A 72,089-nucleotide genomic window follows, 5' to 3' on the forward strand; every position below is an offset into this window, starting at 1 on the left:
GCAAGATGACATGATGTAGAGGGATAAATTCATGCAATATGATAAAAACCCCATCTTGTTATCCTCGATGGCAACAATATAATACATGCCTTGCTGCCCCTACTGTCACTGGGAAAGGACACCGCAAGATTGAACCCAAAGCTAAGCATTTCTCCATTGCAAGAAAGATCAATCTAGTAGGCCAAACCAAACTGATAATTCGAAGAGACTTGCAAAGATAACCAATCATACATAAAAGAATTCAGAAGATTCAAATATTGTTCATAGATAAACTTGATCATAAACCCACAATTCATCGGTCTCAACAAACACACCGCAAAAGAAGATTACATCGAATAGATCTCCACAAGAGAGGGGGAGAACATTGTATTGAGATCCAAAAAGAGAGAGGAAGCCATCTAGCTAATAACTATGGACCCGAAGGTCCGAGGTAACTACTCACACTTCATCGGAGAGGCTATGGTGTTGATGTAGAAGCCGTCCGTGATTGATGCCCCCTCCGGCGGAGCTCCGGAACAGGCCCCAAGATAGGATCTCGTGGGTACAGAAGGTTGCGGCGGTGGAATTAGGTTTTGGGCTCCGTCTCTGATCGTTTGGGGGTACGTAGGTATATATAGGAGGAAGGAGTACGTCGGTGGAGCAACGTGGGGCCCACGAGGGTGGAGGGCGCGCCTGGGGGGTAGGCGCGCCCCCTACCTCGTGGCTTCCTGGTAGCTTTCTTGACGTAGGGTCCAAGTCCTCTGGATCATGTTCGTTCCGAAAATCACGTTCCCGAAGGTTTCATTCCGTTTGGACTCCCTTTGATATACTTTTTCTGCGAAACTCTGAAATAGGCAAAAAAATAGCAATTCTGGGCTGGGCCTCCGGTTAATAGGTTAGTCCCAAAAATAATATAGAAGTGAATAATAAAGCCCAATAATGTCCAAAACAGAAGATAATATAGCATGGAACAATCAAAAATTATAGATACGTTGGAGACGTATCAGCATCCCCAAGCTTAACTCCTGCTCGTCCTCGAGTAGGTAAGTGATGAAAACAGAATTTTTGATGTGGAGTGTTGTTTATCATGTCATATCATATTCTTTTGTTTATAGCATGGGCATTTGGAGTTTTATGTGAAGCAATAGTCTAGTTTTGACATAATAATTTAGATACTCAAGCATATCAGCAAGCAACCATGTCTTTCAAAATATCAATGCTAAAACAAGTTATCCCTAGCCCATCATGCTCAAACATTGATCCATTCATGAAACACACTTGAATATTAGGTACACCCAATACTTAAGCACGATCATATTGCCTCTTAGTTGGTGCTTTTATAAGAGAAGATGGAGACTCAAATTCAAAATAAAAATTGCATAAAGTAAAATAAAGACCCATCATAGAGGGAAGTAGGGATTTGTAGAGGTGCCAGAGCTCAAAGCAAAAATAGAGATAAAAACATTTTGGGACGTGTGTCCATCCCACGAACGAAAATGACGTAGAGCAACGAACACTTTCCATGCTAGATATGCCATAGGCGGTTCCCAAACTGAAAATAAAGTTTATTCCTTTTTCCACCATACTTTCACTTTCCATGGCTAACCGTATCCACGGGTGCCTTCCATACCAACACCTTCCAAGGAATTTATTATTTGACAACATAAAGTAAATTCATTTTTGCATTTCGGGACTGGGAATCCCTAAAACCTTTGCCTTACTCTCGTGCAATGACAAGTGAATAAACACTCATCGTGAGAATAACACATCCAGCATGGAAAATATTAGCCACCCGTTACCGTTCCGCGAGCGAAACAAACACACAAAAGAGAAGTTTATTTTGAAAATTAGAGATGGCACATGCAAATTTTCTTAGAACGGCAAAAGAATACCGCATATAGGTAGATATAGTGGACTCATGTGGCAAAACTGATTTAAAGGATTTTGGATGCACAAGTAGAGGTCATACTTAGTGCAAAATGAAGGCTAGCAAAAAGATTGAGAAGCGACCAACCAAGAAACGAATAATCTCATAAGCAAGCATTAAGCATAATTAACACCGAATAATGCACCACATGTAGGATATAATTTTCATTGCATGATTATTGACTTTCGTGCATGCATAGGGAATCACAAACTTAACACCAATATTCTTACTAGAGCATAATTACTCATCAACATAACTCACAGATCACATCATCATATCTCAAAACTATTACTAAGAATCAAGTTTATTTTTTCCAATGATCTTCATGACATTTTTTTTTACTTTATCCTTCTTGGATATCTATCACTTTGGGACTAATTTTCATGTGTTGCTTTTCATAAGCTCAAACAAATATAAGTGAAGATCATGAGCATAAATTTTTTCTTTCTCTCAAAATAATTTAAGTGAAGCAAGAGAGAATTTCTTAAATTTTTTACTAACTCTCAAATAAATCTAAGTGAAGCAAGAGAGCATTTCTTCAAAAATACTAAGCACACCGTGCTAAAAAAGATATAAGTGAAGCACTAGAGCAAGTCCTAGCTCATAAAAGATTTAAGTGAAGCACATAGAGCAATTCTAACAAGTCATGATATAATTTTGGCTCTCTCAAATAGGTGTTTCCAGAAAGGATTGATGACTTAAAAAACAAAATAAAACAAGCAAAGACACATATCATACAAGACGCTCCAAGCAAAACACATATCATGTGACGAATAAAAATATAGTCTCGAGTAAAACACCGATGGTCGTTAGAAGAAAGAGGGGATGCCACTCGGGGGCATCCCAAAGCTTAGTTGGTTGCTCATTCTTGGATAATAGCTTGGGATGCCGGGGCATCCCCAAGCTTAGGCTCTTCTATCCTTCTTTCATCCATCGTAAGATAACCCAAAACTTGAAAACTTCAATCACACAAAACTCAACAAAACCTTTGTGAGATCCGTTAGTAAAAGAAAGCAAACCACTACTATAAGTGTTGTATCAAACCAATTCATATTTTATTTTTGTATTATATCTACTGTATTCCAACTTTTCTATGGCAAAAACTCATTAAAGAAAACCATAGAGTCATGAAAATAAGCACACAACACAAAAAAAACAGAACACTACAAAAAAAGACACATCGGTGACATTTTGGGCCGAACGAATTTTTTTTCTGTCATACTTATGACACTTCTATGACGATAATTGTGAGAAAATCCGGTATCATCATAGATGTGGTGGGGTCCTACTTCTATGATAAAAAATCATGACAGAAAATGGGCTTTTCGTCCTGGGCGGGCCGGTGACACGGCTGGATGACATTCTTTGGGCCGTCCATGACGGAAAAAACCATGGTAGAAGCGAGGGCGAGGAAAATATCGGGGTGTTCCCGGTTACAGTGGGTGGTCGGGGCTGAGCGATGCGCGTTTCTCCCATACACGCACGCGCGTGGGTGCGAGGCGTTGGGCTCTAACTGAACCCGAGCGAGGCGTTGGGCTCTAACTGAACCCGAGCGATTGCACTACAGGCTACGCGTTACTGAACCCGAGCGATCGATCGATGGCTGTTAACTGAACCCGATCGAGTGATTCCTTTGCTACTGCTGCTAACTAAATCCAATCGTTGCTGCCTCTGGATGAATAGTGAGTGTTGCTGGGGAGTTTGGATGAACAGTTCCCGGTGGGGGTGGATGAACAGGACCCCGTGGTGTTGCCTCTGGATGAACAGGACCCCGATCGATCGAGCCGGTTGGGGCTAGATGAACAGGACCCCGTGGAGGGCAGGATGAACAGGACCACCCTGTGGAGTGCAAGATGAACAGTAGACGGTGGAGGGCTGGATGAACAGTAGCCCGTGGAGGGGTGGTTGAACAGGAGCCCGTGGAGAGGGCTGGTTGAACAGTAGCCGGTGGAGTAGCGCGCGGTGGAGGCTGGATGAACAGGAGCCCGTGGATGAACAGTCGCAGGTGGAGGCTGGAGGAGGTCGACGGTGGATGAACAGTAGCCCGTGGAGGCTGGAGGGGGTCGACGGTGGAGATGAACAGTATCCCGTGGAGTCCCGTTTTGCGGTACGCCACACCCCTCCCGATGAACAGGACCCTTGTTTCGACCGTAGCGCTCCAACACAAGTCAGTTTCCTCCGTTTTGCGGTACGCCACACCCCTCCCGATCAACAGGACCCCCGTTTCGACCGTAGGAGGTCCGTTTCCTCCGTTTTGCGGTACGCCAGACCCCTCCCGATGAACAGGATCCCGTTTTGAACGTGGCCGGTCAAACACAAGGCCGTTTCCTCCGTTCTACGGTACGCCAAGCCTCGTTTCCATCGGCTGTTTCGTCCAAGCCCTCCCGATGAACACGAGGACGCATTCCGTTCCGACCCAGCCGGTTGGCTCCCCATGAACACGACGACGACGCTGTTTCTTCGTTCCGACCCAGCCATGTACACGAGCGCTGGCCGTACGTACACGCGAGTAGGCGTTCGAGACCCCGCCCGTATGTACGTACGTGGCCGTATTTACTTTCTTGCACCCTGGCCGCTGTATGTACGTGTACATGCTACATGCGCGCCTCTACTACGACACGTGCGTGCCTCTACATCGACCAGTATGTACGTACACGTTCGCGACCAGAATGACAACGCTACGTACGCTTCGACCAGGTGGGTCTCGACTGTCAGGCACTTCCTTGCATGCGAAGATGTAGCTGGTGGGTTCCAGCAGTCAGGGGGGGCGAATCGTTTTTTTGCCCAGACGCACTTCCTTGCGTGCGAAGATGTCGCTGGTAGGTCCCAGCAGTCAAGGGGGAAACGTTTTTTTATGAAATACGGTTGCCCGTCCGGTGGGTCCCTACTGTCAGGTGGAGGAATCATTATTTTCCGCGTAATAAGGAGGCACTTCCTTGCTGCGGCCGTGGACCCAGCTGTCAGCCTCTGCACGTACAGTCCACGTCCGATGGAAGCCATTCCTTGACCACGTTGACCATGCCGCGCCGAGAGCACCAGGGCGGTGGACGAAGGCGAGGCCTAAGAAAGGGATGACGCGGAGCCGGGGAAGACGCGGCAGTGGAAGCCCGCGCGGAGAGGAGTATGATGGTTCACTGGTTCGGCTACGGTGTGAGGCTGCCGTCACCGCAGAATAACAGGGGTGTGGGTGAGTGGAGGGATGGCCTGGCAAGCTGTGGGAGTAGTAGGGGGCGGTGAGGCCTCTGCGGAAGCACAGCCGGCCACGGGAGGCAGGAGCACGAGGCACGACCGGCGCTGGTTTGGGCGGCTGGAGCAAGAAGACCAGAGGTTGAAGAAGCACTACGACCGTTGGATGGACATCATACGGTCACTGGAGCTAGAATCATGCATATTGACTAAGTTGACAAAGCCCTCCGTCCCCGTCAACTTAGTAGGCCCACAAGTCAGCCTGCTACTATACTGGGTCCCAGCTAACAAGGGGAGTATTCATTTTTTTGTGCGTAATATGGAGGCACTTCCTTGCGTGCGAAGATATAGTTGGTGGGTCCGAGCTGTCAGCGGCGGTAACTTTTTTTCGCGAAATACAGAGGCCCTTTTGGTGGGTCCCAGATGTCAGGTGGAGGAATCATTATTTTGCACGTAATAAGGAGACATTTCCTTGCGTGCGGCCGTGGACCCAGCTATCAGCCTCTCCACGTACAGTCCACTTCAGATGCATGTCGGTCATTGACCACGTTGACCAGGCCGCGCCGAGAGCACCAGGGCAGTGGACGATGGCGAGGCCTAGGAAGGGAATGACACGGAGGCAGGGAAGACTCGACACTTGTTTCCCACGCGGAAGGGAGTATGACTGAACGAGGGTTTACTGGTTCGTCTGGCGTCGCCGGAGAATAACAGCAGGTGTGGGTGAGTAGAGGGATGGCTAGGCCAGCGATGGGAGTATGGTGGGGCGGTGAGGCCTGCGAGGCAGCACAGCCGGCCGCGGGAAGGAGGGAGCAGGCAGTCCCGCCGGCGCTTGTTCGAGCGGCTGGAGCAGGAAGAGCAGAGATTGAAGAAGCACGACGGCCGTTGGATGGACATCCAACAGTCACTGCTTGTGCGTCAACCTTTTTTAGGGAAAGCCTCAAATCTGTGGAATACATTATATAGCCCATCTACCATTATTTCTAATAATTTACAGCCCATTTGCTAATTCTTATGTTTTTTTGGAGCCCATATTCTTTTTGTTAGCATTACAGCCCATATTGTGGCCACGGTTAAAAAATTATACGAAATTTTGCATATTTCGGTGCGGTCCGAACTGTTTTTAATCCCGAAATTTCGAGTCACATTCAAACTGATTAAAAAAATGTATATCAATATAAAATCCAACAAATTGTCCACGCATAAAAATCAATGCAATTTAAAATCTTGAAATCAAAAAAAGAAATTTGAAACTAATTGCCGGTTTGATCTGTTTTAAAAATGTACAGCCCATTTCTCATTACTGATAGGCCATTTTCTCGGCCAGCCGAATGAAGCTCTCCTCGTCTTGAAAGATTTGCAGCCCAACAGGCCTGACAAAGCGACTTACTTGGCAAATCACAAAAAAACTGGGCTGTGGCCGTGGACCCAGCTGCGGCCGTGGACCCAACTGTCAGCCTCTCCACGTACAGTACTCTTCCGATGGAAGTCAGTCGTTGACCACATTGACCACGCCGCGCCGAGAGCACCAAGGCGGTGGACGACGGCGAGGCCTAGGAAGGGGACGACGCAGAGTCGGGGAAGACGCGGCAGTGGATGCCCACGCTGAGAGGAGTACGAGGGTTCACTGGTTCGGCTGTGGTGTGAGGCTGCCGTCGCCGCAGAATAACAGGGGGTGTGGGTGAGTGGAGGGATGGCCTGGCCAACGGTGGGAGTAGTATGGGGGCGGTGAGGCCTCCGCGGCACCACAACCGGCCATGGGAGGCAGGAGCAGGCGGCACAACCGCCGCTGGTTTGGGCGGCTGGAGCAAGAAGACCAGAGGTTGAAGAAGCACTATGGCCGTTGGATGGACATCGTACGGTCACTGGAGCTAGAATCGTTCATATTGACTAAGTTGACAAAGCCCTCTGTCCCCGTCAACTTAGTAGGCCCACAAGTCAGCCACCCACTATGGTGGGTCCCAGCTAGCAGGGGGTATTCATTTTTTTGTGCATCATAAGGAGACACTTCCTTGCATGCGAAGATATAGCTGGTGGGTCCGACCTGTCAGCGGGGTGGGGGGGGGACATTTTTTTCACGAAATACAGAAGCCCTTCCCGTGGGTCCTAGCTGTCAGATGGAGGAATCATTATTTTGCGCGTAATAAGGAGGCATTTCCTTGCGTGCGGCCATGGACCCAGCTGTCAGCCTCTCCACGTACAGTCCACTTCCGATGGATGTCGTTCATTGACCATGTTGACCAGGCCGCACCGAGAGCACCAGGGCGGTGGACGACGACAAGGCCTAGGAAGGGAACGACACGGAGCCAGGGAAGACTCGGCAGTTGTTTCCCACGCGGAGGAGTACGAGGGTTTACTGGTTCGTCTGCCATCCCCAGAGAATAACAGCAGGTGTGGGTGAGTAGAGGGATGGCTAGGCTAGCAATGGGAGTACGGTGGGGCGGTGAGGCCTGCGCGACAGCATAGCCGGCCGCGGGAGGAGGGAGCAGGCAGTCCCGCCGGTGCTTGTTTGAGCGGCTGGAGCAGGAAAAGCAGAGATTGAAGAAGCACGACAGCCGTTGGATGGAAATCCAACAGTCACTGCTCTCGTGTGCATTATTTCTAATAATGTACAGCCCATTTGCTAATTCTTAAGAATTTTTTTGGAGTCCATCTTCTTTTTGTTAGCATTACACCCCATATTGTGGCCACGGTTAAAAAGTATACGAATTTTATGCATATTTCGGTGCGGTCAACTGTTTTTAATCCCAAAATATCGATTCACATTCAAACTATTTTGAAAAATAATTTATATAAATATAAAATCCAAGTAATTGTGCACGCATAAAAATCAATGGAATTTCAAATCTTGTAATGAAAAAAAATTGAAACTAATTCCCGGTTTGATGTGTTTTAAAAATGTACAGCCCATATCTGGGCAAACCGAATGAAACTCTCCTCGTCTTGAAAGATTTGCAGCCCAGCAAGGCTGATAAAGCAAGTAGGCCTCGTTTGGGTATTTCTTTAAAAAAATAGAACTGGGCTAGCCATTTTCAGCAAGAAAAAAACACAATTGGGCTCATGATGTGGTAAACATAAATAAAACCCTGGCTAGACGGGGCACAGCCCCCGCACAGCCCCGTTGTTACCCTGATCCGTCGCTAAAACTAGTATAAATAACAACTGCTTGTTCCTCAAAAAAAAACCGCGCGACCTGCTGGGTCCCTGGTGTTAGCCGCTCGTAGTGTAATTCTCTCGTTTATTGACTACGTTGACAATGGCGTGAGCGCCAGATGTCCAACCATTAGGAGGAACCATATTTTTGGGCTTGTAATATAGAGGCACTTGCTTGCGTACTGCTATGACGCTGGTGGGTCCCTACTGTCATCCTCTCCATGTATAGTCATCTCCTTGTTCCTCTCGGTTGTTGACGACGTTGACAACACAAGAGGGCGATGCACCGCGCACGGCGAGCGAACCAAGGCCGCAAGGCGGAGGACGACGGTGAGGCCTCGGACGGAACGAACAGGAGCCGTGGAAGATGCATCGGTCCAGTCGCAGGCGGAGGGGAGTACGAGGGTTGACTGGTTCGGGTGCGGGTGCGTGTTGGGGCTGACATCGCCGGAGAATAACAGGACGTGTGGGGGAATAGAGGGAGGGACTGGCCAACGTTGGAGGGTTTGTACGGTAGGGCGGCAGAGGCGTAGCCAGCCATGGGAGGCGGGAGCAGGCGGAGCCGACAGGGTGGTTTAGTTTGGGTGGCTGGAGGAAGAAGAAGACAAGACATAGAAGATACACGACAGATGTTGGATGTCAATCCAACGACTGGTAGGCAGAATCGTTTGTTGACTGGCTAGTAAGTCGACACCACCTTGGATAGGCTATTTCCTCGTGGGTCCCAAATGTCAGAATCCAAATCTGTCACGGTCATGCAACCCTTCCTATGAAAATTTACAGCCCATTTGATGTGCTAGTTGGAAATAAGTTTGTGGGTGCTGGTGGGGGCTAATCAATTGGCTTCTGTAATGCACAGTGAGCTCAAGCAGTGTAACACCCCAAAATTTTTATTTTGGTTTTATCAAATTCTTTATTTGATTTGAAGGAGGTTATGTAAAAAGTTTTCTAAAGGACTCTCCTTCTCAAAAAAATTCTTTTATGACAAGTATTTTCTTTGGGTTCATCCAAAACTTGATCTTTGGTCTTGAGGGTTTTTCATCTTGTGTTGACTCAACACAAATGTTTTTCTTTGGGAAAGTTTTTGAAATCTTTTCTTTTAAAAATAACCCTATGGCTTATGGAGTGATCCTTCCCCTTTCAAAAATTATCTCTTGCCATGACCTAAGTTGAAATCCCCCTCCCAAAAGCCATCTTCCCACTTTGTGTCAAGTCAAGCTTCAAATCCAGCAAGTCTAACTCCCCCTTGAATTTATTTCCATTTATTTTAATCAAAAATCTTTTCTGTCTCCTATTTTGGGCCCTTAGAGATTTACAAAGGAACCACTAGAATTCCTTTGAGTTTTGATTCCAAACAGGTTTCCCTGGCTAGTCCTTAGAACCCTCAACCAAGATCCATGAAGATCCACTGGTCCACAGTTCAAAATTTTCAAAATTTGCTTGCTGAAAGTTTGGACCAGATTTGTCATTTTGATGAAATTCATTTGTTTTCTTCTCCTAAAAATCTGAGAAAAATCAGGCAGCCTCTAGATGCATCAAGAGGTCACCTCACCAAGTCCCAGCTCCAGAAAAATTTTCCTCGTGCCCAAAACATATTGTCGAACACCTGGCATACACTGTTTCTGTGCAGGTTCAGAGTTCAGTGTTCAGTTTCAGTCATCGGTGTCGTTTTCTTCAGAGCCTCACGTCGATCTCGCCAGTAGCCGCAGTGGCGCCTTGCTCCCTATTCCCCCTTCTTATCCACCGCGCCGCACGGTTGCCTGGACAGTTGCGGGCGTCGGCGGCGAGCTGGCAGAATCGCCCCGTGAGCGGCGGCAGCAGCACTTGCTGCGGCTGCCAGAGAGGCGCAGCGAGGGACGGCGCCGTCCAGCACCGCCCAAACCACCAGAAGCCTCCGCGTGGCCGTCCCCTTCCCTGTGCATGCTGCAGAGCCATCATCGTGAACTGGAAGGCACAGAGCGCGCTCCCTGCCGCCGACGTGCCCGTGAGGCCGTTCCGTCGAGGGCCGGAGTATCGCCCAAGTCCGACCGAGATTTAACTGAGAAACGGTACCAGTGGACCATCACGACGATGCCCAATCACCTAAACCGCCTGCCCGACCCCTGCCTCGCCGTAATCGCCCGCCGGCGTTATCCCGTTCACGGCAACCGCCTCGGATCGACTATAAAAGGAGGCCCCGAGCTCGATCTCGACCAAGCACCACCACTCCACCTCACCAGAACCACGCCCAGCCACTGGAGAGACCTCGGGGAGGCCTTCTTCCCCGACTCCGGCCGCCCCGACCCGCTTGGGGATCCGACAAGATTTGCTCAAGTTGCAGCTCCCGTCGGAGAGTATCATCCTCGTCCGAACCACTGTCCGCCGGAGTTAAGGCCGCCGTCGACGTGGTGCTCGCCGACGACCAAGACCACCACCCACCGACGCGGAAGGACACCGTGAACCCATAGATACCAGAGGAGGTGACGGAACCGCGAACTTCGCCGAGCTAGACTCCGACTACTCCGAACCAGGCAAGCATGTTTGAACCTTTGATATGATGAGTGTTTTGCATGTTTGCTTGAATAGTTTGTGCATGGCATGTTTATATGGGCATCAGTGAGTGTTATATTGCATGCAAGGAAACTACCAGTATGCTTCAAAACTTGATGTGATCCTTTGATGGGAGATAACCTGATCATGTGGTGACATGAAAGGTGGTAAGATGGTATTGTTGAAGCATGCCAGTCTTATGTCAACCGTTAAACTCCGGCGTTAACGTGGACCGAGCCACGTTACCGTCCGTCCCCTTTCGTGCTGCCACAAGTTTTCTGCAAAGAATACGGTTTAGTAAGTTGCAAACCTCTTTCCTTGTACACACCAAATAGAGGGGCCATGATGAGGGTTCCATGGCCCTGGATTAAAGCCAGTCATCCGGTTAGGGGGAATGGGTGTTTCCGGTTGGGACCGAGAGGGGGGCACCCCTTAGAGCGCGCGATATAAATTTGATCCCATGCTACGCGAGGTTGTAGCCTCCCCGTCTCAAGGTTTTTCTTGAACGTTGACTAGGGAGATGCCTGGCAGCGGAATATGGAATGGGTGTGTACTGGTTAGATGTGTTTCGCCTAAAACACCATAAACGGAACTAGTCCCTTGTGACTACTGAAATCCGTTGGCTGTGGTTAAAAGTACAAACTCTGCAGAGTCAAAACCTTCCGAGTAATCGTGTCCATGGTCAAGGACCTTGGTCAACATATCCATATCAGTATCCATATCAGTCTCAGCGTCAGTCTCTGTGTCAGTCTCAGTGAAAATCCCCGGTGAACAAACATGAGTGGTAAACCAGGTTGAATGTTGTTCCTGTGGATGGACTAACCAGTTTATTATACGTACATGAGCATTTCCTCGAGATGAATAAAATTCATGAGCTACTTGAATTCGAATAATGAAATATAAGCCCTTTATGTGATGTCTCTCAGACGTCCGACTGTGGCACTCTTGTTATTTACTTTTGATATAAGCCCTTTATGTGACGTCGCTCAGACGTCCGACGGTGGCACTCTTGTTATTTACTTTTGATATAAGCCCTTTATGTGACGTCGCTCAGACGTCCGACGGTGGCACTCTTGTCATTTACTTCTGATATAAGCCCTTTATGTGATGTCGCTCAGACGTCCGACGGTGGCACTCTTTTTATTTACTTTTGATATAAGCCCTTTATGTGACGTCGCTCAGACATCCGACTGTGGCACTCTTGTCATTTACTTTTGATATAAGCCCTTTATGTGATGTCGCTCAGACGTCCGACTGTGGCACTCTTGTTATTTACTTTTGATATAAGCCCTTTATGTGATGTCGCTCAGACGTCCGACTGTGGCACTCTTGTTATTTACTTTTGATATAAGCCCTTTATGTGACGTCGCTCAGACGTCCGACTGTGGCACTGTTGTCATTTACTTTTGATATAAGCCCTTTATGTGATGTCGCTCAGACGTCCGACTGTGGCACTCTTGTTATTTACTTTTGATATAAGCCCTTTATGTGATGTCGCTCAGACGTCCGATTGTGGCACGCACTGTCGTTTATATTCCAATATGAGCCCTTTATGTGGTGTCGCCCTGACGCCCGACTGCGGCATTGTTAATTTATTTTTACCTTTCAAGGCGTCGTTTCAGACACTCGATTGGTCTTCAGTTATTTCATTGGGATTTCGGGAGGACTACCACCTGACTTCCTTTTTATTTGTCATGCAGTGCAATTTTATTATCTGAGTGCGCATTACTAATCTGCTCATGTGCATCATATTTGCATTTGTTATATCTTATGTCCAAACTGTCTTGCGAGTACTTTCAAAGTACTCACCTGGCTTGTTGATTTGGCCAGATGTTGAGGAAGGCGATCTTATGGATGAAGAGTTCGATAGCGAGTCCGACGCCTAGAGGAGTCCCAGTCAGTCCCATGCGATCCTGGAATTGGTCACTTGTATTATATACGCTTCCGCTACCCAGAATAAAAGTCCTCGAGCCTCACTCCGACGCTCGATGAGTTGTAAGATTTAGGAGTCATGTCACCTACTTCACTGTGACATATCCACCACCACTTTTATTACGAGTCAGTAGTTATGCCACCCAACCCCTTGTGTCATATCCACCTTTATGTATGATATCGGCGTGCTTGTAATAAATTGTTGAGCAGCCTCAGCTCAACCCTGTATAATATTTAGTATTTTCTGGATTTCTGTATCAAGGTTTTGTCTACCAGTAAGAAGGATTCTTCTATACTGGTCCGATAAAAGGGACGGTTTCTCAATAAACGTTTTATTGGAAAACCGGTCCTGACAAGCAGCCGGCGAGAGTGATGTCATTTCCCTTGGTTGGGATTTGTTAGTTGTTACAATATTTCACTCTAAATTAAACGACTGGCAAGCCATTTGCCTTGCTTCAAAGAAAATATGACAGTCACAGCCGAGTTGAAAAGGGCAAGATCTAACTCCATCTTACAAACTGTACAAAAGCATGAGGGTTAATTGTTCACCAGGTTTACAAAACAACCCAGGTTGAAAAGGGCAACAACATCTAACTCCAGCACTGTTTTTGGCAGTCACAGTCAAATCGATCGGTCAGGTCCATAGAGTGAACATCCCGGGTCGTAAAATTTACTGGATTATGACCACAATATGTTGTAAATAGAAGCCCGACATGTTCAAAAGCTCTTTTGCCCACCTGAAACTCCTTTTTTTGCTCTTCCACATACCCATCCGTCAAAACCATGTTGCTGATAAACTTAAGCCTGATGGACAATTGTAACCTCGCATTCAGCAGGAAGAATGTGACAAATCTAGTGTTTGCACGGTTGGCTACATATCGTTCTAGCGTTATTGTCTTCAACCGAATCTCAAGAGAGTGAGAAAATCCCGATGCTTACGAATCCACCGATTGGTTATAACTTTCTTACCCCGTCCAGTTGCCTAAATAGACATGAAGATTGAAAATAGTTAAGGTCTAAAAAAGAGTGTCGAAAGAGCAACAGCTGAACGGTTAATTCTAGTACACTATATGCGGGCTTCCAATGTGCGTGAAATTATCACCTTTATATACAACTTCTCCAGACATGGAAAGCATTGCAGCAAGCCAATAATCTTGTTCAGATCAAAACTATTCATTTGGATATATATGATCTTGACAGAATCCAGCACCATTGATAAGCCATCCATGGAGAAACTCTTCATTGAGCATAGAACATAATATTAGTACAAAATGTGTACTCCAAGATGACACATAACTTATGCGCAGAAATTGAAAATGCAGCTTATGGTTACAAGTGTAGATGATAATGTAAAGTACCTGAAGAACCGTGGAGCCAAACACCATATTGAAATGAGCACAAAGATCATGTATTACACCCAAGGTATCCAGTTTAGGCGCAGAGAGGACGGTTATTTGCAACTGTGAATAACTAGAATCAAGGATCAACCTTTGAAGTGAAGGGGCATCTTGGATGATGAGTTGCCTTCCGTCAAAACAAATTCCAATTCTTACAAGGTTAGGCGACTTTATTTGGAGACAACCGATTCTAACTGTGAAAACAAGCACCAAGCACTCCAGGGCAGGGAAACTGGAGTGGATGATGCTGTGCAACGAGGCCTCCGATATACGAACCCGCACAAGTGAAAGTTTCTTGAGAAACAGGAGTCGAAGGTTTAGTACCAGATTGTCTGGTAGGTCGCACAGCGCAAAGGTGGCGGTGTGGAGAGAGGAGGAAAACCGCGAGATGGACATCGGTGCTGAGGGCACAGGTAGATGGCGTTCAGTATCTGGTAGGTGATTTCCAGGGGAATAGTAGAACTCAAGCAGCTGTAGTTCTGTGAATTCAGGGGATTTCAGCGAGGCGCCCACCGTGCAGGGCATGGTATGTTTTTTGAGGTAGCATGACGGGATGCAGAGGCTTTGAACGGAGCCCTGGTGGGAGGAGATGATGGCTTTGGGGATTTCAAAATCATTGAAGAGAGATAGCTGACGACAGTCGAGATTAAGGGGCACGGCGCGCCATAGAGGGCGCCACCGAATTGAGAGGACTTGGGTGCGGCAGCAATCCTTGGTGGGGAGAAGCGAGATGATCTCCCCAAGGACGGCGTCCGGGAGATCGCTGATGCGGTCCACCCGAGATTCTACGGGTTCCTGGGATCCGGTGGGGGCAGGGTCGCCGCTTCTGCCCGTGCTGCCGGGTGCGGGATCTACAATAGGCATCGCCGCTGGCGGGAGCCTCATCTTCTTGGCGCTGGGGGTCAGCCGACTCCATTTTCCTCGAGGGCGTCGCGTCGCGCTCACGGATTTGAGCAGAGTAACGAATGACGAGCCTAGTTGTAGTGCGAGTGAAGAAGAAGGGGAGCTGGGGTTTTTCTGTAGTAGTGAGGAAGAAGGGGAGCTGGGGTTTTCTATAGGAGCGAGGTGAGGAATTTGGGGGTACGAGTGGAGCGAGCTGACGTGAGATGGGTGGGAGTGAGGAGGAAGAAGAACACCCAGGTTTTTTGGGGGGCGGTGTGCTGGGTGTGGGTAGCGCCTCTCATTCAGTAAATATATGGACTTTTGAATTGATTTTACTATTTACTAGGGTGGATGGGCTGTTTTGTCTTGGGCCCAGAGAAACAATTACTACTAGTACAGTGGAGACACTCTACAGCTACCCAGAAAAACAATTACTACTAGTACAGTGGATACAATACCGCTTCTGGCTCCTCCTAGGTCATCGAAACGTCTCCCTCTACTGAATGCCGTTATACTTTTGTTCACCGACATGCGGGCCATGCAGCACGCGGGCCCAAATGCCATCCACCAAATTAGAAGGCAGTATGCAGGCGGAGAGTCACCCCGGTCGTAGCGCGGCAATAACGAGCCGTCGTATCACAAAACCCCACCTCCCCGCAGTCTAAGTTTGACGGACGAAGCAACCATCATTTCACTCTTCGCTGAATCCCCTTCTCCCTCACCGTCTTCAAGAAAGGCAACACTCGCATCTGCCACTGTTCTTCTCTCCCAACGAAGGGAAGGTAAGCGGATCCGTGATGTTGGTATATTTTCGTTCAGAGAAAAAAAAGAACTTTTGCAAAGCAGTAACCGATCCTCACTCTCTTTTTTGTTTCATTGTCATTGCGATTGTGTTTTCCTTTCAGTGGTCTCCTAGTATTCATCAGTTTCATGATGGACCAAGGAGAACCAGGCAAAGATCTGCCGATATTGGAGCAGACGCGGGAGGCTGATCCCCACGAGACAGAGAGCTCCAAGAAGATGGAGGCAGCCACCGAGCCGACCCCAGATACGCTCAAGGCCACTACTGAGATGGTCAACCCCCGTTTGAGGTTACAGCCCCCGTGGCACTGCAGGAGCAGTTTTCCCCCTTCGAGGATGTGTCCCCCCCCCTGCTGAGCTGCCCAAGGTGATTTTCTTCTTTGCCGATCTCGATTGTGGTTTTTCATCTAAGTATGTGGTGATGAATAATGCAAAATTTTATTAGCTTCGATGCCATGCTATACATAGTGGTTTAAATAACTTGTGTTTCTTATACTGGAAAGTAATTCAGAATTTGTTTCTGTTTCAATTAGAGCCCTGATGCAGACAAGGATTGTGTGGTTGTACATGTCACTCGCTATGAGGCGGATGACCTGAATATACGCACTGGGAAAACAGAGTTTTTAGGCTGTTGGATCCTGGAAGCCATTTGCGCTTATACCAATGAAGAGTTGTATTCCAGCCTCACTGTTGTCAGGCGTGTTGTCCAGGGTGTACTGAAGCACAAGAAGTTCAAAGCTACTCCTTCGTTTGTGAGGCATACTGTTCTTGTCAAGCTTACGCAGGAAGATGATGTGGCATGCCTCCACAAACAAGTTTATGAGTGGCAAGGCCACAAGGTTGTCTTCATGAAGGTTCACAGGATTGAGCTGCTGCCGGACGTCCTCGATGATGTTCATGGCAAGGTCCGTCTTGTGTCCAGCCCAAATTAGATCGAGGCATGAAATACTTGCCCCAGCTAGTGTTTAATAGTAGTTTGGATTCTGTCTAATTATCCGAACCTTGCCTGTTATCGAGCCCTCTGGGGCTAGTACTCTGTTTGAATCCGTCTATGGGAACTGCTGCTACTTTTGTGTGCCCGTGAATCATCGTAATTGTTGCCGAAACAGATGCGTCCTCACTAGTTTTATCATACGAGCAGTGTGTGTTTTGATGAAATAGAGTACTCATTCGAGAACTGTGCGCCGACGTATACATAAGTACTTGTAAACACTGTTGGTGCTACCCCACTTGTAAGCAGTTGTGCAAAACACGGCACATTGGCTCAGCTCGCTTCAACACTAGGCTATCGACCAACTAACAATCAACAATCTGCTGTCTGACATATAAGCAACTATGTATCTTGTTACAGTGGTTCATGCAGTTAACCGAGGCCACAATGTAAATTCCAAACGTTCACACGCTAGTCCAGCGTTCATGTGGAACACTCACATTAAACTCGGCTTCATAAAAAACTTGAAAAGCATAAGTTAAGCAATTTTATACATCTCAATGATTCATAGAACATAACAAACATATACTAGTTAATAGGAAAAGACAAAGTTGTGAGAAGGTTTACAAATCAGGAAAAAACAAGCAAGGCTTCTCTGAGCAAAGGGCCTCCCGGCAGTCTTAAATTTCCTGGAGTTCACTCTGGTTTTTCTTGTTGCCACCATCCAGGGTTAGGTTCTCTCATTCCAGAATAACCAATTATAATTGTGTTCTCAGCTGGAATGTTGAACTGAACCATGCAGTGTACTGACCAGCTGAAAGTCTTGTGCATTCCACTAAATTTAAGCGCCGCTATTTGCAGAAATAAGCAGACCACAATGCCTCTTGTCCGCGCACCTGTAACAAAAACCTCCGTGCAGCCGTGCCAGCTTGTCCTCGGTCCATGGATGAACTGGAAGAAAGTGCATTCCGGACTAGGATGCAAATGTTTTCGCTCGTCCCTGCACTGCAATCAGGGAGTAAAACGTATGAATCATCTTCTTTTAGATTGCGTTTGTCATTCTATCTAGTAACTACCGATGTAGGAATACCTGGAAGACGGGTGGTTAGACAACGACAATGAGGGATAGCCATCTCATTTTGCGCAGTTCTACTAAAACTAAGGTGTGTGCTTTTGATTGCGCGGATAGAAACGATACGGAGACAGACATCCCGAAACGATATGGAGACAGACATCCCTGTTTGCGCAAATACGAAATACGGTTATTTAAACAGTGACATATATTTGCAGTGGCGTATGATTAACAACAACATCTATTGTGTTATAATTGGCACTAGATTGACAATATGAAAGTGTCCTTAAGTAAGTAGCATCACATCACATCAACACTGCCACTAGATTAACATGCAGAACAATAGCATTAGTATTACTGTCATGAGAGTAGCACATGGTCAGTAAATGTGCAATCAAATTTGTGCAGTTCCACTGGGATGAAGCAATGTTAGCGGTGTGAGATTTAAGTGTAACTGCAAAAACACAATTCATGGGAAATAAAGCAAGACGGAAGCACTTCATAAAATGGTGGTGGCATTGCTTCAATTTATCGACGGCACTAGACCATTACTTATAGTGACATTAGGTGGCATTGCTTAATGCTTCATGTGATTTTACATTAACGGTAGCGATATGGGCGTAGGGACAGCAGAGGCATAAAGTGGTGAGGCAGATGTGGTTGCCGAGAGCGGCAAACACTCAGGCAGCATGTCTGCATTTGTCCCATTTTTTATCTCCTCGGCGACATTTTCCTATGTGAGCACAGGAAATCTAGACCTGCTCATTCTCATTTGCGTTGTCCCCCAACACCCGTCACTTTCTTTCCTTTTTCAACCAAGAGATAGGTCCACTTCCCCCACCCTTCGCCATCCACCATGCTTTCTTCGTCTTTTCAACCAAGAGACCGGTTGGGTAGCCAGTATCTACTACTTTCCCCCGTTTCCTCTTAGAACCAAGTCCTAGATTCATGCTACAGCTTTCCCACTTTCTTCCCTGTTTGAACCAACTCTTAGAGTCGACTGTATGAACTAGCTTTACCTCTAATAATAGTAAAAGTCTAGGTGGCTTTGGAACAACGGACGGAAGTAGAAAAAGATCCACACGAAGCCAAGTGGGGAGCTGGGGCAGTAGAGCAAGGCAGGTTTCGAAGGAATATATACCTGAGGGTCGTCGGCATGTGGCAAAGACGGCATCGGGAGGCCGCATCTTGGCCACAATACCGCAGGGAGGAAGAAGGGGTCGGAGGCCCTCCGGAGCCGGCGCTCTCTCGGAGAGAACGGCACGGCCGCCGATCGGGACGCGCGGGCAGCCGTTGGTCTCCTCCCTCGCCGCCGACGACAGCGTGAACGATGCACCTACACCCCTGCCCCGGTCGAGGTTGTCCGGCCGGATTTGTGACCAGCCGTGAGCTGAGAGAGAGTGTGGCCACCTATGTCTTGCTTAGATCTGGAGAGCATGAGAGAGTGAACGAGAGGAACCCTAGTAAAGCAAGCGCTAAGGCTCCTGCTTATATATGTAGTGGAGTGATTTTGTTGTACAAGCTTCAAAAAAATGCGTTCCTACGTGTACCTGCGAGTGGGTGTAAGAGAACTAGTGCGTGCGTGCACTGCTTCTCTTTGTGAGAGTACAATATACTATGCCCAAAGAACGTTCGCCACAAGAGTAATAGTATAAGTGTGTGACGTGTGAGCTAAAATAAAATGTGCGCGACGTCTTTTGTTTTTTAGAAGTTCTGAGGGTAGGGTGTGAAGAGCACATATGTGTGTGACGTCTACCTGCAGATAGACGGTGGGTGCGAGAGGACTCGGGAGGGTGCGTGTGCGTGAGAGAGAGTTCGCCACAAGCCTTTTCCTGACGAACGCCGTAAGAACCGTTAGATCGGCATCCGACAGTGTCAGTTTTGCCATGTCATTTAACAGAACAACCACTCCTCCTACACACAAATCTTCCACGTGAGTGTTAGCAACTGCCGTATGCTCCCTCCGTTCCAAAATGCAGTGCATATAGCTTTATTGAAAATTCGAACCTCGCAAACTTTTACCGAGTTTTCGTGTACCAAATTGCACATGTAGAATACCCTGTATATATCATTTCATTCATCTTCGAGAGGTAACTATAAAGATGGGGGAGGAGTCTACAAAGAAAGACCATCGTATCACCTGCAGCAATTTCAACCATCCTTTGGTGTGGAGGAATATCATAGGAACTCTATATGATATGATTTTTATAGGATTTTTTCCTTTAGAGCCAATTGGTTCATAGGAATAGATTCATATACTCCACATTTCAAAGGAAATAAACATGATATCATTTCTATAGCTTTAGAGCCACTTGGTTCATATGAATGGATTCCTATACTCCCATAATTTCAAAGGAAAATAAACATTAGCGTATATTCAATAGAAAAGTTCCTATGATATGAACCAAATTACATCTCTTTTCTAATCCCTCCTCATAGGAATTGAGATACATGTCATCTCTAGATTCAATAGAAAAGTTCCTATGATGTCAACCAAATGACATCTCTTTTCCAATCCCTACTCATAGGAATTGAGATACTCCATGTCATCTCTTTCCCTACAACTTCCATGTATACATCTTCTATTCCTAAATAGCTAGTACAACCCACTAGTAGCTTTTTTCCAAGACATGCAACTATGGCACAAGAACTATATAGTGTGCGAATAACTTGAAAGATGGTCGCTGGATGAAGCTAATCCGACAGTGCAGAGATGGCAAATCCGAGCACTACTGGCCGTTGGATATCATCAACATTCCACCAGATCTGCCACATGTACAATTTAGAAGACTCCATGGTTGAACTTAAGCATAATGCACAAACCTCAAAACACAAGCACTTCTCCTTTGTTCTAGAATCTTCCGTATCATAATTGATTTTTTTCTAAATGAATTGCCATTATTTGTTTTTTACTTTATGCTTTACAATGCACAACCCCATGAATCTTAACATTTTTATAAAACTAATTGATTTTGAATGAGATGAACTATAAGAACTAAACGAACATCTACATCATGCATATATGACTCAAAGCTTTACATGCTATAGTGTGTATTTATTCATAATTTGGTTTCGAAATCTCATGCGTTCAATGCATGTGTACCTTACTAGTTTTGAGTAGAGTAGCAAATTTCACGCGGCCCCGGGTATATCAAAATGCAGGGCCCATGCATCATTGCCTTTCGGTCGAACCTACGTCCACAATTTTTTGTACGTACTATATCTCCACTGGTCCCCGAACCCAAAATGCTGCCTCGTTCCCCTAAAACCAAGCGGCCCACACATATTTAAGGCGTCGACTTGAACTCAATCCCTCTCCCGTTTACTACGACGTGGCCCCGCACGCCCTAGTAGTACTCCTACAAACCCTACCGCCGCACGCATCATCGGTTTTCTTCAAGAGGACGAGGGAGAAGCCGATTTGTAGTGGAGGCGCTTTCAAAAAAAATGATCTGTAGTGGAGACCCCTACCCTAGGGTGCCCTAGGTAGCTGCCGCACGCATCATTGGTTTTCTCTTTTCTTTATGCTCTTGCGCCCTAGAGTGAAATGATGGTTGCTTCGTCCGTCCAGCTTAATGCGGGAAAGGTGGGGCTTTGTGATTTGACCCCTCATCGCTCATTTTCTACTACTGCGGCGCTACGACCGGGGTGCCTCCAATTCCAACCGCTGCTCCGAACTGTAATTTGGTGCATCACACGTGGAACAAGACGGTGGATGAGCCACATGTCGGCCAAAGGGGTCCTGTTAAGTGTGTCGCCATTTCGTGTGCGGACTGACCCTGCTTGAGTCGCTACGCCAACACGACAGGTGCAGCCTACCACTTGGTTTTGCTCCTTGGTGAATCCCGACTATATTGATCTAAAAAGATACGTACTGAACTACCCTCTCCGTCTCGTTTTTTTAGACGTCTCAGTTTATAGGGCGTGCACGTAGTTCTAGGTCATCCATTTGACTAACTAAATCTGAGTTACTATGTCACAAAAAGTATATCATTGGATTATTAAGCGGATGTAGTTTCTAAACATATACTGTTCATCACATATATAGCCAGTTAAATTCTCAACCTAGAACGACGTGCATGCCATGTAAACCGATACGGAGGAAGTATAGTAGTAAAAATGAGGTGATTTTACCGAGCGATCGGCGGGGGAGCATGGCCTGTCATGCGGTCCCACGTGTCATGATGTACCAAGGCGATGCGCGTGTCCCTCTTGAGGCAGAAGCAATACTACGTGGTTTGAGATGATGGCGAACCGAAGTGTGAAATAATGGTTGCTTCTTCCGCCTGGGAAGGTGCGGCATTGTGATTTGACGTCTCATTGCTCATTACTACTACTACTGGGGCGGTACGACTGGGGTGCGTCCCCCCTACTGTTCTGCACTGTTATTTGGTGCTTGACATGTCGACCCGGTTGCTATATGTCCCACATGTCGGCGACAGGAAGTACAGAATTCATGAAAGCGAGCGTCAAGGGAGGAGTACAAGACACGGCTTGGGTTTTTGCTGCTTCGCGCGATCCATCGATACAAACCCGGACTAAAAAAAAGGCGAGGGCGGGGCTTTTCCCGTGTGGCAGGCAGGAGAGTTTGCATAGTCTGTTCGAGGCAAGGATGCTGGAAGGGAAACAAGCAAATAAAGGTTGAGCGACTTAGTTTTGGGAAAATCTGATTTTACGGAGTACGTACCCACTAGGGTTTATAGGGCTCATCTAAAAAACATTCGTTTTTCCATTTTATAAGTCTCAATTCTACTACTAGTAGTAGTACCATCACATGTTGGATTTCGAGGTGCGTTAGATCACCCGATGCAAGCAGTGTCAAGAGAAAACTCACCAATGCATGTAGAAGTTCATGGAAATTTAGTGGTCATTCATGCATTCATTTTAATTAATGACTCGGTAAACATAACTTCTTGAGAAAAACGAGTGTACTAATTACTTGTGCAAACTAGGAGTACGAAATTAATTCGACCACTCACCGTCTACCTTGGTTGGACAGATTTTGAAATTGAGCCATAAACTCGAAAGGAGGGAGTAGTAACTTTTGTCTCGATTACTATTTGTGGCCTTGTATAGACGCAAAATGTATTTTTTTATAGTGGCCTTGTATAAGTAAATGGAGGGAGTACTAAAGGACATATATATTCCAAACAATATGATAATCTCTCTAACCAAGGTAGTAGGGACGAGGAGTAAACGGAGGGAGTAGTAAAAATTTCTCCTCGTCCTGCGAGCCACCGCGCGCGTGGGCGAGGGAGCGGGCGTAAGGCGTAGTAAGCAAGCTTCACCTCATCCTGTGAGCCACCACGCCCGTGGGCGGGGGAGACGGCGTACTAAGCAAGGTTCTCCTCATTCCACGAGTTGACGGGACACATCAAAAGTACTCCAGTGTATAGAGCCTTGCCTCTAAGGTAGGCCCCACATGGTTTGCCTCTTTTTTAACATAACGCGTCAAGTCGCAATTTGTTTGTTCACCCGTGGTAGACGATCCTCCCTCCATCTAGTGGACAACCAGTACACGTGTCAAGTTACCACGTGGGCTGCCTTTTCGTACAGAAATGAGCTCCACCATGTTCCCGCGCGGGTGTGGTTGGGAAAGAGACGGGAGTACGTGCGCCGTGCATGCAATTCTTCTCTTCGTGCACGTCCCCCACCTATGTGGGTGTGTATGAGAGGGACTATAGAGATACAAACCTAGACATAATGCGCCGTCCATCCCCATGCCTCCGCCCAGTCCGACCACCAGTCACCACCACACCCCACTCCTCCTCACCTATCTCTCATCTTTCTCCCTCCATTTTTATATACAAGGCCACTATCAAAATTACAATTTGCAGATATACAAGGCCACTAACACTAATCGTTGCAATATTAATGGTGTTTGCCTCGTAGTACTACTAGCAAAGGAGGACATTAATTATCCCTTGCATGCATGCGGGAGTGTGAGCATTGGCTTGGTGTGCATGGAAGAGAAGAATACACATTAATTTACACGGCAAGCAAGGAAACAAGGTGGCTTGCAACATTGAGTTAGAAGACATTAATTTTTTCCTTGGTACCTGCATGTCAGTGACCCAATGCAGGCAGCGCACAGCAGAGGAACCTTTTGTGGGCCAGGGCTGTCAGAAGTGGGCATTTCATAAACCGATGATTGTTCATTGAGTGTGACGTCATCCTTTTAATGTATATAAGCCTACTATGTTGATAGCCCATTCGATACGTTGTGATTCATAAAGACCGCTACAAACATCAATGTTCTGCTTATCACAGATAAGATTGATTAATACCCGTAACAATCACAAAGGGTGCATGCACGTATAGGTTGAGCGTGTGTCTTGCGTCGTGTGCTGTGTGCATGCAGGTGTGTGAGTGTTGCTTGTGTGCAAGGGTACGTTTCAGTGTTGCATGCATGTGTGCCTACGTGCGGTGTTCGTGAGTGCATGTGTACGCGTCAGTGTTGCACGCCTGCATGCGTGCGTGTGTTTGTTATGTGTACGTGTCAGTGTTGCACGCCTGCATGCGTGCGTGTCTTGCGTGCGTGCATGTGTACATGCGGGGTGAGGCTATACGTCAGTCGACTGACTTTTTCATCTCTGGTCATTAGATTTTCCAGCCGTTGGATACGAAATCAAGGGCCTGTAGTTTATCATCAAACTCCACCCCCCTGAGCCGGCAGCCACCACCGGCCGAACCGCCGGCCCCCGCCGCCCGCGGCCGGCCCGCGCTGCCACGCCGCCCCGCCCGCCCCGAAACCACTCCTCACCGCCGGTCCGCCGCCGTACCGGCCATCCCTCTAGGCCCCCCCGCGCCGAGCTTTTTCTCCGGCGATCCCCACCCCACCGCCCAATCAACGCACCCCCCCCACTGCCGGCAACTACCAACCAGAGGTCTCACGACTTCGAGTACCCACCGACCACTAATTTATTACCATTTCTGTCCTTCATATACGCGCTGACGGGTGGGCCCTATGGTAATGTGCGCTGCTGAATGTGGACCGTTTGACTAGTCAATTGATCGTTTCATCAACAAATTACAGAGCTGTATGGTGAGCCATTTACCGTATGATCACCCTAAAATGTATTTTATTAACACAGTACAGACTCAAACTACCATTTCTTTCTTTCATATACGGGCTAACAGGTGGGCCCCACGGTTACGCGCCCAATGGTTACGCGCCCAATGGTGCAACACTAGTTGCGCCACGTGGAGCGTTTGACTGGTCAATTGATTGTGTCATCAACAAAATACGGAGTTGTACGGGTGAGCCAGTGACCGTATAATCATGACATGTATTTTTTTAGCACGGTACAGACGCAAGGGCTCATACATACGCGCAAGCACTCACTGCTTTAAGCGCACACACGCAGACCCTACCCCTATGAGCACCTTCGAGAGAGTGGGCCAGCATATGATCTTGAGATTTTACGAAGTCACCATAGGTGCCTCGTAGTCGAGTGGAACATTTCCTCCCACTGAACGCACATCGCCTAAAAATACTGAAATTAACCAAGGATAAATGCGAGCACCGGGACTTTAACCCTGGTGGGCTCGAGAAACCACTGTCCTCCTAACCATCCAACCACATGTTGGTTAGCATGACAAAATGTATGTGGTGACCGTGATGAGCTTATTCTGAAGTCCAGTGACCATATCGTGATTTCGCTTCAAATATGATGACCGTAAGTGTCATCAACAAAATACGGAGCACGCATCAAATGAAAAGTCCGTCAGTGTCATCACGAAAATACGGAGACGTACCGTGAGCTAGATACTGTATGATCACCACGAGAATGTATACGATGACCGTAATGAGCATATTCTGAACTCCAGTGACCGTATAGTGCTTTAGCTTGAAATACAGTGACCGTCATGTGTGAATGTGTCGTGGGCATGCATACTTTTAGAGGGCCGAGAGATAGTTTGTGTGCTTACGTGAAAGTGGTGTAGAAAGAGGGGATGTCCGGTGGAGACAAGGAGAGATATGCCCTTCGTTTCTCTTTCCCGTGACTAATATTTTAGGAGAATATATAAACATTCACAATGCAGAACAAATATGTTTGGATGCACCATGCAATTAACTTTCATGTATAACATTGTACTATTGTATATGCTTATTTTCTTAGTGGCCGATTGCGTGTGTGGTGTGGTGGGCACATCATTTCTAGTTGTGGTGGGTCAACATGAGGACTCATGGGTCGGTTCCATCCTGCACCACATAGGTTGGATCGAGATGCGTTATACGAAGACCCATGTGGAGGACTCGGCGTACAACACGAAGTTAGCTACCAGAGTCGCGGAGGACTCTATCCCCACTGGTGATAAGCTGACTATATATATGATTTGTGACCCTAGGCCCCCAGTATGTTATAGAAGGTTGGGGGCTAGTTCATCGATAGTATACACACACGCACATTGCCTGGTATTCACGTGTACTTTGTACACACCCCTATCACTAATATACATTATCAGGAGTAGGCTTTTTCCTCAACTGCAAGGGTCCGAAGTAGGGTAAAACTTTGCCTCGTATTACCATCTAGCCTAACAGTCAGGGATATCCTACCGAATGATACGATGGAATCATGTCTGCCAACTACTAAGAGAGAGGTGTGTCTGGGGGGGGGGGGCAATGTGTGCGAGAGAGGCCTAAAGATACTGTGCGTGCGGGAGACACGTAGGCACATATCTGTGCGTATAGAGGGCTAGTAGAGACCGTGCATGTGTATATATGCATGTGAGAGAAATAGTGTTTTCCAACTGAGATTAGTGAAAAGAGTGGTACGTAGTAGTCAGAAAGAGAGAGAAAGTGATACAGAGAGAGCATGTGCGTGAGACTCCCCGACACCCCGAGAGAGATTGTGAGCATGTGTGAAAGAGAAATGCCAATGCATGTAAAGTGTCTGCACTTATGCGGTAGATAGAGAGATATATAGCGCGTTTGTGAGAACGGGTCGAGGATAGTGCATCTACGTGTAAAAGGCGGTTCTACGCATTAAATTAAAATATAAATGGCATTATTATTTTTGGATGAGATCATGAATTTTTCAAATTGCGTATGGACGAAAATCGGTCTATCAGACACCCATACTCTATTGAATTCTAGCATGTGCATGTGTTTATTTCATATTATCGATCCATAGAGTGAGAGCGGTTTGAAATACAGGCAATGGATGCTTTTGCAATTCATATATAAACATTAATTAGTGCACTCCATGTTGTTACTGTGAAGCACTTTATACATTTGTCACTTGCATGGATACATTCCAAATTGCTAGCTACGAAATAGAATACATGTCGAATTCAACATAAAGGGGGTTTCGAAGATTCGAATTCATAGGAAGTGCATTCATCTATTTGAACCCGAGATAATGGCATTTGTAAATCAGATGTAAAAGGGGCATCAATCTTTGTTGTGCGTTTGAACATGCTATATATATTCATACGGATGTCTAACTTTTTTTGCAACCAAGGAGATTATATATGGAACCATGCATGAACTGAGGTAAGTTGCATATTTTTTAATATATACTTGTGTACAATGTATATTCAAATGTACCACCTCCATTCCAAAATAATCGTAGCTTTAGGATTTTCAAGAGTAAAGATTTGGGAAGTTTGACAAATCCTGAATGTTCAATTCAAGAGAACCGAAAACGGTAATGCTTCTGCTCCCAAATATTGAACGAAGCGCCAAATAGGCCTCTGGTCACTCGAAACCGCGCGAGACTAATGTTTGGTGGTAGGAAATTACTTTCCTGACTCTGGCCCGTCTAGCCTATCGGCCCGATGTCCAAAGGTCTAAACCGGGGTAGGTTTGTAACTTCACCAAGACGCCAGTCTCAACCGCCTCCGAGAAGCATTCATACGCCGTGGGCGCCTAAACACCCATGCGCTCGGCCGAAATCAATCCCGCTCACATTTGGGACACCTGAGATTATTGTCCTACCCCCAACCCGCAATATGTCCGAAATTTTAGATGGGGACAACGTTTGTAACTTTCCCCAAATTTCAAACAAGCGCGTCCCAAACCGAAACATTGTTCCCCTTAGTTCCCCGCCTCCCTCCGTTTCCCCATTCATACTCCGTGGGCGCCAAAACGCCCTCTCCACCAGCCACGAAACCCCAGCCTCCTCCGTCCTCCACCCCATAGCACCCAATCCACCACCACCCTCCTCCATCAGGCCGGAGCCGGTACCCCGACGTCGTCGTCCAACGCAACCGCAACGCCCTCAAGGACTTAGCAGCTGAAGCCGATGTAGAGCTGCCTCCACGACACCGAGGCCGACGTGCACCGTACCAGAACTACTCCGACCACGCCGTCCTGCGCCTCACTGCTGCTGCTCCACTGTCGCAACCGTCCACCGCACCGGAGTTGTTCCCGCTGTCGGCGTTCTTGGAACGGGGGTCCCCAAACTTGCCTGCCTGCGGCCCACGGCGTGGCTATGCTAGCAGGCCTGTATGGCCCATCTTCATCAATGAGACATTCGAGACCCTCGCGAGGGGCCAATCCTCGCGGGGCGGACGACGCAAGACCTCCTCAGGAGCGGCCTCACCAGGCTGCCTCGCGAGGAGCGAAGAAATCAAGGCAGGGCAAACCTCGCGAGGCTCTCGTGACGTGAGCCATGACGAACAAGATCAGGCGGGCGCCAGGCAGGCGCCAGCGCGCGCAGTGTCCTGTTTTCCTGTTTCGTGCTAAGGAGGCAAGCGCATGCACAGAGTACCGAGGCATCAAGCAAAGGTTTCCATATCAGTGCAACGAGACCAAGACCAGCAGGACAGCAGGACGGAGGTTACCATGGAGCCCAAGACGGCGTCACCACCAGAGCCTTTTGCAGGCGAAGACCACTTTTGTCAGGATAAGCTGTACTAGTTGTCCCCTTCCAAATTGGCCGTTGTTGGCTCCCTTCCCGCTCAATATTTGGCGAGAGGACCCGGGCCTATATAAGTAGAGCTAGCCACCACCGTAGAGAACAGCTCATTGAGAGGCATCTCACCCACACAAGTTCGTCAAGCACAAGAACACCTCAACCTCAGGAGGCTGTTCTTCCCCTTGTACTGTTCACCATCAGCCCAAGAGGCAATCCACCACAACCACACTTGAGTAGGGTATTACACCACATCGGTGGCCCGAACCAGTATAAATCTTGTGTCCTTTGTGCTGTGGGTTCGTCGAGTTCGTCCGCGAGATCTTAGCGAGCTAGGGTGTGGATCGGTAGGGAGGAAATCTTTGCGCGCACCCCAGTGTTCGAACCTTGAGGGTTTTGCCGGAACCCGTGATCCGACATTTGGCGCGCCAGGTAGGGGTGCGCCGGAGCTTCCTTTCTGTTGTTTCGCGTCGAGTTGCTCTGTCGTCTCCATGGCGGACGCTCGCCGTGCGTGTGCTGAGCGCCGGGCTACCCTAGCCACCCGCGTCGCACAGACGGCTCCCATCGGTGGGCCACCTTATCGTTCTCCGTCTCCTGCCGCCAACGCCGCCACCGGCCCGGCAGGGAACGAGCAGCAAGGATCCTTGCTGCACCCCTCGGTGCGGCGGGACGGCCGCACGGCCACTCCATCGCTGACCCCGGCCGGCTCCTCGTCCCACGCTCGTCGCGCTCCCATGGACGCACGGGCCGTGCTCCTCATGGCGACGAGCTCCTGCGCTACCGCCCGGTCGACGACCTCTACGAGGACTGGCTCGACCGCATCGCCGAGCTCGTCCGCACCGCAGGGGGCTCCCCTGCGCCGTCCCTCCACTACAAAAAAATACACTTCTGTGATGATACGTGTTTGTCACAGTAGGTCACGTTTTTTGTCATGCATGTACATCCATGACAAATTTATGACAGAATGAAGATAGTCATACCTGTGCTGTCGTAGAAGTGTTCCATGACATTACCAAAATTATCATCACGGAAGTGTCCACTTCCATGACGATAAATTGCGCGTCACAGAAGTGCTTTCGTCAAGGGTGACCGACACGTGGCATCCACCGTAACGGAACGCCGTTAAGCTATCGGGTCAGGTTTGGATCCGATAACCTGTTAACAGCCCCAACCAATGGGGATTTTCCACATGTAAACTCATCATTGGCTGGAGGAAACACGTGTCGGCTCACCGTTGGGACAGATGTCATCCACTCATTGGACCCAAAGCGCCTATGATACGTCGACACATGGCACGGCCCAACAGAGGCCCATTCCTGTGAAATGGCCGGCCCGTTTGACTTGGTCAAAAGGTGGCGGGCCGGCCCACGGCAAGCCTGTTAACGGCATGTTCGCATATAGCCCATTTACAGCCCGCTAACCCAGGGCCCGTTTACGGCCTATCCGAATTAGGCCCAGTAGCGTCATCTAGGCCGTCAAGTATAATTCCAGCCCGTTTTAACTTCTGGCCCATGTATGGCCCATGACGTCTTTTGGCCCATCTGAGGCCCTTAGTAACCCTGGGCCCGTTAACGGCCCGTGATGAACAGTGTATCACTTTATACCCATTGACGACCCATTATACCATTGGGCCGTTTCCAGCCCATGTTATCTTTCCGCCTTCTCAGGGCCCATTTATTCTTGGGCTCATTTCCAGCATTCCTTTACTTACGACCTATTACAGGCCTTTTCTGCTTGTGGGCCAAATTCAGCCCGTGGATACAGTCGGCCCGTTTCTGGCCTATTAATCTGTTGGGCCATTTTCATAGCATCATCAAATACGGCCGTTTAACGGCCCGTTATGGTCAGCCCATAAAACATACGATTTCCACTCTAGCCCGTTTACGGCCCCTTATACGGCCCGTACAAGGCCCATAGATGAGACGACCCGTAGAAGGCCCATTGACCCGACGGCCCACAGAAGGCCCATTGACCCGACGACCCATAGAAGGCCCATGGATCCGCTGGCCATGGAAGGCCCATGGATCCGACAGCCGATAGAAGGCCCACGGATTCGACAGCCCATAGAAGGCCCACGAATCCGACGGCCACAGAAGGCCAGGGATCGTCCGTCCCGTAGATGGCCCATGGAACGTACGGCCTGTGGAGGGCAATGGTCACTACAATGTTTGGGCGAGTTGGGCCCAGTTTGAACGATATAACATATTCAAAGAATTATCCTACTCTATACTATCACCTCTAAAAAAACATACACTATACAATTACAGCCGATTATACCCACTGGGCATTATGGTTCGGCACAAGTGATAATAAAGCATACACAAACAGCAAATTACATACACTTGGCAAATACAGCTCATACATCATGGACGCGCATCAACATAACTTACCATTTGAACTATAATCTCTTCAGAAAATAGGATTGGCCAGATTTAGATAGCAGAAATTTCAGTCTACAAAATCTCCAATTCCTTCGTTGTTACCTTAGTGTCTTGTTTCATTTTTTTGACTCCTGCATCTAATACCTGCATTTCCAGTCTCAACTTGTTGATTCTACGTTCAGAATCATGCACACATTGTCTTGCCACCTCTAGTTGATGCTCGAGAACATCAGCACATTCCAATTCCAATCCATAGTCATTCGGTAACGGCCATGCCGCACTGCTCGCAGATCTTTGTGTTGATGTCACTCCAACCTGAAATGTTTCTATAAGTACACATGACTAGGGAAAAAATATAGTTACAATAGTGAAGCGAGCAAGACAGACTATTTTGTACATGGCAAAACAGACTAACAATAATGTTACACGTCATGAAGTATAAGCAGGTGATATTTTAAAAATTATAAAAAAGGTAGTTTGTGCAGCCTGCATACAGAAATCTCTCTTAGCTCACCAGAGGAGCATGATGTTGGCGCCCAATCCAAAACAAAGACAAGTTACAAATTTAGACAGCACGTTGCGTAGAAGTAAGCAAGCAGTTCGCCATTCTGTAGCTCAATTAATGTCTTAGGGAGCATAATGAATAGCAGAGGATTTCATACAAACATACTACAGCAAGCAAAACTATGCAATCATTAGCCTAGTATAAACTAGATTGTGAGCCTCATTCAATAATAGTTGGTTAATAGACTTCAAAGCTTCAGGCACACTTCGGCAGAGTAATTAAATGGTAAGGCCTTTAATTATGTCAACTAATAGTTATACAAGTACCCAACATCAGGCATCATTCTTTGGGCATCTCATTAACTGAGGACAAATAAAGCAATTGAAAAGAAAAAATTAACTATGCCTGAAACAAACAAGGAATTGAACTGTTGAGTTGGATACAGTGACTTACCTTAACAGGTTGAAGAGGCTCAGCGCAACTCCTACTTCTCTTGCAAGGCTCCTTCCTAACATCTTGTACTTGGAAATCCTCAATCTTATCTTCACTGCACCCCCTCTACAAGGTGACACAAACTAGTTACTCGTCTCCTTGGAAGATAAATATGCATACTTTCCAGTCTGTGAACACAAAAGGATGAGATTATAACAAAACAGCACCACATAATGAAACATGCCGCATCTCTTGCACTTGCACACAATGAAATGAGCATTTACTATGTGTGCACTATGTAAAAACTAGGCATACCTTCGAACTTGACCTCCAGGTACTCTTGGAGAGCCTACTTTAGTGTACAGCCAAACCTTTATGTCACCTATGAGTTAGAAAAGGCCCCACTACAGCAGCCCTTAGTGTTTAAATCGTTGACAAGCTCTGTTAGAGTGTTAGGTCAAGAACAGCAAGTAATCAAAGCAAACAGTCCTAGTATGGCTGGCTGATGCAAACAAGCAATTGAACAGATGTGTGAGCAAATCTTACATATCAAGAAAAGAAGCAAAGAAGGAGGCTTAAAGACCATCACTTGACTGACCAGATTTAAGGGGCATTTAAACATCATGTGCAACATATGAACTAACATAAACATTGCATATTCCAGATTCTACAATGGAATGCACATGTATTAGGTTATGCCATGTATGATGATGCCTAAATGTACACTATAGCAGGCAAGAGTGATTCATCATTGCACGCATAATTGAATTGCAGGTTAAGGGCCAGTTCTATTCCGCCTTTTCAGGGCTTATTGTCAAAATAAGCCATAAAAGATGTAAAGAAGTCATTTTTGAGTTATGGCCTTGGGCTTAACTAATTTCGCTTTGGAGGGGGGTGTTTCGGGTAGAACCTCACTAAAAATTGAAGGGAAGGGGAATAGTGAAATGACTCTGTTGTCTGCCTATATTACACTCAAAATGCAACTGGTGACGCCCGCGTCACACCTCACCCTCAAGTAAAAATAAACACACAAGTGTTCATTGCCCTGCCCGCTTGCATCTCCTCTCCCCTTTCCCTCTACCTCGATCCCCTGCCTGCAGCACTAGGGTTCCTCCAGCAAGCCGTTGCCACTGGTCCCATCTGGCCTGGTCCTCGACGATGCTCTGTCCAGCTAGGCTACATGGCCGGCGGGTAGGGGCAAATCTCCCTGGCTGCTCCTCCCTCTGGTGCCGCCCCTCATTCTCATGGTCTCCAGCAGCTGCTCCACTGTGGTTCGTCCAACGCACTACTCCGGCAGGCGCTGCACAACTACGGCTGATGCCACACTGCGGCAGAATGCACCTTATTCCCCCTCCCCTCCTCCCAGGCCGTGGCCTTGAGGTGCTATTGAAGGATGAGCTCATCCAACAAGGTGAGGATCTCCTCTGTTTTTTGCCAAATTTTCATTCTGATCCACTATACGATGAATTGCTATGAGCTGCTTCTGGTGCTGCTATATGATGCATTGCTATGAGCTGCTCCTGCTGCTGCTATATGATGAATTGCTATGAGATGCTGCTGCTATATGATGAATTGCTATGAGCTGCTGCTGCTCCTATATGATGAATTGCTATGAGCTGCTGCTGCTGCTATATGATGAGTTGTTATAAGCTGCTCCTGCTGCTGCTGTATGATGAATTGCTATGAGCTGCTCCTGCTGATGCTATATGATGAGTTGCTATAAGCTGCTCCTGCTGCTGCTGTAGGATGAATTGCTATGAGCTGCTCCTGCTGATGCTATATGATGAATTGCTATGAGCTGCTCCTGCTGCTGCTATATGATGAATTGCTATGAGCTGCTCCTGCTGCTGCTATATGATGAATTGCTATGAGCTGCTCCTACTACTGCTATATGATGAATTGCTATGAGCTGCTCCTGCTGCTAGTATATGATGAATTGCTATGAGCTGCTGCTGGTATATGATGAATTGCACACTACTGCTGCTGCCGCTGTATGATGAGTTGCTGCTGCTGCTATATGATGCTTTCAGGTGGTGCTGCTATATGATAATAACCAGCCACTTGGACCATCGAATTTCAATAAATAATTATTCTTCATTTAAATGCGGGTCATGCGTTTTTTGTTTAAATTAGGCAATGGGATCTCTATGGAAAACATTGACCAAAGTAGATTGTGCCAAGTAGATGGTATCTTTGTATTTGCATTTTGAGCAAATAGTGATGGTCTGTTTTCCTATCATATTAATTACTGCACTGGGTTCAATTTGTGATGTTTGCAAGTCAAATTAATTTTCATATGGGCAGCAAAATGAAAAAATATAATGCAATCTAGACTTTTCACCTATCATACCAAAGATAAGCCGAAAACGCAATGAAAAGAACTGGTTGGCTTATTACATGGAGCTTATATTCGCAGGTGCTTATTTTCTTAGGATAACTCGTAATAACTGTCCCTAAGAAACTTGGCCAATAGAACTGACATACAAATAACATGTCACGATGATTGCAATGGAGGAGTGACGTACCATAGCACACTGTATAGGCTCACCGCTGGCTCTCCTTTTTTTGCGATGTTCCATGAAATTGCCACATACATCTTGTACTTTTTCATTGTGTAACCCAATCTGCAAGTTGGCACGGCTAATTTCAGACATCTCTACATGATAATACATTGCATATCCCTTGCGCATATTTAAACCACCAATTAATGATTGTGTGCATAGCATAAACTAGCCATGACTCTGTGTGCTGGACTAGCAGGCACTCTAAGGGAGCCTAATGTAGTGTACTGGAATTCCTACATGCCACCTACGATTTTGTGTAATGTACTGCCTCTGTTCCTAAATATATGTCTATTTAGAGATTCCAGTATGGACCACATACAGATGTATATAGATGCATTTTCGAGTGTAGATTCACTCATTTTGCTCCATATGTAGCCTATATTGGAATCTCTAGAAAGACTAATATTTAGGAACGGAGGTACGAGGTAGTATCATGTATGACATCTACATATCTAATTTAGCAGCCAGTAGTAGAAATCATTGTCTGCACAAAGGGATTACTGGTCGAAAATCCTAGCAAAGCACGCTGCCACGCACAGAACAATACAAGAGAGAGAGACACGCTTACAAGATCATAGCAATGCCTCGGTCAAGGATCTTGGTTGGCCAAGCTGTTAGATCCAGAAGAAACATCGTCCTTGTAGTTTTTGCCAGCTACATAACAGGTAAAAGTGACATGTTAGTATATTTGAAGTACATCGGGCAGGTGATGCTGGACGGGTTCAAAAGTGACAAGTACCTAGGCCGTGGCGGGTGCTTGGCATCTTACCAGACGGTGGGAATCAGGTTAGAAACGTCAAGGGTGATGACGCTGCACTGGCTGTCGGGGTCCGGTAAGGAGATCAAGAACCGTCGAGTAGGGTGTTTGTGGAGCGGCTCCGGTAGGGTGGACTACGGTGTGGGCGAAGCGGATCTGTGGCCGTGGACGAGGGCGTAGGTGAAGCTGCTCTGGTGGTTGGGTTAAGGATGGTGTCGACGATGCGGATCTGCGGCCATGGACGGGGCGTCAGAAGCTGCTCTGCTAGGTTGGATGAGGGTGCGAGGAAGCGGATCTGAGGCCGTGGACTTGTGAGTTGGCAAAGCGGCCCTGGTAGAGTTGAAAATGGAATAGGCGAAGCTACTCCGGTGGGGTTGACGATGTTGTCGGCGAACTGGCTCCGGTAGGGTTGAGGAAGGTGTCGGCGAAGAGGATCAGAGGCCGTCGACGGGGGCGTCGGTGGGGCGGCTCCAGGGGGTGTGGACGAAGCGTCTCTGGTGGGGAGTACAAATGAGTCGCTGCAGATGCGCTGCGGTTGACGAGAGTACCGGCGAAGCAGATCCGGCGCCGTGGACAAGGCCGGCACTGAATGGGCTGTGGTACAGTGGTGGATGAGTAGTCTACTTGTTTCTAGGGGAGGTGGGAGGGGTAGATGCGGCCGCAGAAGCAGATCCGGCGAGGTGGACGCCGCTGGCAGTGAATGGGCTCTGGTCTGCCGGTGGATGAGCAGTCTAGGGTTTCGAGAGGGGAGGGGAGAAAGGCCGATGACGTACGGACGGCGTGGTGTGAGATGCTCTGGTGCTGTGGAGTTAGTCGTTTTTGCGGGAGGGGGAGAGGAAATGGGGGTGCCATGTAGTGGGGGGAACCGGAAGTTACCAAAGCAGCCCCGACCTATTATGTAGATGAGGGCGGTATTGTAACTATTGGTCTCCGTGCACCAAGGACAAAAGGGGAATTTCGCATGCTAAATACTAAGGTGGCGGAAATTTTAGAAGGAGGCAGGAGATTTTGCCGCCCGCGGGATCATTCGTATCCAGTTTCAACTAATTTTGTACCGTGCAAGCGGGAAGGTCATGCGAGACCGTGTACACGGGGCACGCGTCAGCAGTTAATAACTGGTGTGTCCACCCCAGAAAAAAAGACAATAACACGGGATGATGCGCCGATAACTTGGACGTTCACACGGGCGCGGCCAATCGTACGGGTGTAGTGGCGCGTTCACAAAAAAGGGACCAAACGCTCAGCCTATGTATTTCTCGTGTAAATAGATAATTTAGTGCAATTGGTTATTTACTTTAAACATAATGCATTGACGTGTTAGTGTAGAGGCGTACAAAAAGAAGTCCGCTACTTAAAAGTGTTACCTCATATGATTACATAGCCTCCATTTCATAAATTGCGTACCCGTTGAATTCATATATGAATATTACATATATTACTTCATAATAGAACCTTAAATCATCCAAGACTAATGATTTTGAATGCAAGAGTAACAATGGTGCATGTACATGATAGCTACATTGGTTGTTTGAATAAACATCACTGTAACTTTGGCATGCACAACTGAAAAGGTTTATTTAAATAGAAAAATGTGATATGTGAGTGTCCAATCTTTATAGCGTTGAATCGATATTGTACCTTTGGACACGATACGAAGTAGATATTGATTTATGTTCAAGCGATGCACGTCCACGATCGCTAGATAGTGTTACGTGAATGAATTGTGCAATCTCTCTCACACGCATACATATCTCATTTCCCTGTGGTCATCGGAATCAGACACGCGCACTTCGTGTATTTCTCTCCCTCCGTCAAGGTTAGAATTCGTCTTTCTACCCCGTCCTACAAGTCTCTCACACAGAAACACACACGCTCTCTCTGTCGAACATGCCCATCCCTTTAATTCCGCTCACCAATAGCCACTAATGTCTCAAAGTATAATAATGTCTCTCACACATATGCCTAAGGTTAACTCGAGTTCTGGGACCATATGAATACATACAATGGGATTCCAACAGAGCACCTTTTGTTTTGAGATTTCGCTCTCTCTCTCTCTCCAACACATTGTTTCTCGCTTCATTTTTTCCGGCACTTGCATGCACACAATTTTGTTTATCTTCGTGATGCTTTAAGTATGTGTCACACAAATGCTATCTACCTATCCCTTAATATAGCTAGATATGTGTCACACAAACTCCTTCTCCCTACTAGCAAGATGCCCATGCGTTGCACCGAACATCAAGATGCATTTGTATGAGTAGTTTATCTTGTGGGAGAAAAGGATGAATGAGGGAATGCCTTATTTGCAAATGCGGAGAGGGGTGTGGGTATCTTTTTGCAAAATTTCCACAGTTTCCTTCCTATCCGTCGGGTATAAATCGCATGGCCTATATTGCAGGATGGCAGGAACACCATCATCACCAACTCTGTTTTTTATAAGAGTAGGGATATGTAAGTGTCACTGCCCCCCCCCCCCCCCGCCCCCCCGACACACACACCCACTGTTGGGTAACGTAGTAATTTCAAAAAAATTCCTACGCACACGCAAGATCATGGTGATGCATAGCAACGAGAGGGGAGAGTGTTGTCCACGTACCCTCGTAGACCGACAGCGGAAGCGTTATCACAACGCGGTTGATGTAGTCGTACGTCTTCACGATCCGACCGATCAAGTACCGAACGCACGGCACCTCCGAAGTTCTACACACGTTCAGCTCGATGACGTCCCTCGAACTCCGATCCAGCCGAGTGTTGAGGGAGAGTTTCGTCAGCACGACGGCGTGGTGACGATGATGATGTTCCACCGACGCAGGGCTTCGCCTAAGCTCCGCGACGGTATTATCAAGGTGTAATCTGGTGGAGGGGGGCACCGCACACGGCTAAAATATCGTATATCAAGTTTGTCCATGGGGTGCCCCCTGCCCCCGTATATAAAGGAGCAAGGGAGGAGGAGGCCGGCCCTAGGAGGGGGCGCGCCAAGTGTGGAGTCCTACTAGGACTCCCTAGTCCTAGTAGGATTCCACCTCCCATATGGAATAGGAAAAGAGGAAGGGAAAAAGAGAAGGAAGGAAGGGGGCGCCCCCTTTCCCTAGTCCAATTCGGACCAGACCAAGGGGACGGGTGCGGCCACCCTTGAGGCCCTTTTCCTTCTTTCCCGTATGGCCCAATAAGGCCCAATACGTATTCCCGTAACTCTCCGGTACTCCGAAAAATACCCGAATCACTCGGAACCTTTCCGAAGTCCGAATATAGTCGTCCAATATATCGATCTTTACGTCTCGACCATTTCGAGACTCCTCGTCATGTCCCCGATCTCATCCGGGACTCCGAACTCCTTCGGTACATCAACATACATAAACTCATAATAAAACTGTCATCGTAACTTTAAGCGTGCGGACCCTTTGGGTTCGAGAACTATATAGACATGACCGAGACACCTCTCCGGTCAATAACCAATAGCGGGACCTGGATGCCCATATTGGCTCCCACATATTCTACGAAGATCTTTATCGGTCAGACCGCATAACAACATACGTTGTTCCCTTTGTCATCGGTATGTTACTTGCCCGAGATTCGATCGTCAGTATCTCGATACCTAGTTCAATCTCGTTACCGGCAAGTCTCTTTAGTCATTCCGTAATACATCATCCCGCAACTAACTCATTAGTCACAATGCTTGCAAGGCTTATAGTGATGTGCATTACCGAGTGGGCCCAGAGATACCTCTCCGACAATCGGAGTGACAAATCCTAATCTCGAAATACGCCAACCCAACAAGTACCTTTGCAGACACCTGTAGAGCACCTTTATAATCACCCAGTTACGTTGTGACGTTTGGTAGCACACAAAGTGTTCCTCCGGTAAACGGGAGTAGCATAATCTCATAGTCATAGGAACATGTATAAGTCATGAAGAAAGCAATAGCAACATACTAAACGATCGGGTGCTAAGCTAACGGAATGGGTCAAGTCGATCACGTCATTCTCCTAATGAGGTGATCCCGTTAATCAAATGACAACTCATGTCTATGGCTAGGAAACATAACCATCTTTGATTAACGAGCTAGTCAAGTAGAGGCATACTAGTGACACTCTGTTTGTCTATGTATTCACACATGTATTATGTTTCCGGTTAATACAATTCTAGCATGAATAATAAACATTTATCATGATATAAGGAAATATATAATACTTTATTATTGCCTCTAGGGCATATTTCCTTCACCCACACCCACACAACCACACACACACACACTTCCCAACACCGAAGGAGTAGGGTGACACCTTGATCTTGATACTAATCTATCGCCTGGCTTCTCTCTCAAACACACACACACACACACACGCACACACACTACCCGACACCGAAGGAGTAGGGCGGCACCTCGATCTTGATAGTAATCTATCTACTCCTCTTTCAAACACACACACACAACTCGCTAGTTGTGCCTCTGTGCCTACCACGCACACTCTCGATACGTCTTTCTCTCCCCCCCTCCCCCCACCCCAACAATGACAGCAGAAGGGTGACAACTCAATCTAATCGTAATCTGTCAATTGGTTTCTCTCTCGAACATTGTGTCTCTGTGCCTCGCTCAGTAGCCCCCTCGATATGTAGACTTCTCACGCGCGCACAGCTGTAGTGACGATGACGCCGAACCCAGTGTGCCTCGTTTTACCGGCCTCATGTGATAGTTTTCACCCCTGTTTTCTGTTAATTAACAAGGGAACCTTTCTTTGTTACTACTAGTGAATCCAAATCATTCGCGGCAGACATAAAATATATCACTTCAACCCAATTATCGCAGTAACTATTTAAAAGAAAACTAGCTAGATGCCCGTGTGTTGCACGGAAAATCAAGATGCATTTGTATGAGTAGTTTATCTTGTGAGAGAAAAGGATGAACGAGGGAAGGCCGTATTTGCGAACCTGGAGAGGGGTGTGGGTAAATTTTTGCAAAATTGCCATAGTTTTCTTCCTATCCGTTAGATATAAATCCGATGGCCTATATTGCAGGATGGCACGCACACCATCATCACCAACTCTGTTTTCTACTCCCTCCGTTCCTAAATATTTGTCCTTTTAGAGATTTCTACAAGTGACTACATATGGAGCAAAATGAGTGAATCTACACTCTAAAATATGTCTACATACACATCCGTATGTGGTAGTCCATTTGAAATCTGAAAAAGACACATATTTAGGAACGGATGGAGTATAAGAGTAGACATGGAGATATATCAGCAGCATGGTCTACAACAAAAATGTGCTGGACTGGTTAGCGCCGGATGCTCGCAACGTGATGACATGAGTTTGAATTCTGTCTTTAACTTTAGATTTTTATATTATATATTACTTATTTAATATATACTTCTTTCGCTACTATACTGACAGTGGAACCCACAGAGTACTTAGAATACAAGATTAAGGATGGACTTGTTTCTTTTTAACTTTCTGCACGAAGCTGTAGCCACCTTGCAAGTCACGTGTACACTATACATGCAATTAACTTTTTATAGAGGGACAATCATACACGCAATTAACTCAAATGGATTGGATGTCACTCTATTATTTCCAGCATAAGAGCATCTCCAACGACAGTCGGCAAATTTCCTCCCGTTTCCTTCCGCGGAGGATGACATCAAACGCCAGCGGCATACATTTTCACAACTCTAACCAACCAGATGAAATACGTGCAAACACGAACTGATTTCATATAAGCATGAAGGATTTCGTATAAAAAAGCCGGATCTTCATATAAACATGATGGATTTCATTACATTTACATGAACTAAGCGGTGCCAATCCGGCTATCTGCTTGGTATAATTAATACTCCCTCCGTCCGGAAATACTTGTCCTAGAAATGGATGTATCTAGACTAATTTTAGTTATAGATACATACAATTTATCCATTCTTAGAAAAAAAAATTCCCGCCAGCTGGAGAGGGAGTACATAATCTAAATGGCCGCTCGCGGATCCCTTTGTCTTCCTCATGTCCGGCAGACACTTTGCGGGGTCGACGAAGGTCCTTGGAAGAGACGAAGAAGCTAAGAAACCACCTGAATGCGCAGTCGTCGCCTTGGCGGTGGCCTTCATGGGACCCGAGTGGCGGCGGCCTCCCGTGTTCTAGTTCTCCTCGATGATGGCGGCGGACACGGAGAAGCTGACCACCGACTCGTCGCTGTCCACGCACCCGGCTTCTGTCTCTGCCTGCATGGCGCTGCCGCAGGCACGGGAGGTGCGCCCACAGACACGGGAGGCGCGGTACGACACGGCAGCGACGACGCCCATACCGGTGTGCTCGCCGCCATGCCGGCATGGAGCAACTCGCCACTCCTCATCGAGCTGAACTGGAGTGGCGAGTGAAGGAAATATGCCCTAGAGGCAATAATAAAGTATTATTTATTTCCTTATATCATGATAAATGTTTATTATTCATGCTAGAATTGTATTAACCGGAAACATAATACATGCGTGAATACATAGACAAACAGTGTGTCACTAGTATGCCTCTACTTGACTAGCTCGTTAATCAAAGATGGTTATGTTTCCTAGCCATAGACATGAGTTGTCATTTGATTAACGAGATCACCTCATTAGGAGAATGACGTGATTGACCTGGCCCATTCTGTTAGCTTAGCACCCGATCGTTTAGTATGTTGCTATTGCTTTCTTCATGACTTATACATGTTCCTATGACTATGAGATTATGCAACTCTCGTTTACCGGAGGAACACTTTGTGTGCTACCAAACGTCACAACGTAAATGGGTGATTATAAAGGTGCTCTACAGGTGTCTCCAAAGGTACTTGTTGGGTTGGCGTATTTCGAGATTAGGATTTGTCACTCCGATTGTCGGAGAGGTATCTCTGGGCCCACTCGGTAATGCACATCACTATAAGCCTTGCAAGCATTGTGACTAATGAGTTAGTTGCGGGATGATGTATTACGGAATGAGTAAAGAGACTTGCCGGTAACGAGATTGAACTAGGTATCGAGATACCGACGATCGAATCTCGGGCAAGTAACATACCGATGACAAAGGGAACAACGTATGTTGTTATGCGGTTTGACCGATAAAGATCTTCGTAGAATATGTGGGAACCAATATGAGCATCCAGGTTCCGCTATTGGTTATTGACCGGAGAGGTGTCTCGGTCATGTCTACATAGTTCTCGAACCCGTAGGGTCCACACGCTTAACGTTACGATGACAGTTATATTATGAGTTTGTATGTTTTGATGTACCGAAGGTTGTTCGGAGTCCCGGATGTGATCACGGACATGACGAGGAGTCTCGAAATGGTCGAGACATAAAGATTGATATATTGGACGACTATATTCGGACACCGGAGTGCCGGAGAAGTTTCGGATTAAACCGGAGTGCCGGAGGTTTACCGGAACCCCCCGGGGAAATATTGGGCCTTAGTGGGCCTTGAGGGGAGAGAGAGGGCAGCAGCCAGGAGGAGGCGCGCCCCCTTCCATGAGGAATCCGAGTTGGACTAGGAGAGGGGGGCGCAGCCCCTCTTTCCCTCTCCCTCTCCCTCTCTTTCCTTCCCCCCTCTTTTCCTAGTTGGACTAGGAAAGGGGAGTCCTACTCCTACTAGGAGGAGGACTCCCCCCCTCTCCTTGGTGCGCCTAGGGCAGCCGGCCTCCCCCTTGCTCCTTTATATACGGGGGCAGGGGGCACCTCTATACACACTTGATATACGATATTTTAGCCGTGTGCGGTGCCCCCCTCCACCATATTACAGCTCGATAATACCGTCGCGGAGCTTAGGCGAAGCCCTGCGTCGGTGGAACATCATCATCGTCACCACGCCGTCGTGCTGACGAAACTCTCCCTCAACACTCGGCTGGATCGGAGTTCGAGGGACGTCATCGAGCTGAACGTGTGCTGAACTCGGAGGTGCCGTGCGTTCGGTACTTGTTCGGTCGGATCGTGAAGACGTACGACTACATCAACCGCGTTGTGATAACGCTTCCGCTGTCGGTCTACGAGGGTACGTGGACAACACTCTCCCCTCTCGTTGCTATGCATCACCATGTTCTTGCGTGTGCGTAGGAATTTTTTGAAATTACTACGTTCCCCAACAGTGGCATCCGAGCCTGGTTTTATGCGTTGATGCTATGCACGAGTAGAACACAAGTGAGTTGTGGGCGATATAAGTCATACTGCTTACCAGCATGTCATACTTTGGTTCAGCGGTATTGTGAGATGAAGCGGCCCGGACCGACATTACGCGTACGCTTACGCGAGACTGGTTTCACCGTTGCGAGCACTCGTTGCTTAAAGGTGACCGGCGGGTGTCTGTCTCTCTCACTTTAGTTGAACCGAGTGTGGCTACGCCCGGTCCTTGCGAAGGTTAAAACAGCACCAACTTGACAAACTATCGTTGTGGTTTTGATGCGTAGGTAAGAACGGTTCTTGCTAAGCCCGTAGCAGCCACGTAAAACTTGCAACAACAAAATAGAGGACGTCTAACTTGTTTTTGCAGGGCATGTTGTGATGTGATATGGTCAAGACATGATGTGATATAATTTGTTGTATGAGATGATCATGTTTTGTAACCGAGTTATCGGCAACTGGCAGGAGCCATATGGTTGTCGCTTTATTGTATGAAATGCAATCGCCATGTAATAGTTTTACTTTATCACTAAGCGGTAGCGATAGTCGTAAAAGCAATAAGTTGGCGAGACGACAACGATACTACGATGGAGATCAAGGTGTCGCGCCGGTGACGATGGTGATCATGACGGTGCTTCGGAGATGGAGATCACAAGCACGGTGCTTCGGAGATGGAGATCACAAGCACAAGATGATGATGGCCATATCATATCACTTATATTGATTGCATGTGATGTTAATCCTTTATGCATCTTATCTTGCTTTGATTGACGGTAGCATTATAAGATGATCTCTCACTAAAATTTCAAGATAAAAGTGTTCTCCCTGAGTATGCACCGTTGCGAAAGTTCTTCGTGCTGAGACACCACGTGATGATCGGGTGTGATAGGCTCTACGTTCAAATACAACGGGTGCAAAACAGTTGCACACGCGGAATACTCAGGTTAAACTTGACGAGCCTAGCATATGCAGATATGGCTTCGGAACACGGAGACCGAACGGTCGAGCGTGAATCATATAGTAGATATGATCAACATATTGATGTTCACCATTGAAACTACTCCATCTCACGTGATGATCGGACATGGTTTAGTTGATTTGGATCACGTAATCACTTAGATGATTAGAGGGATATCTATCTAAGTGGGAGTTCTTAAGTAATATGATTAATTGAACTTAAATTTATCATGAACTTAGTACGTGATAGTATCTTGCTTGTCTATGTTAATTGTAGATAAATGGCCCGTGCTGTTGTTCCGTTGAATTTTAATGCGTTCCTTGAGTAAGCTAAGTTGAAAGATGATGGTAGCAATTACATGGACTGGGTCCGTAACTTGAGGATTATCCTCATTGTTGCATTGAAGAATTACGTCCTGGAAGCACCGCTAGGTGCCAGGCCTCCTGCAAGAGCAACACCAGAAGTTATGAACGTCTGGCAGAGCAAAGCTGATGACTACTCGATAGTTCAGTGTGCCATGCTTTACGGCTTAGAACCGGGTCTTAAACGATGTTTTGAGCGTCATGGGCATATGAGATGTTCCAGGAGTTGAAGTTAATATTTCAAGCAAATGCCCGGATTGAGAGATATGAAGTCTCCAATAAGTTCTACAGCTGCAAGATGGAAGAGAATAGTTCTGTCAGTGAGCATATACTCAAAATGTCTGGGTATAATAATCACTTGATTCAACTGGGAGTTAATCTTCCGGATGATAGCGTCATTGACAGAATTCTTCAATCACTTCCACCAAGCTACAAGAGCTTCGTGATGAACTATAACATGCAAGGGATGAATAAGACAATTCCCAAGCTCTTCGCAATGCTAAAGGCAGCGGAGGTAGAAATCAAAAAGGAGCATCAAGTGTTGATGGTCAGTAAAACCACTAGTTTCAAGAAAAAGGGCAAAGGGAAGAAGAAGGGGAACTTCAAGAAGAACAGCAAGCAAGTTGCTGTTCAGGAGAAGAAACCCAAGTCTGGACCTAAGCCTGAAACTGAGTGCTTCTACTGCAAGCAGACTGGTCACTGGAAGCGGAACTGCCCCAAGTATTTGGCGGATAAGAAGGATGGCAAGGTTAACAAAGGTATATGTGATATACATGTTATTGATGTGTACCTTACTAATGCTCGCAGTAGCACCTGGGTATTTGATACTGGTTCTGTTGCTAATATTTGCAACTCGAAACAGGGGCTACGGATTAAGCGAAGATTGGCTAAGGACGAGGTGACGATGCGCGTGGGAAATGGTTCCAAAGTCGATGTGATCGCCGTCGGCACGCTACCTCTACATCTACCTTCGGGATTAGTTTTAGACCTAAATAATTGTTATTTGGTGCCAGCGTTGAGCATGAACATTATATCTGGATCTTGTTTAATGCGAGACGGTTATTCATTTAAATCAGAGAATAATGGTTGTTCTATTTATATGAATAATATCTTTTATGGTCATGCACCCTTGAAGAGTGGTCTATTTTTAATGAATCTCGATAGTAGTGACACACATATTCATAATGTCGAAGCCAAAAGATGCAGAGTTGATAATGATAGTGCAACTTATTTGTGGCACTGCCGTTTAGGTCATATCGGTGTAAAGCGCATGAAGAAACTCCATGCTGATGGACTTTTGGAATCACTTGATTATGAATCACTTGGTACTTGCGAACCGTGCCTTCATGGGCAAGATGACAAAAACACCGTTCTCCGGAACTATGGAGAGAGCAACAGATTTGTTGGAAATCATACATACAGATGTATGTGGTCCGATGAATATTGAGGCTCGTGGCGGATATCGTTATTTTCTCACCTTCACAGATGATTTGAGCAGATATGGGTATATCTACTTAATGAAACATAAGTCTGAAACATTTGAAAAGTTCAAAGAATTTCAGAGTGAAGTTGAAAATCATCGTAACAAGAAAATAAAATTCCTACGATCTGATCGTGGAGGAGAATATTTGAGTTACGAGTTTGGCCTACATTTGAAACAATGCGGAATAGTTTCGCAACTCACGCCACCCGGAACACCACAGCGTAATGGTGTGTCCGAACGTCGTAATCGTACTTTATTAGATATGGTGCGATCTATGATGTCTCTTACTGATTTACCGCTATCGTTTTGGGGTTATGCTTTAGAGACGGCTGCATTCACTCTAAATAGGGCACCATCGAAATCCGTTGAAACGACACCTTATGAACTATGGTTTGGCAAGAAACCAAAGTTGTCGTATCTTAAAGTTTGGGGTTGCGATGCTTATGTGAAGAAACTTCAACCTGATAAGCTCGAACCTAAATCGGAGAAATGTGTCTTCATAGGATACCCAAAGGAGACTGTTGGGTACACCTTCTATCACAGATCCGAAGGCAAGATATTCGTTGCTAAGAATGGATCCTTTCTAGAGAAGGAGTTTCTCTCGAAAGAAGTGAGTGGGAGGAAAGTAGAACTTGATGAGGTAACTGTACCTGCTCCCTTACTGGAAAGTAGATCATCACAGAAATCAGTTTCTGCGACACCTACACCAATTAGTGAGGAAGTTGATGATAATGATCATGAAACTTCAGATCAAGTTATTACTGAACCTCGTAGGTCAACTAGATCAAGATCCGCACCAGAGTGGTACGGTAATCCTGTTCTGGAGGTTATGTTACTAGACCATGACGAACCTACGAACTATGAAGAAGCGATGGTGAGCCCAGATTCCGCAAAATGGCTTGAAGCCATGAAATCCGAGATGGGATCCATGTATGAGAACAAAGTATGGACTTTGGTTGACTTGCCCGATGGTCGGCAAGCCATTGAAAATAAATGGATCTTCAAGAAGAAGACTGACGCTGATGGTAATGTTACTGTCTATAAAGCTCGACTTGTTGCAAAAGGTTTTTGACAAGTTCAAGGAATTGACTACGATGAGACCTTCTCAACCGTAGCGATGCTTAAGTCTGTCCGAATCATGTTAGCAATTGCCGCATTTTATGATTATGAAATTTGGCAAATGGATGTCAAAACTGCATTCCTGAATGGATTTTTGGAAGAAGAGTTGTATATGATGCAACCGGAAGGTTTTGTCGATCCAAAGGGAACTAACAAAGTGTGCAAGCTCCAGCGATCCATTTATGGACTGGTGCAAGCCTCTCGGAGTTGGAATAAACGCTTTGATAGTGTGATCAAAGCATTTGGTTTTATACAGACTTTTGGAGAAGCCTGTATTTACAAGAAAGTGAGTGGGAGCTCAGTAGCATTTCTGATATTATATGTGGATGACATATTACTGATTGGAAATGATATAGAATTTCTGGATAGCATAAAGGGATACTTGAATAAGAGTTTTTCAATGAAAGACCTCGGTGAAGCTGCATATATATTAGGCATTAAGATCTATAGAGATAGATCAAGACGCTTAATAGGACTTTCACAAAGCACATACCTTGACAAAGTTTTGAAGAAGTTCAAAATGGATCAAGCAAAGAAAGGGTTCTTGCCTGTACTACAAGGTGTGAGATTGAGTAAGACTCAATGCCCGACCACTGCAGAAGATAGAGAGAAGATGAAAGATGTTCCCTATGCTTCAGCCATAGGCTCTATCATGTATGCAATGCTGTGTACCAGACCTGATGTGTGCCTTGCTATAAGTTTAGCAGGGAGGTACCAAAGTAATCCAGGAGTGGATCACTGGACAGCGGTCAAGAACATCCTGAAATACCTGAAAAGGACTAAGGATATGTTTCTCGTTTATGGAGGTGACAAAGAGCTCATCGTAAGTGGTTACGTTGATGCAAGCTTTGACACTGATCCGGATGATTCTAAATCGCAAACCGGATACGTATTTACATTGAACGGTGGAGCTGTCAGTTGGTGCAGTTCTAAGCAAAGTGTCGTGGCGGGATCTACGTGTGAAGCGGAATACATAGCTACTTCGGAAGCAGCAAATGAAGGAGTCTGGATGAAGGAGTTCATATCCGATCTAGGTGTCATACCTAGTGCATCGGGACCAATGAAAATCTTTTGTGACAATACTGGTGCAATTGCCTTAGCAAAGGAATCCATATTTCACAAGAGAACCAAGCACATCAAAAGACGCTTCAATTCCATCCGGGATTTAGTCCAGGTGGGAGACATAGAAATTTGCAAGATACATACGGATCTGAATGTTGCAGACCCGTTGACTAAGCCTCTTCCACGAGCAAAACATGATCAACACCAAGACTCCATGGGTGTAAGAATCATTACTATGTAATCTAGATTATTGACTCTAGTGCAAGTGGGAGACTGAAGGAAATATGCCCTAGAGGCAATAATAAAGTATTATTTATTTCCTTATATCATGATAAATGTTTATTATTCATGCTAGAATTGTATTAACCGGAAACATAATACATGTGTGAATACATAGACAAACAGTGTGTCACTAGTATGCCTCTACTTGACTAGCTCGTTAATCAAAGATGGTTATGTTTCCTAGCCATAGACATGAGTTGTCATTTGATTAACGAGATCACCTCATTAGGAGAATGACGTGATTGACCTGACCCATTCCGTTAGCTTAGCACCTGATCGTTTAGTATGTTGCTATTGCTTTCTTCATGACTTATACATGTTCCTATGACTATGAGATTATGCAACTCCCGTTTACCGGAGGAACACTTTGTGTGCTACCAAACGTCACAACGTAAATGGGTGATTATAAAGGTGCTCTACAGGTGTCTCCAAAGGTACTTGTTGGGTTGGCGTATTTCGAGATTAGGATTTGTCACTCCGATAGTCGGAGAGGTATCTCTGGGCCCACTCGGTAATGCACATCACTATAAGCCTTGCAAGCATTGTGACTAATGAGTTAGTTGCGGGATGATGTATTACGGAACGAGTAAAGAGACTTGCTGGTAACGAGATTGAACTAGGTATCGAGATACCGACGATCGAATCTCGGGCAAGTAACATACCGATGACAAAGGGAACAACGTATGTTGTTATGCGGTTTGACCGATAAAGATCTTCGTAGAATATGTGGGAACCAATATGAGCATCCAGGTTCCGCTATTGGTTATTGACCGGAGAGGTGTCTCGGTCATGTCTACATAGTTCTCGAACCCGTACGGTCCGCACGCTTAACATTACGATGACAGTTATATTATGAGTTTGTATGTTTTGATGTACCGAAGGATTGTTCGGAGTCCCGGATGTGATCACGGACATGACGAGGAGTCTCGAAATGGTCGAGACATAAAGATTGATATATTGGACGACTATATTCGGACACCGGAAGTGTTCCGGAGAAGTTTTGGATTAAACCGGAGTGCCGGATGGTTACCGGAACCCCCCGGGGAAGTATTGGGCCTTAGTGGGCCTTGAGGGGAGAGAGAGGACAGCAGCCAGGAGGTGGCGCGCCCCCTCCCATGAGGAATCCTAGTTGGACTAGGAGAGGGGGGCGCAGCCCCTCTTTCCCTCTCCGTCTCCCTCTCTTTCCTTCCCCTCCTCTTTTCCTAGTTGGACTAGGAAAGGGGAGTCCTACTCCTACTAGGAGGAGGACTCCCCCCTCTCCTTAGCGCGCCTAGGGCAGCCGGCCTCCCCCTTGATCCTTTATATACGGGGGCAGGGGGGCACCTCTATACACACTTGATATACGATATTTTAGCCTTGTGCGGTGCCCCCCTCCACCATATTACACCTCGATAATACCGTCGCGGAGCTTAGGCGAAGCCCTGCGTCGGTGGAACATCATCATCGTCACCACGCCGTCGTGCTGACGAAACTCTCCCTCAACACTCGGTTGGATCGGAGTTCGAGGGACATCATCGAGCTGAACGTGTGCTGAACTCGGAGGTGCCGTGCGTTCGGTAATTGATCGGTCGGATCGTGAAGACGTACGACTACATCAACCGCGTTGTGATAACGCTTCCGCTGTCGGTCTACGAGGGTACGTGGACAACACTCTCCCCTCTCGTTGCTATGCATCACCATGTTCTTGTGTGTGTGTAGGAATTTTTTTGAAATTACTATGTTCCCCAACAGCGAGTTGCTGAACCACGCGCCTGCTTGGGGCGGCAACTGGTTCCGTCGGGCCAAGCGAGGTTGGTGAAGCACCGAGCGGCCTCGCCCGTATCCGGAGGGCTCGGCGGGCCACCCAACAGGGTAATATGCCAGAGAACGGCTCCTCGGAAGCCATCGGAAGAGTGGAGAAATTGGTGAAGGCGGAGATGGGGGAGCGGCGGAGGGGTGCGATTCTTGCCCGCTGTCTGTCTGGCCTCGTGTAAATAGAGGGCGGACGGTAGGAGCTTGGCCGGCGTCTGGCCTCGTTTAAACTGAGGGCGGACGGGAGGAGCTCGGCCGGTGTTGCGTTTAATTCCGTCCCGCTCATGAACGGACGTGTGGCCGGAGTAGGTTCTCGGTTTTCATGCAGGTTGAACGGAGGGGTTTGATGGAGGCTAGGAGGCGTGTTCAGCCGGGCGTGTAGTGGACGGGGCAGTACTATTTGATTTGACAACTACAACTAGTATATTATAAAAAACAAAGAAGAGTAGTAGAGATAGAGATAAGCATAGAGACTAGGGAGGAGCACCATCTACTGCTTCGTGGGCTACACCTGCGCTCCATTCGGTGGCCACAACGTCCCCTACAGCCACTCCCTCCTGCGCTCCATTCGGCGGGCGCTGTTGAAATTTGGGGAGCGCACTCTCGCGACTGCTAGCAGCGGACGACTTCACCGACGACGACTTCTTCCCCGACCTCGGCAACGTCTTCCTCAACGACATGGGCGACAACCTCAACGCCATTGGTGCTGCTCCCGTTGCACCGTATGTGTTTCTGTCCTTCCTGTTTGAAATCGTGGTAGAATTCATGTTTCTAGTCTGTGTCCTAGATTCGATCTGTTCATCTACTATGCTAGTCCGCATGATTAGTTTAATATCTGTTATAGCCGTCAAGATTTATTTTGTGCTTATTCGGACTAAATCTCGTAGTAACTTGCTCATATATTCAACTGGCGGAACGTCCCCTACAGCCACTCCCGTTTCATAGACGGCCTGGTCGATGCCTCCAAGGAGCCCTTCGTCTACTGCTATGAGTGCCCGGTACCGTTTTGGGGCTCGCCGGCGGACATCGGCATCACCTGATGCAGGCGTGCGGCCATCACTACTGGCCCTTGGCGAAGAACATCAAGTACGAGACGTGCTACCCATTCACCGTGCCGGAGTCGCTGGAGGATCAGCGCCGCCTGCTAGTCTCGGAGGAGGACGGTAGCGTCTTCCTCTTGATCGTGGCCACCGGCGAGGCCCGCGTAGGCCGCCGCCACTTCTCTGTAGTGTGCGTCAGGGGAAACGCCGCTGACGCTGACACTGACACAAGGTCGATGTACGCGTGCGTGCTCACTATTACTACCCCTCGGAGGTACGTGGGCAGCGACACTGGGTACGCCAAGCATACTTGGACTCTGCCGAGCTGGGACCTTCCCGCCGATGTGGACATGGAAAACCCATGGTGTTATTTGAACTCCAACAATGTGCACGGGGACTCCAAGGAGGTTCACCTGGACATCTGCATTTTCAAGTTAAATGTTGATCATTAGTCTTCGGTCAATGTAATCCGCTGTCTAAGCATGTGGAGACTTCCGTGCATGATCTTGCTCTGTTGGATGATCACGCATGAATAAAAGTGTATCCATTTATGGTTTAGTCTAGAATCTTCCATGTATGAATTTTTACTACAGCACTGGTGAAAGCCTTATGATGAACCATTTCTTACATATCCTCTGCCCCCTTCCAAGTCATCCTGATTTAATCCCTCCGTCTAGGTGTATAAGGGCATGGTTAATACTTAAATAGTATAGCCAACTCTTGACTATAAGAAAGTGCCATGTCATCTGTAGCCAACATGTATAAGAATGGATACTCAAAAACTAATTCTTGAAGATCATTTCCTACAAAGCACAATAAGAGTTATTTCTTCACAAGTTTTGGATGCAGGTTGAACAGTTGAACGCTTTTGTTTGCAAAAGATACTTTTTTTATCTATTTCACCCAGATGTTTGTGAGCTCTAGAGATGAAATAATATCCGAACAAACCTATCAATACCCGTTACACATGAGATGACCCCCACATCCTTTGTCAAAATAAACAACTCCCCGATCAATGCATATCACTCTTCCGTGCAACGCACGGGCACCTTACTATAGATTAGTATGACCAAAAATTGAACTAACATTATATATAGTATGATAAATGATGATGCATGTCACCTAAAATTATATCATTGAAAACTATGTTCAAATACGAATCTAACGATATTGTTTTTGTTGACATGCACTAACATTTTGTCAGTTAAATCTTCAGTCAAATTCAATGGGGGATAAACAACGACCGATGTAGTAGTACTAGTATAGAGGGCAGCGCTGCATGGGAGTCTCCCCTCTCACCCTGCTTGTGGCGTGGCAGTAAAGCCGTCATATCACAAAACCCAACCACTCCGAGTAATAAGTGGCCTGGTAAAATAAACGGACAAGCAACCATCACATCCCTCCGTCTTTTTTGCATTTCATCTCTCTACATTTACTTTCTCCGGTTCATCTCGCACACTCGATCCCTAGCTACTACTCCTAGTATCCCTAGCTACTAGTCCTAGGGCCAGTTCTTTTGGCGGCTTCCCCAGCTTTTCCCATAAGACTAGTCATAGTGGAGAGTAACATTAAGGCGCCTCACTCATTTATTTGGGCTTCTAAACTACTACTAGTAGTACCTCCGTCCTGATTTATTCCTCACCATTGTAATTTGTGCTAAATTTTGACCAAAAATTTAACTGATAAAATGTTACTGCATGTGACATGCACTAACATTTCATTAGTTAAATTTATGATCAAAATTTGACACAGACTACAATGGGGACCAATAAACCAAGACGGAGGTAGTAGTTATGGGATTACTAATCTAGAAGCCTAAAAGAACTGGCCCCTGGTACTCCTACTAGTAGTAGTACTCAAGTTGGAATTCCAATTGCACGGCACAACTTCTTAGGCAAAAAATTCGATACAGGGTGTAGGAAGCGGTTTGGGAATTTGCATGCCTTTCCAACCAGTGAGATACTCCGTACAAAGTACGACAAAGAAATGACCACAGAGAAGGAAGCTAAAAGTAAACAATCAAACGAGCATTTCTGCATTTGTTTTGCATTGAATCTTTTCACAAGCTTGACTAGTGATGTTTTTTTACTTTTACAAAGACCGCATCTTAATGTTAAAACGTGCATTTGCACGTACATAAGTAATAGTAGTACTCCCTCCGTCTAGGTGTATAAGTCTTCCCTCCTTCTTGGTCACGGTGCACAACCAAAGATGACTTATTGACCTGGATGGAGGGAGTAGCACTTACAGTCCAGTTCTAAATATTTGTCTTTCTAGAGATTTTTCAATAAGTGACTACATACGGAGCAAAATGAGTGAATCTACACTTCAAAATATGTCTATATAATCCGTATGTGATAGTCCATTTGAAATCTCTAAAAGGTCAAATATTTAGGAACGGAGGGAGTAATATATTAGGAGTATATCAAAACAAGAGTGATTTCTTTCAAGTTTGTGAACAAGTACTACTATTCTACTACTTTCGATCCGTCGCAACGCACGGGCACATTGCTAGTAAAAGGAAAAGGCCTGCCGCGTTCGCGTCGCACTCCCCCCTCACACGCCCGGGAATCGGGAGTACTCCACGGCCTGTCCGGCACGACACATAGCTTAGGGAAGGCGTGTTGCCTAGCATTTTCACTTTCATGTGGGACCGCCGTTGAGCAAACCGACTATTGGCAAACCGCACCCCGCCCGCCGCCGGGTTGGAAAACAGAAACGAGGGGAAGATCTAGCTGTAGCATGGAAGCCAAGAAATTTGGTGTCAGATGGGGCTCGTTGATAGAGTAGGAGCATTCCGTACTACTCTGTTCCTACTAGTACCAAGTTTGTACTATACAACTAGTACTACCACTATACAACTAGTAGGTACGTGCACGGCACAACATCGTAGGAATAAAAAACGGGAAGATCTTGTTTTGGGTGATTTTTTTTTCTGTCAACGTAGTATGAATAATATGATGTGGGGGGCACCCATGAAGCTTATGTGGCTTGGTTGCATGGCCACGAAAGGTTAGAGAAAAATAAATAGATAATGTGTTTAGAGTGCACTCGACTAACCAAATATACTTTGGATCCATTGCAATGGGCCAGCACATCTATATCTTTGAAAGTTGGTCGTTGGATGAAGCCAATCCGATGGTACAAAGATGGCAAATCCGAGCACTACTGGCCGTTGGATATCATCTACATTCCACGAGGTTCTGCCACATGTAGAATCTAGAAGAATCCATGGTTGAACTTCATTCATGACTAACTTTGCCACAACTAAGCTTAGGCAAAGTGTGTCTGAAACAAAAAATGTGGCTAACAAAATGGCCGCCGCAAGTGTGGCAAGATTTGGCAAGAAGTTGAGTCTATGACATGTGGACCATGTAGCTAGAAAAGTGTGGCAAGCCACGAGTGTATCAATGAACCAAACACATGCCTGGTGTGTTTGGTAGGGTGTATGAAGGGTGCATGATCCCAAGAGTTCCCTTCTCCACCCATTTTTGGGTGTTTGGTAGAGTGTATGGAGGGTGCATGAGTCCACACTAGATTAGCACAAATACACTAGAAGCATGCATGAAGAGAGCATACCTGAAGAGGGGTGTTGAGTTGAGCATGCATGAAGAGGGAACAACTATGCTGAGACGAGACGCAACCAAACACACTTGTGGCATGCCTAAGCTTACGTGTGGCAACCTTAGGCTGCAAACCAAACCATAACTTTGAAAGTTGGTCGTTGGATGAAGGCAATCCGACGGTACAAAGATGGCAAATCCGAGCACTACTGGCCGTTGGATATCATCTACATTCCACCAGATTCTGCCACATGTAGAACCTAGAAGACTCCATGGTTGAACTTCATTCATGACTAACTTTGCCACAACTAAGCTTAGGCAAAGTGTGTCTGCCACAAAAAATGTGGCTAACAAAATGGCCACCACAAGTGTGGCAAGATTTGGCAAGAAGTTGAGTCTATGATATGTGGACCATGTAGCTAGAAAAGTGTGGCAAGCCACAAGTGTAGCAATGAACCAAACACATGTCGGCACGCCTAAGCTTAGGCGTGGCAACCTTAGGCTGCAAACCAAACAACAACTTTGAAAGTTGGTCCTTGGATGACGCCAATCCGACGGTACAAAGATGGAAAATCCGAGCACCACTGGCCGTTGGATATCATCTACATTCCACCAGATTTTGCCACATGTAGAATCTAGAAGACTCCACATGTAGAAGCATAATGCACAAACCACCAGAATCTCATGCGTGCAATGCACGTGTACCTTACTACTAGTTGGTAGTAGTAAGAAACAAATTCCGGGTTTGGCACGAGCTCGTACTGTGGGAGCACCACAAGGCCTGCCGCAGGAGTTACATTTCCCTCTCGGGGCCCACGGGACCGAACTTCAGTGGCTTAGTGCCCGGCATATGAGAGTCAATGGCATGTGGACATTAAATGCGGCTGGCCCACATGTCATTCTCATGGTGGTGGTGTGGTTCGCGACTCACTCATTCGAGATGAACCGGCCGGTGGTGGCGTGGCCGTGACGAGGGTGCCACAGTTGGGCGTCGGGGCGTTACGAGGCGTAGATGGCCACACCGACGGGTACAACCTGTAGTACAGAAGTACTCCAGCTGAGGATTGATGCCCGGGACGAAATGTGTCACAGCCGCTGGTTGAAAATATTATGGTGCCGGACGTGTGGTGTCATTGGTTCGCGCGGCATCGTGGGAATCGCGTGTGGCTGTGGTAGAAACTTGATGCTCTCCGCATTTAAGGTGGCCCACATGTCATGCACACAAAGGCAGAGGGGCGGTGCGGCCGAGAGGGGTGAGGCGCACGTCGGGGGACGTGGTGCCGTGGGTTGGAGCGGCGTCGTGGGAATCACGAGTGGAAGTGGATGAAATGTGATGGTCGCCGTAGTTTAACTTCCATGGACAAGCTGTCATGTCTACGGGCACATGCATTGCATACCGATCACTAGAAGGAGTAGTAGAGAAAGCTAGGCAGATAAATAGTTCCTTATAGTCAAGCGGACCCACGCTACTACTTGTTCCAAAGACATGCACACCATCGAAATAGTCCATCTATATCAATATACATAGAGAGGGAATATATTTTTTACATGAGAGGAAATAGTTCATCCATCCACAATGCCCTGCTGCTGGTGCAGCATCTTCTTCTTCTTCTTCTTCTTGTTGTTGTTGTTCTCATTTTCTGTGGGAGACGGCTTCGCAACAAGCTCCCTGGACCTTGCAGCTATCTCGAAACTCACACGGGCATCGAGGGCAGCATATTTTATCCGCTCGTACGTCAAGGGATAATTCTCCCATCCAGACGACCTTAATGCCAGCGTCTCGTCACCGTTCTGAATATTTGTTCCTAGCACAAAATTTGCTACGTCGAATAGGGATGGTGTCGGTTTATCACAATCTTCTACAGGAATTTTTATTCTAGTTTGTAGGTCAGCGATGCTTTTCAAATCAAGGTTGTACGGCTCCAACTTCTGTTTGTCCCCTGCGATGGCTGCCCCACAGAAGTATATGTCCTCCCGAGACAAGAAATCGTGAAGCTCACCTGGTATGGAGGGCGCGTGTATGATGTGGTACACCAAAACATCATCTTCGAGGCACAGCTGAAGGACAGCGGTGCGTTCGATCTTCCCAGTGGCACGCTCCATGTACTCTGCGTCGAGACCGATGACATTCATCTCCACCTTTTGGAGGGAGTTGGATACATTGTTGATCCACTTCCGAACAACCCTTGGGTGGTCGGTGACTGTGGCAACTATGCTCAACGAGCCTTCGACGAGGACATGTTGGACGCTAAAAACCTGCATCTCAATCTCTTTCGCCATTTGGAACCGCTGGACCGGAGGGTGATGGTTTGGAGAATTAGGATTAGATGGTTAATCTAACTGAAGAAGATGATTATTTATAGGGGCTTCGGAATTACTCCAGGAGGATGTGAAGAGGTTAAAACAATGTGAATGCAGTGTGGTTTGGATGCAAATGAAGATCAAGGAGTAGTGAAAAAGCCGAGGAAAATCGGTTCCCGATGGAGAAGTAAATGGGAGAAGTTATGCGCATGCATGAGGAGAGGTGCGGTGGTTTGACTGCTGCATGCAATGGATTGGACGGGCTCTTTGGTTGCCTTTTCTCTCTCCCACGTGCACAGAGTGGCCCACTTGCATGCTGCAGTTTATTGGCTGGAGTCGGGCTGCAGCTGCTCATGCGTACGCTAATTAATGCTGTGAATGCGGGGCATGGAGGGAAATGGGCGCATGCAAAAGGGTATATACGCAGACTAATTAGAGAAATACTAGAAAAAGTTATGCGCAGATGAAAGAGGACCGGAGGGAGTACTACTCATGTTCCTACTACGATTAAGGAATATGCGGTTATCCTCAAAAAAAGAAAATTTCTTCTTCACGCTTCCGCATGCACGAGAATTTGGTTCTGCTCGCAATATGGATGATAGCTGGAGGATGAAGTGAACCCAGAGTCATGCTAGCACGGGAGTGTACTCATGTTCCTACTACTCCTACTAGTAGTAGTAGTACAACTATGGTACACTTGATGGTCAAAATACTATTATTCATCCGGTCCTCACAGTGAAGTGACAAGACCCTACGCCCGAGGTGACACCAGTCCAGGCGGCGTGTCCGGGTTACCAAAGTCAGCCTCACCTTGTGCACTGTGCAGTCACTGTCACCTCCGCTATATAGCATGCCTCGCCTCGTCTCCCTCTCCCCTAGCACCACTCCATCTCCATCTCCGTCTCGCCGGAGATCCTGAGGTCACTCTTCATTATCTCACTGTGCCCCCACATACCCTCGCCTCGCTCGCCTCCCCCAGTACCACTATTCCCTCGCTAGCCGCTCCAGCACCGACAGCCTTCTCCCCCGTAAATCAAGCCCCCCAAAACCACACCTTCCAAACTCCACCATGGCCGAACGCGAACCGCGCAGGATCCATATGAGCCGCGATTGGAGCTATCTCCCCAGTGACGTCCTCGACCTCTGTTGTTCGTGTATGGATATGTTGAGCGCCCTACGGCTGGCTGCATCCTCGAGGGGCATCCACACGGCCATCGTTGAAGCGAGGCCTAAGCTTTACAAGACACCCTGCTTGCTGCTATCTGGTCTTGCGAGATTGGCTCACCATGATACGGAGGCGTACATGATGCCCCTCGACTTCAATCCGATCTCCATTAGCCGAAACTTCTTTGCAGGTATGTAGTGGGTCGCAGTACATCATTTCCCTTGACTTCGATCCGATCTCCATCGCCCGAAACTTCTTGGCAGGTATGTACTGGGTCGGAATGAACTCACACTGGATGGCTGCCGTCAGAGAAGACGGTAAAAAGTTGGTGCTCGTGAACTTCCAGACCTCCCATGAGATTATCCTTCCTCCGTTGGATTATATTGAGTATTCCCATCGCGGTCCTAGTCATCTAGATTACCGCGTCAGTTGGACGGACCTTGTTTTGCAGAAGATTGTAATCTGCCAAGTTCCCACACGACATGCGGATTACGTAGACTTCAAGCTAATAGCCTTGTTCGACAAGGGACTCGCCTATCTTTACGCCGGTGCCTTCTTTAGATGGAGATAACTCAGCTTGCAGTGGATCATCGTCAAAGCTGATACACACTTCTGTGATGCTATTGAACACAATGGCATCAACTACGCGATCGACAAAGCAGATGGCACCATGCTACCTCTTGAGCACTGCGTTGGTTTTCCCTTGAAGAGGAAAGGGTGATGCAGCAAAGTAGCATAAGTATCTCCCTCAGTTTTTGAGAACCAAGGTATCAATCCAGTAGGAGGCCACGCACGAGTCCCACGCACCTACACAAACAAATAAATCCTCGCAATCAACGCAATAAAGGGGTTGTCAATCCCTTCACGTTCACTAACAAGAGTGAGATCTGATAGATATGATAAGATAATATTTTTGGTATTTTTATGATAAAGATGCAAAGTAAAGTAAAGGGCAATAAAAATAAATAAGTGTTGGAAGATTAATATGATGGAAGATAGACCCGGGGGCCATAGGTTTCACTAGTGGCTTCTCTCGAGAGCATAAGTATTACGGTGGGCGAACAAATTACTGTTGAGCAATTGACAGAATTGAGCATAGTTATGAGAATATCTAGGTATGATCATGTATATAGGCATCACGTCCGTGACAAGTAGACCAACTCCTGCCTGCATCTACTACTATTACTCCACACATCGACTACTATCCAGCATGCATCTAGAGTATTAAGTTCATAAGAACAGAGTAACACTTTAAGCAAAATGACATGATGTAGAGGGATAAACTCATGCAATATGATATAAAACCCATCTTATTATCCTTGCTGGCAACAATACAATACGTGCCTTGCTGCCCCTGCTGTCACTGTGAAAGGACACCGCCAGATTGGACCCAAACCTAAGCACTTCTCCCATTGCAAGAAAGATCAATCTAGTAGGCCAAACCAAACTGATAATTCGAAGAGACTTGTAAAGATAACCAATCATACATAAAAGAATTCAAAGAAGATTCAAATATTGTTCATAGATAAACTTGATCATAAACCCACAATTCATCGATCTCAACAAACACACCGCAAAAGAAGATTACATCGAATAGATCTCCACAAGAGAGGGGGAGAACATTGTATTGAGATCCAAAGAGAGAGAAGAGGCCATCTAGCTAATAACTATGGACCCGAAGTTCTGAGGTAAACTACTCACATATCATCGGAGAGGCTATGGTGTTGATGTAGAAGCCCTCCGTGATCGATACCCCCTCCGATGGAGCTCCGGAAAAGGCCCCAAGATGGGATCTCACGGGTACAGAAGGTTGCGGCGGTGGAATTAGGTTTTTGGCTCCACATCTGATAGTTTGGGGGTACGTAGGTATATATAGGAGGAACAAGTACGTCGGTGGAGCAACATGGGGCCCACGAGGGTGGAGGGCGCGCCCAGGGGGGTAGGCGCGCCCCCTACCTCGTGCCTTCCTGGTTGATGTCTTGACGTAGGTTCCAAGTCCTCTGGATCACGTTCGTTCCGAAAATCACGTTCCCGAAGGTTTCATTCCGTTTGGACTCCGTTTGATATTCTTTTTCTGCGAGACTCTGAAATAGGCAAAAAACAGCAATTCTAGGCTGGGCCTCTGGTTAATAGGTTAGTCCCAAAAATAATATAAAAGTGTATAATAAAGCCCATTAATGTCCAAAACAGAATATAATATAGCATGGGACAATCAAAAATTATAGATACGTTGGAGACGTATCAAGCATCCCCAAGCTTAATTCCGTCTCATCCTCGAGTAGGTAAATGATAAAAACAGAATTTTTGATGTGGAATGCTACTTGGCATAATTTCAATGTAATTCTCTTAATTGTGGTATGAATATTCAGATCCGAAAGATTCAAGACAAAAGTTTAATATTGACATAAAAATAATAATACTTCAAGCATACTAACTAAGCAATTATGTCTTCTCAAAATAACATGGCCAAAGAAAGTTATCCCTAAAAAATCATATAGTCTGGCTATGCTCTATCTTCACCACACAAAATATTTAAATCATGCACAACCCCGATGACAAGCCAAGCAATTGTTTCATACTTTTTACGTTCTCAAACTTTTTCAATCTTCACGCAATACATGAGCGTGAGCCATGGACATAGAACTATATGTGGAATAGAATGGTGGTTGTGGAGTAGACAAAAAAGGAGAAGATAGTCTCACATCAACTAGGCGTATCAACGGGCTATGGAGATGCCCATTAATAGATATCGATGTGAGTGAGTAGGGATTGCCATGCAACGGATGCACTAGAGCTATAAGTATATGAAAGCTCAACAAAAGAAACTAAGTGGGTGTGCATCCAACTCGCTTGCTCACGAAGACCTAGGGCATTTTGAGGAAGCCCATCATTGGAATATACAAGCCAAGTTCAATAATGAAAATTTCCCACTAGTATATGAAAGTGATATCATAGGAGACTCTCTATCACGAAGATCATGGTGCTACTTTGAAGCACAAGTGTGGTAAAAGGATAGTAACATTGTCCCTTCTCTCTTTTTCTCTCATTTTTTTATTTGGGCCTTTTCCTTTTTTTGGCCTCTTTTTTTTATTTAGTCCGGAGTCTCATCCCGACTTGTGGGGGAATCATAGTCTCCATCATCCTTTCCTCACTTGGGACAATGCTCTAAAAAATGATGATCATCACACTTTTATTTACTTACAACTCAACAATTACAACTCAATACTTAGAACAAAATATGACTCTATGTGAATGCCTCCGGCGGTGTACCGATATATGTAATGAATCAAGAGTGACATGTATGAAAGAATTATGAATGGTGGCTTTGCCACAAATACAATGTCAACTACATGATCATGCAAAGCAATATGACAATGATGGAGCGTGTCATAATAAACGGAACGGTGGTAAGTTGCATGGCAATATATCTCGGAATGGTTATGGAAATGCCATGGTAGGTAGGTATGGTGGCTGTTTCGAGGAAGGTATATGGTGGGTGTATGATACCGGCGAAAAGTGCGCGGTATTAGAGAGGCTAGCAATGGTGGAAGAAAGAAAAGTGCGTGTAATCCATGGACTCAACATTAGTCATAAAGAACTCATATACTTATTGCAAAAATCTACAAGTTTTCAAAGCAAAGTATTACGCGCATGCTCCTAGGGGGATAGATTGGTAGGAAAAGACCATCGCTTGTCCCCGACCGCCACTCATAAGGAAGACAATAAATAAATAAATCATGCTCCGACTTCATCACATAACGGTTCACCATACGTGCATGCTACGGGAATCACAAACTTTAACACAAGTATTTCTCAAATTCAAAACTACTCAACTAGCATGACTCTAATATCACCATCTTCATATCTCAAAACAATTATCAAGTATCAAACTTCTCATAGTATTCAACACACTCATAAGAATTTTTTTACTAATCTTGAATGCCTATCATAATTAAAGAAAATTACCATGCTATTTTGTAGGACTCTCAAAATGATCTAAGTGAAGCATGAGAGAACAATAGTTTCTATAAAACAAATCCACCACCATGCTCTAAAAGATATAAGTGAAGTACTAGAGCAAAAACTATATAGCTCAAAAGATATAAGTGAAGCACATAGAGTATTCTAGAAATTTCCGAATCATGTGTGTCTCTCTCAAAAGGTGTGTACAGCAAAGATGATTGTGGCAAACTAACAAATATATACTCAAATAATACAAGACGCTCCAAGCAAAACACATATCATGTGGTGAATAAAAATATAGCTCCAAGTAAAGTTACCGATGGAAGTAGACGAAAGAGGGGATGCCTTCCGGGGCATCCCCAAGCTTTGGCTTTTTGGTGTCCTTAGATTATCTTGGGGTGCCATGGGCATCCCCAAGCTTAGGCTCTTGCCACTCCTTGTTCCATAATCCATCAAATCTTTTACCCAAAACTTGAAAACTTCACAACACAAAACTTAACAGAAAATCTCGTGAGCTCCGTTAGCGAAAGAAAACAAAAACACCACTTCAAGGTACTGTAATGAACTCATTCTTTATTTATATTGGTGTTAAACCTACTGTATTCCAACTTCTCTATGGTTTATAAACTATTTTACTAGCCATAGATTCATCAAAATAAGCAAACAACACAAGAAAAACAGAATCTGTCAAAAACAGAATAGTCTGCAGTAATCTGTAACTAACGCAAACTTCTGGAACTCCAAAAATTCATCCAAAATAGAAAGACCTAGACAATTTGTTTATTGATCAGCAGCAATTGAAATCAATATTTTATCACGTTCTGGTGATTTTTAACAATTATATTCGTGAATAGAAAGTTTCCGGAATTTTCAGCAAGATCAAATAACTATCAGCCAAGAAGATCCTATAGGTTTAACTTGGCACAAACACTAATTGAAACATAAAAACACATCTAACCAGAGGCTAGATCAAATATTTATTCCTAAACAGAGGCAAAAAGCAAAAAAAACTAAAAATAAAATTGGGTTGCCTCCCAACAAGCGCTATCATTTAATGCCCCTAGCTAGGCATAAAAGCAAGGATAGATCTAGGTATTGCCATCTTTGGTAGGAAATCCATAAATGGCTCTCATAATAGATTCATAAGGTAATTTTATTTTCTTTCTAGGGAAGTGTTCCATGCCTTTCCTTAACAGAAATTGGAATCTAATATTCCCTTCCTTCATATCAAAAATTGCACCAATCGTTCTAAGAAAAGGTCTACCAAGGATAATAGGACATGAAGGATTGCAATCTATATCAAGAACAATAAAATCTACGGGCACATAATTCCTATTTGCAAAAATAAGAACATCATTGATTCTTCCCATAGGTTTCTTAATGGTGGAATCCGCAAGGTGCAAGTTTAGAGAGCAATCATCAAAATCACGGAAACCTAACAAATCACACAATGTTTTTGGAATCGTGGAAACACTAGCACCCAAATCACACAAAGCATAGCATTCATAATCTTTAATTTTAATTTTAATAGTAGGTTCCCACTCATCATAAAGTTTTCTAGGGATAGAAAACTTCCAACGCATGTTTTTCTTCATAAGATTGCATCAAATCATCAACGATATGTTTAGTAAAAGCTTTATGTTGACTATAAGCATGTGGAGAATTTAGCACGGATTGCAAAAAGCAAATACAATCTATCAAAGAGCAATCATAATTAAATTCCTTGAAATCCAAAATAGTGAGTTCATTAATATCTAGAGTTTTGATCTCTTCAATCCCACTTTTACCAATTTTTGCATCAAGATCTAAAAACTCCGAATTTTTGGAATGCCTTCTAGGTAAAGGTGGATCATATTCAGTCCCATTATTATCAAGATTCATATTGCAAAACAAATATTTAATAGGGGACACATCAATAACTTTTAGATCTTCATCTTTATTTTCATAGAAATTAGAAGAACAAGCTTTCACGAAGCAATCTTTCTTACCACGCATCCTAGCGGTTCTTTCTTTGCACTCATCAATGGAAATTATCATGGCTTTGAGAGACTCATTAATATCATGCTTAGGAGGAATAGATCTAACTTTCAAAGAATCAACATCAAGAGAAATTCTATCAACGTTCCTGGCTAATTCATCAACTTTAAGCAATTTTTCTTCGAGCAAAGTATTGAAATTCCTTTGCGAATTCATAAACTCCATAACACTAGCCTCAAATTCAGAGGGCATCTTATTAAAATTTCCATAAGAATTGTTGTAGGAATTACCATAATTATTAGAGGAATTACTAGGATACGACCTAGGATTAAAGTTTCCTCTATACACGTTGTTACCAAAATTATTCCTACCAACAAAATTCACATCCATCGATTCATTATTATTCTCAATCAAAGTAGACAAAGGCATATCATTAGGATCAGAAGAAACACTTTTATTAGCAAATAATTTCATAAGTTTATCCATCTTTCCACTCAAAACATTAATTTCTTCTATCGCATGCACTTTTTTATTAGTGGATCTTTCGGTGTGCCATTGAGAATATTAACCATAATATTATCTAGGAGTTTAGTAGCTTCTCCTAAAGTGATTTCCATAAAAGTGCCTCCCGCGGCCAAATCTGAAAGATTTCTAGAAGCAAAATTCAATCCGGCATAAATTTTTTGTATAATCATCCACAAATTCAAACCATGTGTAGGGCAATTTCGTATCACTAATTTCATCCACTCCCAAGCTTGTGCAACATGTTCATGATCAAGTTGATTAAAATTCATAATATCGTTTCTAAGGGAGATGATCTTAGGGGGAGGAAAATACTTAGAGATAAAAGCATCTTTGCACTTATTCCAAGAATCAATACTATTTTTAGGCAAAGACAAAAACCAAGCTTTAGCACGACCTCTAAGCGAAAAAGGAAATAGCTTCAATTTAACAATATCATTGTCCACATCTTTCTTCTTTTGCATATCACACAAATCAACGAAGCTATTTAGATGGGTAGCGGCATCTTCACTAGGAAGGCTGGCGAATTGATCTTTCATGACAAGATTCAACAAAGCAGCATTAATTTCACAAGATTCAGTATCGGTAAGAGGAGCAATCGGAGTGCTAAGAAAACCATTGTTGTTGGTATTGGTAAAGTCACACAATTTAGTATTATCTTGAGCCATCGTGACAAGCAAGGAATCCAACACACGAGCAAACAAGAAGCAAGCAAAAAAGAGGCGACCGGAAAAGAGAGGTGAATAAAACGGCAAGGCTGAAGTGGGGGAGAGGAAAATGAGAGGCAAATGGCAAATAATGTAATGTGGGATATAAGGATTTAATGGGTACTTGGTATGTTGACTTTTGCGTAGACTCCCCGGCAACGGCGCCAGAAATCTTTCTTGCTACCTCTTGAGCACTGCGTTGGTTTTCCCTTGAAGAGGAAAGGGTGATGCAGCAAAGTAGCGTAAGTATTTCCCTCAGTTTTTGAGAACCAAGGTATCAATCCAGTAGGAGGCCACGCATGAGTCCCTCGCACCTACACAAACAAATAAATTCTCGCAACCAACACAATAAAGGGGTTGTCAATCCCTTCACGGTCACTTACCAGAGTGAGATCTGATAGATATGATAAGATAATATTTTTGGTATTTTTATGATAAAGATGCAAAGTAAAGTAAAGGGCAATAAAAATAACTAAGTGTTGGAAGATTAATATGATGGAAGATAGACCCGGGGGCCATATGTTTCACTAGTGGCTTCTCTCGAGAGCATAAGTATTACGGTGGGCGGACAAATTACTATTGAGCAATTGACAGAATTGAGCATAGTTATGAGAATATCTAGGTATGATCATGTATATAGGCATCACGTCCGTGGCAAGTAGACCGACTCCTGCCTGCATCTACTACTATTACTCTACACATCAACCTCTATCCAGCATGCATCTAGAGTATTAAGTTCATAAGAACAGCGTAACGCTTTAAGAAAAATGACATGATGTAGAGGGATAAACTCATGCAATATGAGATGAACCCCATCTTGTTATCCTTGATGGCAACAATATAATACGTGCCTTGCTGCCCCTACTGTCACTGGGAAAGGCAAGATTGAACCCAAAGCTAAGCACTTCTCCCATTGCAAGAAAGATCAATCTAGTAGGCCAAACCAAACCGATAATTCGAAGAGACTTGCAAAGATAACCAATCACACATAAAAGAATTCAGAGAAGATTCAAATATTGTTCATAGATAAACTTGATAATAAACCCACAATTCATTGGTCTCAACAAACACACCGCAAACAAAGATTACATTGAATTGATCTCCACAAGAGAGGGGGAGAACATTGTATTGAGATCCAAAAAGAGAGAAGAAGCCATCTAGCTAATAACTATGGACCCGAAGGTCTGAGGTAAACTACTCACATATCATCGGAGAGGCTATGGTGTTGATGTAGAAGCCCTCCGTGATCGATGCCCCCTCCGACGGAGCTCCGGAAAAGGCCCCAAGATGGGATCTCACGGGTACAGAAGGTTGCGACGATGGAATTAGGTTTTTGGCTCCGTATCTGGTAGTTTGGGGGTACGTAGGTATATATAGGAGGAAGAAGTACGTCGGTGGAGCAACGTGGGGCCCACGAGGGTGGAGGGCGCGCCTAGGGGGTAGGCGCGCCCCCTACCTCGTGCCTTCCTGGTTGATGTCTTGACGTAGGGTCCAAGTCCTCTGGATCATGTTCGTTCCAAAAATCACGTTCCCGAAGGTTTCATTCCGTTTGGACTCCGTTTGATATTCTTTTTCTGTGAAACTCTGAAATAGGCAAAAAAACATCAATTCTGGGTTGGGCCTCCGGTTAATAGGTTAGTCCCAAAAATAATATAAAAGTGTATAATAAAGCCCATTAATGTCCAAAACAGAATATAATATAGCATGGAACAATCAAAAATTATAGATACGTTGGAGACGTATCACACCACGTATTGCTGGGACGGCGCGTGTAAGTTGTTTCCGTCTCATGTTAATGATGACGCCATGACACTGTTCGAACTTTTTGTGATGATTGGCATATCCCTGTTTGAGCAGAATTTGAGTAGAACTATGGCAATGTATTAGAGACGTCGTAAATCAGCTATATTTGTAATGAGTTAATTCATGCGATTGTGATCATGTCATTACAGCCAATTTGTACCCCTAAATAATCAAACGGTTAGGAATACATGGATATTCTCCTTATTTTACAGTAATCTATATACTACTACTAAATATGAGTGTGGATCAATGGCCATGTTAGTTTCCTCATTTTCATGATGTAGAAACATGCACCACACTGTTGGTTTCATCTAACAATACATTAGGGAAGTAAATGTGCATATGGAGAACTCTATATTTGGAAGTAGTGAAATCCTGTAATGCTTACCATGTGTACATACCTATATTCGCCCTTCAGTAATCAATGGCTAGAATAATATCCTGATAAAAATTTTGCCCACAGAACACGAGTATATAACAATGCATGGTCTGTTAGTTACCTTGAAGAATTTGTTTGTGAGGACAGAACATGATTCCATAACATGCATGACATGGTAGTTTCCTGTGAAGAATCGATTGCGAGATAACATGAGTATAACCATGCATGGCACTTCTATATTTTCGAACCCAGTATACATTTCCCTGTATTTTCCTCCCAGTTCCAACAGGGACATATCAATGCTGTTTCTTGCATTATCCTACTGATACTCTGAACAATGATGATCTTAAATTAACAATGACTGTCCTTTTTGATATGAGGCAGTGTCCCTACAGTTACTGCCCTTTGTAATCACACCACCTTTGCCAAAAACAGGGAAGCACAACTGGTTCCTCGCTCGATTAGATGACGGCGAAAGACTGATGATCATTCGGACACATGAGCCGGAAAAGTTATATTGCAAAAACCACACTGTATACAAGCACCGTGAAATACGTGAGTATCCGGACAGTGGCTGTTTTGTCTATGAGCAGGATACCAGCTTGTTCGGGCCTTCCGGATTTTTTTAGTTGGAGGCGGGTAAACAGCCTTGGTTCACACTCTCTGTTTCTCGGACTCAATTATTCGATTAACCAGGAGATCACCGTTGGCAAGGACCTTGATGGCTGAGAGGCTCTGTTTGCTATGGAAAACTGTGTCTACACGGCGAGGCCCTAGGAGTTCGGGAGCAAACTCCCCTGATTGTCAACGATACAGCCTGGAGCCAAAAGAAGGTTAGAATGACAAAGGCATCCGGATTAACTTTGATCCTTGGATGTCTCAATTACGACAGGCAGTGATGTGGTTCAAGCCTTCAGGTTGATAGGTAATTGGGCTGTTGCGTCGAAAGGGTGGAGTACTGGTGTCTCCGGATCATTGGTCGCTGAAGCGGGGCTGCAAATTATGATGGTGTTGGATCATCTCTTCGAATGACTTTGTTGGCTTTGCTGCTTGTTCTAGATGGGTAGTTCTTTCTTTTGTTATGCATATTCCTTGTCATTTGGTCATTCTCGTCTATGTCACTCTTACTATGTAATAGTTGGCTCTGTTTAGAATGTCATTCTCGTCTGGATCACGAGAGTCTGAGCGCTGCAGATGGGTGCGTTTTGGTGGTGTAGCAAGACTTCTTATGAACTATCATGTCTTTCTGTTTATGTCAGTAGTAGTCACTAGTCAGTGTTTGAATGTTGTATATATCGTTGTTTTGAACTGTTTATTGTCTCGAACTACTGGTGGGCTAAATGAGGGCATCACCATTCTCCAGTGTTCAGAGTGTATCTCCTTTTTTCAAGTTATATAATTTGAGCTCAGTGTCTTTTCGATGATGTACACTTGTTTGGGCCAGTGAGGTGTCATTGAATATGGGCCGAGTAGTAACGCAAGCCAAACAGGTCAATTATAACTCTCAGGCCGGGCTCTCAAAAGATCCTAAAAAAAGGCCGGGCTCTCCAAAAAAGAAACAATAAGGACTCCAGTGTTTTCGTACGCTTGCGCGCCGAGAGCATATTGGCGCGTGTTCGAAATTCAAGCTACCTTTTCATCCCCAATCTCCCGCCCCTCGCCCACCTCTGGAATCTCGATTCCTACTCCAGTTCCCCCAAATCCCCCTCGTGTACTCCCTGTACTCAAGCTCACTATCATGTCGCTGGTCAACGCGGATCTCCGAGCCGGAGAACCTGAGGTCCGTCCTGCCTTCGGTCGCTGCGTGCTGTCGCTCAATAGTGGCATGGCGGCGCTTGACGACCAGCTTCCCAGCAAAGTGCTGACGGTAACCATCAACGGCGACCGGCCTCCCGTCTCGCCGGACGACCTTGTCAAAGCTCTTGGCATTGCGCACGGCATCCAAATAAGTGACTTGCTCATCGAAGTCTGTCCGCCACCGGCTGGTTTCTTCGTCAGGTTCCGGACAACTTTCGACTGTAGTCGTGTGTTCGAATCTTCCCAGCGTTTGTTCTGCGATGGCGCGCTGGTGAGCTTTGATCGGTGGTGAAGGAAATATGCCCTAGAGGCAATAATAAAGTTATTATTTATTTCCTTATATCATGATAAATGTTTATTATTCATGCTAGAATTGTATTAATCGGAAACATGATACATGTGTGAATACATAGACAAACAGAGTGTCACTAGTATGACTCTACTTGAGTAGCTCGTTGATCAAAGATGGTTATGTTTCCTAGCCATAGACATGAGTTGTCATTTGATTAACGGGATCACATCATTAGGAGAATGATGTGATTGACTTGACCCATTCCGTTAGCTTAGCACACAATCGTTTAGTATTCTGCTATTGCTTTCTTCATGACTTATACATGTTCCTATGACTATGAGATTATGCAACTCCCGTTTACCGGAGGAACACTTTGTGTGCTACCAAACGTCACAACGTAACTGGGTGACTATAAAGGTGCTCTACAGGTGTCTCCAAAGGTACTTGTTGGGTTGGCGTATTTCGAGATTAGGATTTGTCACTCCGATTGTCGGAGAGGTATCTCTGGGCCCACTCGGTAATGCACATCACTTAGCCTTGCAAGCATTGCAACTAATCAGTTAGTTGCGGGATGATGTATTACGAAACGAGTAAAGAGACTTGCCGGTAACGAGATTGAACTAGGTATTGAGATACCGACGATCGAATCTCGGGCAAGTAACATACCAATGACAAAGGGAACAACGTATGTTGTTATGCGGTTTCACCGATAAAGATCTTCGTAGAATATGTGGGAGCCAATATGAGCATCCAGGTTCCGCTATTGGTTATTGACCGGAGACGTGTCTCGGTCATGTCTACATAGTTCTCGTACCCGTACGGTCCGCACGCTTAAAGTTTCGATCACAGTTATATTATGAGTTTATATGTTTTGATGTACCGAAGGTAGTTCGGAGTCCCGGATGTGATCACGGACATGACGAGGAGTCTCGAAATGGTCGAGACATGAAGATTGATATATTGTACGACTATATTCGGACATCGGAATGGTTCTGGGGGCTATCGGATATATACCGGAGTACCGGGAGGTTACCGGAACCCCCCGGGGGTTTAATGGGCCTACATGCGCCTTAGTGGAGAAGAGGAGAGGCGTCTAGGGCAGGCCGCGCGCCCCCTCCCCCTCTAGATCGAATTGGACAAGGATGGGGGGCGGCGCCCCCCCCTTTTCTTCCTCTCTCTCTCCTATTTCCCCTTCAACTAATCTAACAAGGAAGGGAGGGAGTCCTACTCCCGGTGGGAGTAGGACTCCTCCTGGCGCGCCCCTCTCCTGGCCGGCCGCCTCTCCCCCCTGCTCCTTTATATACGGGGGCAGGGGGCACCCCAAAGACACAACAATTGATCATTGATCTTTTAGCCGTGTGCGGTGCCCCCCTCCTCCATAGTCCACCTCGATAATATCGTAGCAGTGCTTAGGCGAAGCCCTGCGTCGGTAGAACATCATCATCGTCACCACGCCGTCGTGCTGACGAAACTCTCCCTCAACACTCGGCTGGATCGGAGTTCGAGGGACGTCATCGGGCTGAACGTGTGCTGAACTCGGAGGTGCCGTGCGTTCGGTACTTGATCGTTCGGATCGTGAAGACGTATGACTACATCAACCGCATTGTGATAAACGCTTCCGCTTTCGGTGTACGAGGGTACGTGGACATACTCTCCCCTCTCGTTGTTATGCATCACCATGATCTTGCGTGTGCGTAGGAAATTTTTTGAATTTACTACGTTGCCCAACAGTGGCATCCGAGCCAGGTTTTATGCGTAGATGTCATATGCACGAGTTGAACACAAGTGAGTTGTGGGCGATACAAGTCATACTGCTTACCAACATGTCATACTTTGGTTCGGCGGTATTGTTGGATGAAGCGGCCCGGACCGACATTACGCGTACGCTTACGCGAGACTGGTTCTACCGACGTGCTTTGCACACAGGTGGCTGGCGGGTGTCAGTTTCTCCAACTTTAGTGGAACCGAGTGTGGCTACGCCCGGTCCTTGAGAAGGTTAAAACAACACTAACTTGACGAACTATCGTTGTGGTTTTGATGCGTAGGTAAGAACGGTTCTTGCTCAGCCCGTAGCAGCCACGTAAAACTTGCAACAAGAAAGTAGAGG

The sequence above is a fragment of the Triticum aestivum genome, chromosome 2D (assembly GCF_018294505.1).
Source record: "Triticum aestivum cultivar Chinese Spring chromosome 2D, IWGSC CS RefSeq v2.1, whole genome shotgun sequence".
Classification (NCBI taxonomy): domain Eukaryota; kingdom Viridiplantae; phylum Streptophyta; class Magnoliopsida; order Poales; family Poaceae; genus Triticum; species Triticum aestivum.